Genomic DNA, 64,292 nt, shown 5'->3' with positions numbered 1-64,292 from the left:
TCAATGGGGCCGCTCGTGCAGGATGCCGGCTCCGTGTAGCTCCGCCCCGTCACGTGCCGATTCCAGCCAATCAGGAGGCTGGAATCGGCAATGGACCGCACAGAAGCCCTGAGGTCCACCGAGAGAGAAGATCCCGGCGGCCATCTTCAGCAGGTAAGTAAGAAGTCACCGGAGCGCGGGGATTCAGGTAAGCACTCTCCGGTGTTCTTTTTTAACCCCTGCATCAAGGTTGTCTCGCGCCGAACCCCCCGTTTGAAAAAAATAAAAAAATGTTTCGGCGCGGGACAACCCCTTTAAGGCCCGTGGGCCAAATGCAGCCCGCCACATTATTTTATATAGTCCATGAGGACCGGACGCAAAACAGCCTCCTCTAGATCTGAGGGTCCTGAGCTGTGCCAGGAAGACTCTTGGGTGCACTGTGGACTTCTTTGCAGTTTGCCGATGAATACCAGGATTATGGCCGCCATCTTAGTCCTAAACTGCAACGTTGGCTCCATGTGGACTGAGCTCTGAGGCTGTTACTGCAACTTCCGGATTGTTTGATGTGCACTCCCCTGTCTGCTTCTCCCTCTGAGCCTAACAGTGCTGTATGTCAGGGCTCAGACCGTATGGTGGCTTGTATATCCTGGCTGATCCTCGCTACTATTCTGCAGAGGACAGTCTGTTCCAGCCAGCCTGTCCATATCTGGTGAGCCTGCTGCACCAATCAGAGAGGACGTTGTATTATACTGCTGTAACCTAGTAAGTAAGGACTCTGCCCTAAGACATTTTTGGGGAATTTTTCACCAGGTTCTCCTAACTCCCATAATTTTTCCTTTTCTCTGACTACCTGGCAGCTTAGAGTCAAGTGTCTGTATTGAGGGACTTGTGCCCCAATTTTTCTGGACCTAAACCTTGCTCTTACCTGTCTGTCCCCCTCCCTTTTTTAATATATCCTTTAAAGATACAATTGCAAACAGCCCTTTGAGGGCAAATTAGTTTGACACCCATGCTCTAGGACAACCACTTGCCGTTGCATATTTGAGGCGGGGGCATAAAAAATCCAGCCATGCAAGTAACTTCATTGACTCATATTAAGGACCTTCCAAATACAGAACTAATGCAATATGAAATACTCTTGTGAATGAGGATTTATATGAGATTTCAGATTTTATTTTATACCTCACCACAAGGTGGCGCTCATCAATACTTATAGCTCAGTGAATATACTATCTCACTTATCAATCTCTTCACTTGGCCAGTTTGAGCTGAAAAAAGTAAATGTTTAACAAGAACCTCTGATGTTACACAGTTTATGGCCACATACGGTACCTGACACTACAAGATATGACTGATAAAATCTGGCACTATATGAGGTACATACATGGAATTGTGTGTGTGTGTATATATATATAAAAATGTGATTGTTCTCAGCAAGAGAAACGACGTAATCTTGTAGATATGATACCTTTTAATTTTTGTTAGCCATTAAAAGGTATCATATCTACAAGATTACGTCGTTTCTCTTGCTGAGAACAATCACATTTTGCTCTACTGGCTAACACGGTACCAGATCTTTGTTTTCATTATATATATGTATATATATATATATATCTCACATTGTACAACAAGTGTATAGGTGCAGAAAAAATCTTTATGACATTCAAATGCATTGGGTGCTGTGGTCCAGGGCGGCTTCAGATGATCGTATGCAGAAATACGCACGTTTTAGCACAATGCATTTGCGCAGTGAACGAGGTTGATTTGCGCACGTCTGCAGAGTTTACTGTACATTTTTGCGCTCGCAGGATATGGTTACATGGACGCAGGACACACCCCGGCCATGATTTAAAAGGCTATTTAGCCTAATGAGGTCCAGATGTGTTCTCTTTTACACTGAATTGCGCAGCGTATTCCGCATTTGTTTCTAAAGTTCTACGGGGCCCTTTGGTGCGTAAATATAAAGCATATTCTATTTTTTGCACACGTTAAAGTGAACGAACCCATTGAAATAAAAAATTCTATTTGTGTATTGTGCGCGTATATTTTGGGTAAAAACGTTTGTCTGAAGCCGCCCTCAGGCTGCAGAAGGGCACCAGACTGCTCTCAGCCTTCTCCTGGAAATCCTTCTAAAATAGTCCGTCATAGAAATCAGCTGATGACAAGGCTCTGCACGCTGAAACCCCTGGCGAGAACAGCTGCGGACCGCCACACGTGCTCAATGTGGAAGAATTTCATGGTGCTTATTATACATGGTGGTCCTTCAGAGCAAGAGATGCTTCTTCCAGATCTACTAGCGGATGGCTGAAAGAGGAGAACTGCTTGGTGGCTGTTATTTGGGAATGCTTGGGTGCTACTATGTGGGCACTGTATGGTGGCATTATTTAGTGCATTGTATGAGGGCTCCTCGACAATGTATAGGAGTATTGTCTTGCTTATATAGCACCAACCTATTCCACATGACTGTACATATTTTTCATCACTCAAGCGCTGCGGAATAAGTTGGCGCTATACAAATAAAGATTATTATTATCACTTACTCCATCCCTATAAGACTCACAAACTAAATTCTGAACACAGCCACAGATGGGCCAATTTTTGTATTGAACCAATTTAAAGGGATTGTCCAGTTACTGGGCAACACTTCCCCTATAGGGCCCGCTGTAGTAAAATAACAAAAAGACCAGTACTTACCTGTCTTCTGCCGCCATGATCCAGCGCTGCAGCCTTGCTGTGGTCCCGGTGTTTGTTGTGGCAGATGATGTTACGGAAGTCACCTGACAGCTGCAGCCAATCAGAGGTTGCAATGTCAGCATTCCAAACTTCTGGCATCTTGGCGTTTAGGATATGACCGCTGATGCCAGTTTGGCTGCAGCAGTTTGGCGACATCATCTGCCAAAAGAAACACAAGGATGACGACTAGAGATGAGCGAGCGTACTCGGAAAAGCACTACTCGCTCGAGTAATTTGCTTTATCCGAGTATCGCTGTGCTCGTCCCTGAAGATTCGGGTGTCGGCACGGAGCGGGGAGCTGCAGGGGAGAGCGGGGAGGAACAGAGGGGAGACCTCTCTCTCCCGCCCGCTCTCCCCTGCTCCCCGCTGCGACTCACCTGTCAGCCGCAGCGGCACCCGAATCTTCAGACCCGAGCACAGCGATACTCGGATAAAGCAAATTACTCAAGCGAGTAGTGCTTTTCCGAGTACGCTCGCTCATCTCTAATGACGACAGGGCAGCAGGTCCTGCCCTATCTTTCATCCATGTAGTTAATACCAGTCCTATCTTTTCTCGCCCCTACTATTAACGGGCGAACATACTGCAAATGAAAATGGTTTTGTCCTCTTATGCAGCCGTGATTACACCAGCATTGGATCATCAGGCTGACGAATCCATCCTTCCTTAGTTATCTAATATTCGCTCCCTCTTCCTATTCTATGCTATAACATAGTATACAGACAATGGTGCAGATATCAAATACAAGTCGGATTCCTAGCAATCATCAGCCAATAGCCATCTTATTTCTCTAGTCAATTAGATGAAAACTTTTTGTTTTTCTGTGTTCTCTAAATGGCATAAGGACACAGAATAGGTTTCACTGACAAAAAGAACTACCCACAAAATTGAGGCAAAGTTGCCTACAGTTGCAACTTCCCAGAACCCATAGTGAATTACCGTGTGTTATTTCCAAAGATGCCGCAGGTCAATAAAAATCAGAGTTTCAGAAATAAATGATTAGTGTTACATTTGCAGACCGAAAAACTAAAAAAAAACTTTCAAAGGAAACCTGTAGGAAACTCTGCACATTGTGTGTAATCGGATCAGTGCCGTATTATAAATCTATATGCCAGCTGCGCCTCCCCTTGGTATCAGCAGAGGGTGCCACTACCTTGGATCAGGATCTGTAACCCTGGCATTTATTTTTATTGGGTCAAATATCACTTTTCCAGCTCAGCCGATAAGAACAAGTGGGAGATTGTCTGAGGCTGCAGATTTTCACTGTCTAAAAATTAACTTGAACTGCTGACTTCCGCAAATTATTGGGCACTTCCCCCCTTGTACTGTGCAGCTCAGCTAGGTTCATTTTCTGTATGGAGCTCTTCCTTTCTAACACTTCTCATTTCGCTCTTCCTTTGACTTGCGGTAAAAAGATCTGTCATCTGTAGAATTTTGTCATCACTGTCCTGGGGTCGCCAATGAATGAGTGGTGCCCCCTGTTACTCTGTGTCACACCCCCTCCTCCCTCTCTCCTGTAGGGGCAGGGTTCCTTTTCTCACACTCATCTCCCTCTCTTCCCCCACCTCTCTGTATCTCTCCTCCTCCTCTTCCCTCCTTCTGTCTCCCTTCTACACATCTCTGGCCTCCTCTACATCAGGGAGTGGATTCCGGCTACATCTCGGTGACAAGGACCTCTTGCCAGCAGTGCCACCCAGCAGGTAAGATGTCACAGTCAGGGGGTTGCTTAGAGGAAATAGGTGTCTGTTCTCAGTCGGATCTACAAACCCTTTTGCTGCAGCAATGTTATTTATTCATGAGCATTATTTAAATCCCTTAAACCTTCGTCACGGTCATCTGCTAAGCAATGTGTGACTGAATGTTCGCCGGCTTGTTCCATCTACGCCTGTTCTATTTGCATTACCTTAACTGTTGTGCTGCCAGAACCCTTTACAGTAACACTTCCGACTTGAGGAGCATTGTAACTTTGGTCTACTTGCAGGTTACGAGGGTCATTCCAGGTTTTATGTGTGCATTCTCTTACGTCTGGTAGTTGCCATGAGCAGAATAGGTCACCTATCAGTCTTTCATTCATTTTATTTAACACTTGACTTTTTAGTCTATTAATACAAAGAACCCTTGCCTACATGAAGAACCCTTGCCAACATGAAGAACCCTTGGCTACATGAAGAACCCTGGCCAACATGAAGAACCCTTGCCTACATGAAGAACACTTGCCAACATGAAGAACCCTGGCCGCCCATTCAGAACCTTCCACACCATGAAGATTAATTCTGCAATTCTCATTCTAGATGATGGGGTAAACCTTCCCGTAGGGCACTGCTAAATATTCCAAGAAAACTTTAACTTTACCGTTTCCAGTGCCAATCTTCAGTAATTTCAAGGGTACTTGTAAAATGATATATAGCCTAGTCAGCCCCACATCTTTAGATTAATCAGCCCATATATGATTTTGGGCCTCAGTGACGTTTTTCAAGCCTGATTTCGTAAATGCCCTTGATACTACTTTGGTTTGCCAAGGTGCCTTTCTGTTTCCATTCTACATTGGGCATCCTTCTCCTGCCAACTGTGGGTGAAGGATACAAAAAAGCATATTAGCTTGTAGCAAAAGCATACATTAGTATACTTTTTGATAGGGATGACTAATCATGATATTTCTGAAGATACTTGACTGTAGCTATAGGACATTTGAAGCTACGCTACTGTATATAATGGATCGGAAGGCTGCATGACCCTAAATGGAGCCAGAATGGTGAAAGTGATTTTGATCTCTATGAACTGTGATAATTCATGTAAAGCTGGATGTAACACAGGCGTTCCATAGAAGGTGGCATAGAACAATAGACTAAAGACTAGAATGATGATAATGCCATCGGATTAAGAGGATTCTTAATGCTATACTGCATGCATAATACATAATGCAATAACCGCAGACAACCTTATGAGCAAGGTCTTACACCAAGAGCAACGCTCCCGCTGCTGTGGACCCATTGCTCAAAGCTGTCTATGTATAGGTAGAGTCTCGCTTCATCTTGCCAAAAAATGCGGCTGCGTCGGTTTTTACGGAACGTGAAAAAAATATGATGTTGCAATTCCAACAGAATTTTTTTAAGAAGCAATTCTAACGGAAAAGTCACGTCCATGTAGAAGAAGGATCAAGATGCCATAAATGTATGATTGGCGTTTCTTTTCATTTCTTGTCCTCCCAAATGTAACACCTGGTCAATAAGGTAGAATATGCAGTTTGTAGTTATACGGTATAGTGTGTGCTCTCCATAGGGATTGTGACCTCTACGTTTCATAGGATAATAAGAAATGCCGTGGTGAAACAATAGATGGGTGGTATATAAAAATGGCCTGCTAAGGTTTGTCGTATGATGATATTTGGACTTGTACAATGGTTCAGAGGGGAATAAGGACGCCGGCACATTGATGCTTATTAGGTTCATTTCGGATTGCTTGGAAAATGTACAGATGGTGTCTTCCTATTCCTCTTGGGAGGGTAGAAATTTGATATATGTATATTTTTGCTAGTCATTATGAGTTACCATCTGTGCAGAAAGTGGTCTTCAAAGATGAAGCTAGACATCATGGTTTATATAGTGCAGATCTGGAAATAAATTGTGTAAGATTTCTAAGTCTTACCATGCACATGAGAAAGCTTGCATTTAGTTTATAGCCCAAGCATGCACATCATATCAATAGTGATAAGTGGCGGCCAGACAACTCTGGGGCCACTTAGTTTGGGTAAAACAAAGGTTTTGGTCAATATCTGGGCTATCCCCTTATGCTCTAGATTGCTCCATCAAATTTTAAGATAGATCCATTCAAATCACTGCGATCAACTAAATTATATCTAATGTGCCAAGTCAACTGTTCCACAAATCGGGAGGTTGGGGTGTCCTCACCCCATTCTATCAGGTGTAGTTGTGGCCTTCTTCCATTGAAATCTATGAGAGTGTAAAGGCTGGAACCTTTGTTCAGCCACTAGAATAAGAGTCGGGGACCCTCATTTTACCAATAAATATGGTCCCAGAGGTGGGACCTCGAGCTATTAGACATTTGTCGTATTCAATGGCATTAATGTCTAAGGGTTTATTCATATGGACGAGTTTAAAGAGATTTTCCAGGGAAATACCATTAATGACCTATCATCAGGATAGGTCATCAATAGAGTTGAGCGAGTATACTTGCTAAGGCACATTACTCGAGCAAGTAGTGCCTTAGCCGAGTATCTTCCCGCTCGTCTCTAAAGATTCGGGGGCCGGCGGGGGGGTGACAGGTGAGTTGCGGCGGGGAGCAGGGGGAAGTGGGGGGGAGAGAGAGAGAGATCTCCCCTCCGTTCCTCCCCGCTCTCCCCCGCCACTCCCCGCCAGCCCGAGCGGGGAGATACTCGGCTAAGGCACTACTCGCTCGAGTAATGTGCCTTAGCGAGTATACTCGCTCATCTCTAGTCATCCATAGTTGATCTGCTGGGGTCCGCCGCTCGGGGCCCTAGCTGATCAGCTGACCGGGCGCCCGCTATCAGTGTCACTATACACAAGGGTATGGAGCGGAGGCTGTTACTCATAAATCCAATGTGGTGTTAATTTATTGTAGACTGTACAGGGAAGTATTGCGCAGCGGTTTGTACATAACACAACGCTGAAAACTAAACTATTACAAAAATGTAATCTTTTGCCAACGAACCCATCTGAACAATCTATTAGTACAGGGATGGAAACACTCAGCAGAAATCATCCCCTTAAGTCGCTGGATGCATTCACTTAGTAATCGCCCTGTTATAAAAATAGGTTCATTCTCAGACTAATATCATTAGGAAAGAGGTCTTATATAGAAAAAAAAGATTTGTCTGATTCGTATTGTATTTCAACTATAAAAATGACAAATGGGTTCCACGGTCTAGATGTTTTTATATCTCATTGTATGTGTGTTAATAGCTCCTATGAGAATGTACTGAAGGCATGGAGCTAGGTTGGTCGCACTTTCCTGAAAAAATAGCAGTCAGTATGAATTTTGTAGTTGGCCCAGGGATATATTTCAAGTAACAGCCCGTTTACAATCAAAGATGATTGCTTAAAAGATGGCTTTTGAGCGATCATTTTGCATAAACTACTGATTGATACTAATGCCTATTGGTACCTTATTAATGTGTGTGAGCCGCCAAAAGCAATATTCAGAGAACAGCGGGTGGTCTGTTCTCTGAATAGATTCCCTTTCTCCTGCTATGCGGCTGACAGCTGAGATAATGTTATCAGCATCCCCGCAAAAAACACAGCGTGAAGTCCATGCTATCAGCTCTTCTGCTGAACAATGGATTTTATGCCGAACATAAAATCATCATTCGGCAGAAAAGTGAAAAATGGGCACATTTACACGCATAGTATGTTAGGCCAAAAAAGACACATGTCCATCCAGTTCAGTCTATTCCCACCCCCCACCCCCTCCTCATGTTGATCCAGAGGAAGGCAAAAAAAAACAATGAGGTAGAAATCCAACAAGCTCCTGTGCTGTCGAACATTCTGGGCAAGTGTAGGGCATGAAGACAGCAGTTATCAGCCACTTATGGCTTGTCATCCTTAAAGTGAATCCTGCTGTTGTTTTTTATTGCTGTCTGGGGCAAGTGCCAAAATTGCGGCTTTTTGAGGTTTTACACTGGGCTCTTGCATTTTTTTTTAAAAGTAGGAGGGGCTCAGCATTAGGAAGGATGGCCAAATGGTCCATCAAATTTACTATAATTTACGCCAGAATCTGGCTTCAATTATAGCTGGAAACCTAGGTTTCAGTCTCGTACACGGAGGTGCCACCAGATACAACAAATGTATTCAGAAGCATGTGCTACTTTGTTGCATGTATGCAAACACAAACTTTACTTAGACCAGAACATGAAATGCCAGTCTTTGTAAATATGCCCCATTGTGTTTGTGGGCTTCTGCTTGTACTTCACTCCTTAACGGCTTAAACAGACGGGTGCATTGCTAATACACTCGCCACTACGGAGCGTAATAGCACATGAACCAGGTAAAAGCACGCGCGGAAAACAAATCGGGGCATGTTCTATTTCTGTGCGGGTCTCGCAGAGGCCCACACAGAAATGTCAGTGGTGACGGGACAGCTCGGCTCTGCGCATGCGCCAGCAGGCTGGCAGCCAGCGCATAGCAGAGACGGAAGACGCCGGGAGCGGGTGAGCCGCAGGTCTCTGCGGGGGCACGGATCTGCATCCCGATGCGAGAATTCTCGCAGCGGGATCCGACCCGGCCGTCTGCAGGCGGCCATAGGAGCCCCAGTTGCAGGGTAAAAACATCCCTGCAGTGTGACAATAGTCACTGACAGAGCTGGTCTGGGGTCTGCTAAGATCCTGCAGCTCTGCCATGCCAAAGGGACCCTTGCGATCACGTAATCGTTAGTTCAGATAGCAGAAATGGCACTTCCTCTATTCTCTGTATAGCGCTCATTGAGTGCTATGTAGCCTGCAAAAGAGAAGGCAGAAGCCATTAAAAACCACTTCTGTCTTCTCCGGGTCCTTAACTGTCACTGACAACCGAGCACCCAACCTGCTCCTGCTTGATTGCAGGACAGGAGTTTTAATTCCATACTGTATTTTTAATATGGTGCGGGATTAAAGCCCAGGACCAAGCACTTGGTCCTTAGTGAGTTAATGTTCCTCAAATACATCAAAAATGAGAAAATCTTTTCAATTAAGCAATTATTCCATTGTCTCTTATTAAAAAGGAGAATCAGACCCTTATTCTACTGAAGGCATAAAGCAGGAACTATGTGTGGGCAATGTCTCCTTGATCCTCTCCTTCTCCATACAATTTGCCATTTTTGCCTTTACACACAACAATGAAGAGTGAAATATGATTGTTCTCCAAATAATCCCATACGATCATACATGCAGTGGTCTTCTATGCAACTTCCAAATAGTCAGCCTGATTTCCACACATTTCTGATTATTTTTACTTTTCATGTATATTTCTAAATCTTCCCTTGAGTATCTACTTTGAGGAATCTCAATTCCTACCGATTCAGAAATCTTCCAGGATGGCTCTCTGGTCTAGATAAAGGAGTGGTCTTTTCATAGAGGTGGTCTTTTCAACTGTTTGATTGTATTTCCAATCCCAGCCACAAAAAGTTTATACACAATATTAGGGTTGAGCAAACCAAACCAACTGAACCTTGTTGTGGGTGGAACTTTGCTAAAAGTTTGATTCACGGTGCATCCAGAGAAGAAGCAGGCAGTGCAGGTTCTCTTGTAGCTCAGTGGTTGGTATTGTTGCCTTGCAGTGCTAAGGTCCTAGGTTCAAATCTGCAAGGCGTTTTTATTTTCTCCTTGTGTTTCATAATAACCACCTTTATTTATATAGCACATAGAGTGTATACTACACAGTGCCTGACATCACTTGATATATTCTGTCCCCATGGGGGCTCACAAGTGTGGGAAGAAACCAGGGAGAACATACAAACTCCATGCAGATGTTGCCCTTGGTCTGATTTGAACCTAGTGCCCCAGCACTGCAAGGCAAAAGTGCTAACCACTGAGTCACCATGCATCTTCTTCCTCTTTCTATTCAATCAATGTATGTACTATATTAATAAGGGTGATTATTATGAAAAAGAGACCCACACAAACACCATGCTGAGGTTGCCCTGGGCCTGATTTAGGGCTCCTGTCCACGGGCAAATTTTCATTGCGTTTCCCGTGGTGATAACCCGGCCGCGGGGAACGCAGTGAATGCTCTCCATAGCGTTGGTATAGAGAGCGCAGCCCCCCTGACCACGAGCGAAGAATAATAGTGATTCTCCACTCGTGGCTGGCAAACCGCAGCATGCTGCGAATTGCTGCGATTCTCAGCGGTGAGCCTATCTGTCAGTAGATTCGTCTGCCGGCTCCTGGTCCAAGGCGGCGGCTCCCACGGCGGATCTCCGGGATTTCGCAACGCCTGTGGACAAGCAGTCTTAAACGTAGGACCCCAGCCCTGCAAGACAAAAGTGCTAGGTACTTAGTCACCATGCTTCTTCTTCCGCCTTCAGTGCTAAAAGCTGAGCCACAGGACCACCACCGTCTGGCTGGGATAATTATTTCAGGGGTATTGGTGAAGTTCCGGATTGATTCAAACTAATTCTAACTGAGCCAAACTTTTTCTGAAAATTGGCAAACCGGCCGAACTGAACTTTTCAAAAGTCTGCTTATCTCTAAACAATATATATTGTATGCCACTGAGAAGCTATATAGTTAGGGGGGAGATTTGCTAGAAGTTTGGATGTTCAAATTACCCTTCCTCTAGAGAATCCACAAGGGACTGTATGCACCTGAGTTACTTCATTAGCACAGTACAAGATGCGATCTTGAGATGTTGCTCAATAGGTGCATATTAAATTACCATTCGTACAAGACGTACTCCTCTCCCATGCCTACAGCAAAAACCAGGCTGTACAATAACATAAATGCTGATTAATGACCACACAGAAAAGATTGAAATGAAGATTATTTATTTCAATCTACGGTAAATATTTTAGATTGACTGATAAAAGACTGATAAACCAAAATGGAAATCTACAGCTGCCTCTGCATCACAAACTCATCAAGAATCTAGTAGATTATCTAAGGAGAACGTTAAAAGTTATCCCCACCTTAGATATTATGACATATTTACTGCATGTGCCGTATATGTCAGATGTATGCTGGTCCCACCTTTGGGGCCTTCGCTTATTTACAGAAGGTGTCTGTAATTTCCAAATAAGTTAATGGAGAGCCATGGACATTTCTCCATTCATTCTCTGCCTGGATGTGCTGGACAGAAACCTTCTCACTGGGCAGGATGGGGGTCAAAGGATTACTGTTCTGGAGATAGGTGTGGCTCTCATAGGTACAACCTGTATCTGGTAGACATTGATGGCATATCGTATGGATATGTGATAGATGTCTAAGGTGGGAATATTCCATATTTTGTAAATGTCAAGAAGATTGTGAGTAATGTCTATTAGGCCCTTTAGTACTGTAGAGCCATAGGCTCCCAGTGTTCTGTTGTATGATGCCTCCATATGGAACCATATCATGTAGGTATTCTTTCCTAAAGACAGGGTTGGTATTAGTGTATCTTCACGCCACCAGGAAGTCCTGGTGGAGCCAAGATTGACAGGGGGTGACACCACCTCTTGCTGATTGGCTGCCGAGTTGCTTGGGCCGCAGGTCCTGGAAGCGCACTAACGATTAGCGGCAGCAAACCGCTGACACTAGAAGCGCACCGTGGGCTCACAAAATATGTGCAGCAGCAATGGGCTTCCCCGGCAGGGAACAGAAGGCGGAACCTCAGTAAGTGCAGAAGCGACTACAAATTTGATTAAGCTGTCTTCCCAGTGCCTCTGCCGCATAAGCACGCTCCCCCTGACCTCCCTTCGTTCTGGGCTGCGGAGCGGCCGTCATGGTCCACACACGCATCGGCTGTCACTGAGCTGCCAGACGGCTGCCGTGACGCAGCACAGGGCCATTGGCTGGCCGGAGCCATCAGGTGTTAACCTGCACATCCAATGGGGGATGCCAGCTCTGCTCACACTGCTATGTGCAGTGTGTCAGTGGATTTCCGCCTGCGCTGCAGGCTTACACTGAAGCTTACTTTTCTTCTGAGCCTTACATTATTAGATGTTCATGCTGCCACGGGCGTAACTATAGAGGATGCAGGGGATACAGTTGCACCTGGGCCCAGGAGCCTTAGGGGGCCTATAAGGCCTCTCTTCTCCATATAGGGAGCCCAGTACTATGAATAAAGCATTTATAGTTAGGGGCCCTGTTACAAGTTTTGCATCGGGGCCCGGGAGCTTCAAGTTACGCCTCTGCATGCTGCCATGTTACACCTCAAACATGGTAGCATTTACAGCTGATAATGTAAGCCTAAGAAGCTAAGTATCCTTCAGCCTAAGGCTGTAGCGTTGGCACAAATCTGCGGGGGTCCACACTGTGCTGCTAGGACGTTGCTGCCTTGGCCCTATCAGGAACTAGGGGTGTAACAGGGGCATTCCTCCTGTCAAACCCCTAACTTCCGGTGGCGTCAAGATACACTAATACCAACAGGGTTTATAGGACATAATACCTTCATGATACAGCATCAAAATTTATTCTGTCCAAATTCATATGATTCCCAACCAAAGAGCCTCCATGTGAAATTGGAGGTGTACAGAAGTGCAGTATGGCCTCATAGACTTTTATGTGTACAGTAATAATGCACTTGGAAATGTACATTATTTTAATAAATGACCAGAGTAATATGGCTTATGCACCACATTCCAATATACACTTGTGCCCACTGATCACATGGATATTTGTGCCCCAGTTTTCTTTTGGCTAACACAACAAGGGCTGTCGGATATGAAAAGTGAAAGGTGCCTCTTGCCGATCAGTAATACAACTTTTCCTTGTAATATTTGGGAGACTGGGAGATACTGCATGTGCTAACATACATATTCCATCATGGGTTTGGGTCTGGATTGCTTTATTGAAGGATTTGGATAATTGACCCAAATCAAATGCTTCATCAGGAACAAGGTGACAGAAGTGATAATGCAATATCTAAAGCCCCATTTACACGCAACGATTCTTGTTTGAAGGAACGATTTAACAATCTTTTTGCTTTCAAATGCAGAGCGTTTACACATAAAGATAATTATTTTAATGCTTCGCCTTTCTCCTTCTTAGCTATGTAAACACTGTATATATTTGCTCAGTCGGGCGTGTGGTTATGTGCAGAATCTCTAGCAGGAGGTTTTTAATTAGTGCAAAGAAGAAGCCATTGTCTTCAGCCACATGAGTCATTGTGTTTAGCTGGGCCAACAATCACTCTTTCCTCAAGTCGTTTGAAAGACTGAACAACTAAAGGAATGCAATTTAAACCTAACAACAAGTGAACAAACTAATAACTCTTTTTATGCAGACTGAAACTTAGCGATTAACGATAAGTGAATGACTAGTGCACGACGGCCGCGCGTTTACACGTAAGGATTATTGCTCACTTTTGCTCCTTTGAACGAATTTTGAGCGATATTGTTTGTAAATGAGCGTTTACTTAGGCCTAGTGCCCACGGCCGTGACAGGCTCCGCAAGCGGAATTCCACAGCGGAGCCCTACACGGCGCCCCGCAAAGACCCCATACTTACCTCTGGATCCGGAGTAGAGCGCATGACGCGACCGGCGCGTCATATGACACGCCCACAGTGTCACATGACGCGTGCTACAGCGAAAGATAGCGTGACGGACGGCTTTTATTGACTGCAATGGAAGCCATCCGCGCATACGCCTGTGGCAAATAGAGCATGCCGCAGGTGAGTACTGGTGAATTCACGGGGCGGAATTCCGTGGGGGCATTCCGCACCGCGAGCACTGAGCTATTAGGTTCAATAGAACCTAATAGCTGCAGAGCAACGTCGCGGATTTCCGCCGCATATCACGCTGCGGAAATCCGCCCGTGGGTATTAGCCCTTAGACAATACTAGAAATTGTTGTTTAATGTTGCAACTGAGTTTAATGTTGTGTCTGTAAAAATGTTTGCATCCCAAGGAAGGGTGAAAGTTGGCAAAAGAAGCTGTGGGACTGGCTTGACAAGTCTTGCCATTCACAGCTTTTCCAACCTCATTGTGCACATATATCAGATGGCACAAGCACTATGTTTCATTCACAATTAAGGCCAAAAAACCTCTAGAGTTGCCCCGCAAGAAAAAGCAACTTCACATCTCCGCAGCTCCCTGTGCATTTCTGCCTTTCCATCCTGTCACATAGACTTCTATGGTCATATATGCAATATTGATGTTTCATCTACCTCTTGCTGTATATATAGGGAGCAATGTGTCATATAAAGCCAGGATCCTTCCTGGGTCCTAGTCCATGCTTCTTCTACAAGGGAGCCAGTGTTAAAGGCAAATTAGAGTATGAACCATAACACTTAGTATGCACTAACCTTGTAAGAAGTTAACTCACCATAGCCTTATTCTAAAGATGCAAAGACAAATACGTCCCCCAACATTACAAGTAATTCTCTCATTCTGTTTCATAGCTCACATATTGCATCCAACCCACTGCAATCCAATTCTTTTCATGTACTGATGAGCCGCCCTCTGTCCTTACACGCTCCGAGAGAACAGAAAGTATACTACATGATCCAATATTGTTCCCGCTAAGCTCATATATCCTGGATTTATCCAAATCCTGTCCTCAATTTTATTATGAAGATATAGAATTTAGTTCACAGCTTACACTGGTAGTTTTTTCTTCATGGCCATCAGACCGGACCTTGTGAGAACACAGAATACAGGTTGACTTTAATGGCACCTGGAGGACGGTGATGAGGAATATAGTTTCGCCACAACTCTGCAGGCAAGTTACGTTCTGTTCACATTGGCACTTTTCATCTTTTTTTTGCAAGGATTTTGGCATTTATGACAGCAAGAATAATGTAGTCTGCAGCAATATTCTTGGCAGCAAAAATACCAGAAGCCTGCCTGTAAAAGGGATACATAAGAATCATAGCAGTCATCAGAGCAGACTGTAGGTAGGTACCTAAGGTGGTCCATGGCGCCCTTTTACAAAGGTTTCACCCCTTAGGCCTCGTTCAGATGATATAGCTTAATATGTTCGCATTATAGATCCAAATTTTATACATTCAGAGATATACTTGTGTGAAAGAGGCCTTAAAGGGGTTGTCCTAGTTAAAGGGGTTTTACGGTGAAATACTATTGATGACCTATCCTCAGGATCCTAGTTGATCGGCTGGGGTCCGTTGCTCAGGACCCTGACTGATCAGCTGAGCAGGCGCATGCTGTCACAAATACACAGAGGTTGGAGCAGAAGCAGCGGAAGTCTGAAATCAATGGGAACCGTGCCTGCCGTTACAAGCATCGGCCACTACACAGAGGTTGTCACAGAGACTTCCTCTGCTTCCAATCCGACCTCTGTGTATTTGTGGCGCTGACGGAATGCACCCGCTCAGCTGATTGGTCAGGGTCCCAAGCAACAGACCCCGGCCAATCAACTATTGAGGATACTTCATCAATAGTATTCTCAATGGAAAACCCATTTAATTCTTTTATATAGTTTATGTGCGCAAAACGTAATAAAAGCAATACACTCAGCATATTGCCGGAGCGCATCTGCCAGGTGACGTCACCGGGTCTTCTGGCCTGGTAACATCCTATAAACCTGTCACTTCTAATGTAGAAGTCCCCAGCAAGTTTACAGGATGCCACTGATGATGCTCCTGTTGGGCCTTCCATTGGTACAGTGGTGATATGGGTAAACAACTACTTGATCACCACAGCCGGAAGAAACAGAAGATCGAAGGTTCGGAGCTGCCGACTAGGGAGCAGCGCGGCAGCAGGGAGTTGATTATTGTTATCTTTTTATTTATGACTCCTCCCCCCACTGCCATCAATACGTTATAACTGGGAATAGCCCTTTAAGTCCTGTGATTTGGGTGATAGGTACATGGTCTGTTTCACATGAGCTGTCCGTAATACGGATCCAACAACATACGGACGTATGATGAAACAGGATACATCGATGTTCCATCTGTATTGCTTCTGTATTTTCATTCATTGGTATTGTCTTCTATTGGGCAAACACGGATCAATAAATGCAAATACAGATGCAATACTAATATATTCATATTTTATAGGCTGTATAGCACATTCTCTAATTGCAAAACGGAAGAAAGCAGTGCATGCTCTTTTTTTAAAATGACTGTAGGTGTGGCCTATGAGTCTATTCACATGGGCACATAAGATATGAACGTACAACATCATAGGGATATAGGATTATGTGATTTTAGGTCAATAGACCCGCGGTCAGGCCGGGATGCTTGTCCATATTAGGAGCGCGTAATCTGGTCGTGTGAATGCACCTATAGAGTCGAGAAGGGGTATTGTCTCTCCTTAAGGAGAGCACCTAGAAAGTGTGTAAGGAGACACTTAAATGAGGTAGGAGACTTATAAGGCCATGCATGCTCCTCTGGGAAATGTATGCAAATAAGGAAGATGGAACAATACCTCTACAGCGCCACCTATTACACTTGTTTAAAGGGTCTGACAGTGATTTGTAGGAATGCTGCCATTCAATAGGTGCAAAGGCATTGTTCCATCTACCTTATTTGCAGCTATAGATTAACATTATTAAGGCTTATTCACACAAGCGTATATCGGCCACGTTTTCACGGCCAGCTAATACTCACAACCATCTGATGCATTGGAATCCACTGTATCAGTTCAGATGGCCGATTTTACGGGTGCGTAAAAACAGCCAACCAAAAAAAAAAGACCTATCTTTTCGGCCAGAATACGTTGGCCGGTACCATAGACTCCTATGAGAGCTTCCGGAAAAGGGAGGTGGGAGGGAGTTTAGCAGCGTCTCGGCCAACCGAAAAATGCAGCACCCGTGTGAAGGAGTCCTTTAGACTGTATTACGGTCAGAAAAAAACAGAAGAAAACCGGATGAAACCTACGCTCATGTGAAAGCCGCTTCCACTAAACATCTGCTTGTGTTCCTTACATTAGATAAGGCTACTGCAAAAAGTGGTGCTTCACTTTAACCACCGCTAACCGTCAGCTATATATTCTTCTATATATGTAGATTAAAATTCCCAGCATGCCCTTGCCCGCATTATTCTATTGCTAGACATGTGCAGCTGTGGAGGTGTTGCTGACCCATATTTATGTCACTAGAAGCATTGATGTCACCATCTCTCCCCCTCCCGCATGTGTGATCACCGCAGAGCAGATTACCTCTGAGCCGACACTTGTATATTTATATCCTCCCTGAGGGATCTGAGGTGTCAGAGGGAGACAATTTGTGGAAGATGTATGCCCGCCCGGCACCGCCATCCTTCTCCGTGACATTTTATATCTCTACATCTGTATCCCAATTTATAGTCAGCAGATCATTCCACTCCTCCTAAATTATGCATGGAGTAGGAACCTTGATAACCCCGACTATAAAGCAGCGTGCGTTCCATGGGTGGTCCCGGGGGGACTTTCTCAATAAGCAAGCACCCCCCCTAAGGATCAGATGGATGCCCATCCTAATTTCTCGACACGTGTTGGCGTTTTACCACGGTACTCTTTATTCCATTAACCTATTGTTAGCCAATTACGTTTTCACACATATCGACTTTCCTGTGGAACATAAGGAAGCTCCTGGGTACCGGCTGCTGCGAAGAGAGTCAGTTTCCATAGTAACTATTTCGACTAACGCCGAGTCTAGACTGTAAATGGGGGAGCCGAGTGGAAAAACACCGTCTGCAATATATTTAATGACCGTTAATTTGCTTAAAGTTAAAGGTTTTATTGGGATTAATGAGGGTAGGAGGGCGAGCCATGTACAATAATGCCTTCGCACTATTTCCTAAAGTTAGCAAAAAAACTTTTTTACAGGAAATGCGCAGTTTCTACGTTCTTCTTCTGCTTGACAGGTTAATTGGCTTCTTGGGAATTTTGCCCCAGTATGTGTCAGAAATAGGGAAATTAGATTGTAAGCCACATTGGGGACAGCGACTGATGCTGATATCTGTGGAATATGTTAGGGCTGTAGAGGCAATAGGAATAGATCATTTAGCTCGTTGCATAAAGAACACAATTCACGGTTTTAGCGCTTCTTCAGACGAGCGTATTTGTGCATGTAAAATATACACGAGCAGTGTGCAGGGAATAGAACCCACTGATGTCAATGGGTTTGTGCTAATGAACATGTTTTATGTATGCATTTCGCACATGCGGAATAAAATAGGACCTGCTGTATTTTCCTGCATATCTGCACGCCAATAAGCCCCATAGAAGTCTATACTATATTCAATACCTGCGCAATTCCACTGGATAAACAACACATCTGGACCTCATTAGGCTAACTAGCCTTTTAAATCACAGAAGGGGTGTGTCACGAGCGCATGTGAACAGGGCTGTGAGCGCAAAAAGTAGGGTACTATGCGCCGATATGCACGTAAATCTCTGTGCGCAATTACGTCGTCTGAAGCCGCCCTTATAGGAAACAATCCTTTTAGTTGTTGAAACCTGTTCAAATTTAGTGCTGAGTTGCCTGGGGAAATTTAATTACCTAATGTTTTCTGAATATGTGCCCGAAAGTGGAACTTCAATTTCTGAATATTAATTTATGGATGAGGAGGGAAAAAAATGTCCAGAGTGTCAAAATGAAAAATGATTTCCACGAAAAGAGCAGAATGCTGGGCTAAAATGCAATTTATATGTGTGTGTGTGTGTATATATATATATATATATAGAGATGAGCAAACCTACTCGTTTCGAGTAATTACTCGATCGAGCACCGTGATTTTCGAGTACTTCCGTACTCGGGTGAAAAGATTCGGGGGGCGGGGGAGGCGTGGCGGAGCGGGGGGTAGCAACGGGGAACAGGGGGGAGCTCTCTCTCTCACCCTCTCCCCCCCACTCCCCGCTGCAACCCCCCACTCACCCACGGTGCCCCCCGAATCTTTTCACCCAAGTATGGAAGTACTTGAAAATCGCGGCGCTCGGGCAAAAAAGGGGCGTGTCCGAGTAGGTTCGCTCATCTCTATATATACATACACACACACACACCGTGTTTCGCGGAAAATAAGACCCTGTCTTATATTAATTTTTGCCCCAAAAGAGGCACTAGGTTTTATTTTCAGGGGATGTCTTATTATACTAGGTAAGTATAATAAGACATCCCCATCCACAGAAGAATGCTTCCTAGTTACAGAATTCATAAATCCCGCCTCTAGGAAGCGATGGCTGTGATTGGTTCCGGAGCGCTGTTCAGCCAATCAATGCAGCATGCGGTGAACCAATCAAAGCCATCGCGTTGAGAAGGTGGAATTTATGAATTGGCTGAGTTGCGGAATTGATTGGCCAATTCATAAATCCTGCCTCCACAAAGTGATGGCTGTCATTGGTTCTCGAGCTCTGCCCAGCCAATCAATGCAGCGCTCGATGAACCAATCATAGCAATTGCATTAGGTCATTGATCGCTGCATTGATTGGCTGAACAGCACTCGAGAACCAACCACAGCCATCACTTCCTAAAGGCGGGATTTTTGAATCCCGTAACTAACCAGGAAGCAATCTTCTGTGGTCGGCCAAGGACTGCAACAAACATAATGGAGCTCTGGAAGGCAGCGGGAGGACCCGGACCAAGCCTGCTAGGTGATGTACTGCTTTTTTTTAATGTTAGGGTTTATATTCGGGGCCCGGCTTATATTTCAAACCTGTCCTAAAATCCTGAAAAATCAGGGTAGGTCTTATTTTTGGGAAACCGGTATAATTATATATATATATATATATACACACACACATTAATTGCATATATATCTAATAGGAAAACAGTTCAAGGAGAGTTCACCCTCATACAGCAATGCATGAGAGTCCCAGTCCTGCAGTTTAGGACCACTGGGTCAGTCGTAGGTGATCAGCTGGAAGACTGCAGGAAACAAAGGAAGTCCAGGAAACCCTTAGATATGCTGGACTTCCTTTGTTTCCTGCATATATATGACTATATTGACTAGTTAGGGGACGTGAGGTACTTTTTGACTTCTCGCCAACAGATGCTAATTTTTCGCCAAGTTCACATAGTCAAGTTGCACATAGGTCGGTAAAAACCGTCTTCAATTGAAGACTTGCTGCTGCCGTCTCTCGGTGGTTTGACTGAACAGACAGTTCTGGAGTAAATGTATTTTCGAAGACCAAATCTGGAGACCGTAGCAATGAGTGTTCTTTCGAAGACCCGCAGGGACTGGTCACTCGAGAATCACTTGTATGTGTTTATGTGCTTTCAGGAACCAATGAGAGTTACGTGGGAAGAAAAATATTTAAAAAGCAATCAGCATTCAGTGGGAGGAGCTCGCCGAACAAGTGCGCACCTCCCTGCACAGTTATTGGCTAGTTGTTGAAAGACAACTGTTTACATCAGATGATAGTTAGTCAACCAGCGACTAGTGAGCTACAATGAAGCGACTAGTGAACAAATGTTGACCCGTTTGCGAATGTGTTTACATAAATTAACTGTTGCTTACATTTGCTCTGTTACATTATTCTACTATTCAGACAATAGATGTCCTATCTAATGTAACCGTTACGGGACATGATATTGTTTATAGAACGACTTTACGCAGGTTTATAGCAAAAACAACACTTTACTGAAAATTGGGTAATAAGATAATATTAAGAACAGTCCCTTTAGGAAGAGGTACCTGCAAAAATAAGTGATAATTGTCAATATAAAGTCCAGAAGCTCCTAGGTTAATCTCTTTGGCAGCTATTTTCGTCTTTACTTGGGATTCCGTTCAGGATTCCACTCTCGAGGTTTCTTTGCTGTGCGCTTTGCCTGCAGAATCGGCTTGTGCCCATGCACAGCGCACCTGTAGTCTGTGCTGCCAGCTCTCACCACTACAGGCCCCTCTTGCTCAGTCATAAGTCAATCACCCGAGGCTCTTCCTCTTGGGCATCACTGCGTCCAGCTGCAGGTCTTGTTCCTGCACTCTCTGAAACTGTTGGGTCACCCAGAGCTCCGAAACAGGACCTTGCGTATATACCCAGCCCTCCAGCCAACCAGTGTGCAGCTCAGGTCCCATCAGTCCAACGCACCAAAAATCAGAGCGAACAGTCATGTGACCTCTTTCTCAAGATCCTGGCAGGAACATAAAATATGGGCAAAATGCATGGGGGGAAAACAAAAAGGACATGCTCTATTTTGGTTCTCAATTACGCATGGAAGGTCCCAATCTGCCCTAAACCGCGCAGTCAACTGCTCAATTTCGCGAGCCTAAACAAGAACATCAGGGCCTACCTAGTCAGCTGACCCGCCGACTGAATAAGTTGACACTCTACCAAATCAGGTGGCACGCTTACTAAGTGGGCTGTCCCACCTACTCTAACATGGCACTGCCAGGACCAGCGGTCCCTACAGAACAATAAAGTGTAGTAAAATGTGCTAATACGAGTGCAATAGCCCACGATTGTGCGCTCTGCATAGCGCATAAACGTCTCGCGATAGCGAATCCATATGCTCTTACGTCCATATGTGGCCGCTCTAAATGATAAGGATTACTCTTCAGTCCAAAGTTGTCTATTATCACTTGTCCGAACTTGTGTATTTACCTAAAATAAGTACATTGTAAGCAGAGAAGTGTTGTAAATGGTTTTCTGTCCTTGGTCTACCGCTACTGATGTAAAGCTATGTTTATACGGGGGGAAAAGTCGCTGTAGAGTGTCTGCAGCGAACATTCCACAGCAAATCCACAGTGCAAAATCCATGTCAGTATCTGCACCATTTAGAGCATGTTTAGGCACAGCTTAAACACATGGGCATGATCCTGTCCCTTTATGATGCCGTGTGCAGTCTGGCACACACTCTGTAACACTCATCTGTCTCAATGGGCGTTCCAGGATGCATCCGGTTTGCACTGACAGTACTTGTAAGCACTCAGTTCCTGGGACGAGAGGCCTATAGCTTCCTAGAGAAATATCAGTATTATTATATAGCATTCCCGGCAGTATACTACACTGGAAGAGTAAGAATAGAATGCAAGTTTGTGCTAGCTAACAAGACCCTACTTGTATAAAAGCTCGGCTGTACACTATATACCCCGTCATCATACAGAAGTGCAGCTAGCGAGACCTAGAAATCATACCGTAAATCTGGTATGTTTTCTTCTGTGTGGGATTGATGGGGTTAACCCTGATGAAAGTGACAATACTTCTCTACATAGCCTTAATCAAGGCTTCTCCTTCAAGGTTTACTCCACCCTTTTGGGGGTGTTAGCAGCCAATCAGGAAACTGCCTTCATATCCTCCCCCTCCCTCTGGTGGGGCCAATGAGGTTACAGCCTGCTATGGGCCACATTGTTCTGTTTTTGGAATGGAACTGCAGGCGCAGCATCCTTATATGTGAATGCAACATGAAAGACCTGCTGGATGCAGCTACACAAACACAAGATACTTTTGTTGTATGGGAATAGGATCTGCGGCACGCGGTCATTATATTACATACGGATGTGCTGCCAACATAGCTCTAATGGCCAAACTGAGATAAAGCACAGCTTCAAAAGACGCAGAATGGGGAAACGAGAAACAGATGACAAGCGATGTTCCAAGGAATTCGCACAATAGACCCCAAAAAGACATAAAAAGAGACGGAGATAATAGTTTGTGGCGGCTCACATGCAGAGATAATGGCGATATAACGGAAAAACAGTACAGACAGAACTGTTCCGCAAAAATGGGTTTAAGGGCTCCTTCACATGGGTGTATGTATTTTTGCACGCACCTCGGTGCAACATTTTGGCGCTATGAACAAGGCTTTTTTTTGCATGTGTATCGGTGCATTTGCCCAGGGTCACACAAGCGTAATTTCACCGTGTATCGTGTGATACGCGGTGAATGGAGTCGATGAATGTACATTGATTTTCATTGATCTATTCACATTTGCGAATATTCCTGGCACACATGAAAAAAAAGAAAACGAATAAAGTGCGTATGGGCGGCGTTTATATGCACCGTTGCAAAGACACAGCGCGAAATTTAAACAAGAAGACTACGCATGCGTTAGATGCGCTGTCATGTGCAGAGGAAAATCGCTGCCATACACGGTGATAAGCCAGCTCCACAGTGGTTAAACTCTGCGCGACTAAAGCAGCGTTTTACACATACGATCGTGTGGGCCCGGGATTTTATTGTATTTTTTAGGCACACAGGGCATGCTCACCAAGCAGACGAACTCGCCCTGATTTCAGGACTATTCAGCCTAATGAGTTCCAGATGTATTCTTTTTTCACGGAATTGCGCAGTAGTGTGTGTTCTAGGGAAGAATATCCTTGTGTGTTTCTGTATAAAGCTGGAGGACATAGAGGTACACTGTGGGCTCAAGCACTTCTGTGAGCATAGTATGCAATTCCTAGTCATTGTTACAAGGCTTGTATAAAGAATCTAACTCTGACTTGACAGGAATGCTGCCTTCCAATAGGTAGCGCTGCAGAGATTTTGTTGCATCTCCCTTATTTGCATATTACCCAGAGGAACATAAATGGCCTTAAAAGTCTCCTCACTCACTCACCTTATAGGTGTTCTCCCTAAGCAAAAATGGTTCCTGACCCACATCACAGGCCTCTCCTGAGCCAAGCTAGGATCCTACTGCACACTGATGAGAGGCACACACCATGAAACAGCTGTCTGTGTATGCATTCTGGCTTGGTTTTCAATTCCCAGTCATTGTTACAAGGCTTGTATAAAGAGTCTAACATTGCAGGAATGCTGCTTTCCAATAGGCAGCGCTGCAGAGGTACTGTTCCATCTCTCTTATGTGCATTCATCCTTATGGTATGGATCCAAAAACTGTTGTGAGCATGAGGTATAACACTAGGCATGATTAGTAGTGAGTCTCCATCATGTGCGTGCTGCTCCTGCATGACTGTAGAGAACCCGTGTTACAAGGCATGCAAATATTATGAACATTTTTTTTAATTAATAAGGACAATTCGGGCGTCTCCATGTGCATTTGTACAAACCTTAATGCAATGTATTTGCGCTGTGAGGCAAACTTCACACAGCGGGTGCAATATGGGGCCGTGAATCCCACCCCCGTATTGCGCTCCCCACCATGTGAATTCAGGTTTGCATCACTTCAGGGATGAAGGGAATCCTCTGTCACAGCTGTCAAAGCTGCGGTGGAGGATTGTGGAATTTCTCCCATTGTTTTCAATGGGAGACCTCACATCGTGTGCGCCTAGCAGGTGGTGCAATGCTTCCAGGCCCCATTGCCGGCCCCATTTTTCCACACGTAAGGCATGTTTAATTGCACGTAGGATGCAAGCACACCTCGATTGAGATGTCTTTTTAACCTTATGAGTTCCAAATGTGGTCTTTTGCGCAATGTTTCACACATCCCCTTGCATATTGCGCACACCCATAGACTTCTATAGGGACCGTTGGTACACAAAAATAGAGCATGCTGTGACTTTTTTGCGCACCCGGAAATGTGTGAGACGCCATTAACAACAATGGATTCTATTCTTTGCGTATTGCGCGAGGAAATTTTGCACCCGCATATACTGCCATATGAAGGGGTCCTTAATATGGTGCCCTGCCACACAGTACTGTTAGTAATGGTACTTTTCTACACTGAAACGTATTGTAAGTATGGAACACACATGATCTGTGACTTTCCTGTAACTTTCACCGACCTCAAAAAAAATCATGGACGCATCGAATATTTTTCACGGACACTGGAAAAAAGTGTCCTATTTTTAAGGTCTGTCCAAGGATTTCTGGGCGGTTGGCATCCCTGATCTACGCAGATACAGAGACCACAGCCAGTGCTTCCAGATTCGTAGACAGAACACTCTGATAGAGAATTGATTCTAACAATGCCCTGACATATACCAAGGACCTGGTTTGTCACTGTGACAGCCCAATTGAAGACAGGGTAAAGCACTAGCATAAAAATCTGTTCCCCTGCTGCACTGCATACAAATAATTGGGACAGGAAAATAGATATAGTGGACTTTAAGGGGTTAAATAAATGTCCACTCCGGTGATTTTCTTTTTTATTCATCATGCACCTATCCCCCAGTATATATAAGTCAGCTGGTGTTACCTTGGTTAGTTATTTCTATCTGATATTCCAGACCTCTTTTTTCTCAGATGATCATGTGATCTTACTGATTTACTTGGGGTTATGTGTTGAGTTTATAGTCAGTTTCTCAATCTGAGTGATGCTGTTATATAGACCCTACCACAGAAACTGCCTAGAGGGGGACATAGTCACTCTTGTCACAGTTACTAAGGATGATCACACAGCTCTTGTCACAGTTACTGATGATGATAACACAGCTCTTGTCACACAGTTATAATAGAGGAGATCACGGCTCATCCTCCTGACTGTATACTTATGGGCTGTAGCTTACTTAGGTGAATATAGAAGGTAATGATAATTAAACTGTCCCCGCAGCAGGCAGAAATAGAATAGCCCCTAACGAATGCTGTGCTGATTCATCATGGGATTGATTTAAAAGGGAAAGCAAAAAATCTCACCATCAAGATGGTGCCTGATAAACATCAGACAGGAGGATGCATTACATGGATGTGGCTGCTATACACAGAGGAGACCTCCAGAGTGTGAGGGGGCAGGGATGGAAAAATGTGTTTTCGCCGGAGCTGCTCTTTAAGTATGTACTGACATAAATTATATATTACTGTTCAGAGATGATGGTAACAAATAAGCTGTTTGCAAAGGTTAAGTTGGCACTGTTATTCTGAAAATCCATATTTTAGGCGATTAGAATTTATAGTTGTGTGTTTCCAGCTGATCACATCCTCCTATTGCCCCTTGGACACCCTTGGGGGTGTACAACCTGCGACTCGGGGGGCACACATGGTCCACAGTGTCATTCTGTGTGGACCTCGAGCATCTGGTTGCAGTCATACTTGTCTGTGTCTGGTAGCTGCCCATATATATTTTCCATGTAAGAGGGAAGAGGAGTGTTGTGTAGCATTAACAGTGCCCTGTGTGGTCATCTCTGGGACCTGCATATATTGGCAAAATGGGGATCTCCTAAACCCTGTGCGTTGAATACTCCAGCCAAGAAAATATAGGACACGCCCTATCTGCCCCGCAAGTAGTGAACACATTGTGTGGGGAAGATCGGGCATCCACTATCTTCCCGCCTCTTTTTTTTCAAGTCCTGCACTCTGGCGCAGTTTGAACCGCTGATGAGGGAGAGAAAATTCCCCCGTTCAGGCACAGATATACTCTGCACTGCTGAGCATAGTTGCGCCCACTGCAGTGTGTTTTCAGCCCTTTTAGCTGTTTTGGGCCTTATTCGCACGAGCGTCTGTGTTTTTATGCTGGCCGTATTGCCGCCAAAAATCCCATGAATGAAGAATACCGGCGATCAGGTCTCAAGCTTTAGCCACATTTTCTCATCGATTCACACGGGTGGCTGCGGCGTATTAGCGAAAATATATGCTGCAGCACGGAAATCCCTCAGTCGGCATAAATCCTCAGAATGGCTTCAATTGAGCCAGCTGTAATCTTTTCCCAGCATTGGACGCAGCTAAACTCCCTCCCCCTTCCTTTTATTTCAGCTCCCATAGAAGCCTATGGGAGCTTCCAGCATATCTCGGCAAAAGATAGGGCAAGACCTATCTTTTCCGGTAGCGTATAAAATTGGTTATCGTTTTCAGTCCCTGATGTCCTAGTATAGTGGCCCAGTGTTAGCACGGCCCCGCCATAAGTATGCATGTGTTTGTCCTGTGCAATTGTATTGTCAATGTCTTTAATGTGTGTGAATTTGATGTGTATTGTACATTTGCAGCACTGAATGGGTTAACGTTTGTGTTATGTCTGGGAAATGTATCTTTTTGTATGTCATGTGATCAGATTTTATATATATATATATATATATATATATATATATATATATACACATTTATGCAAGGTGGAGTGCAAGGGTCTTCTTGCAAAAAGTTGGTCATCGTCAGTCTTGCAAAAGTCTAAGCAAGTCTGCAAGAGTGCAAGCAGTGCAGCCTATCTTGAGGGAAATGTACTTTGGTTGAGTAGGAGAAACCGTTCCTAATCCTACGTGTGTAATGGTAGAGAGCTAGAGTGAGAGTACAAGAGCATCGCCAGGAGTAGAACCCCGCAGATAACTGGGACTGTGGACTCGTCTGCCGTCCTGTGAATCCTCCCTGTCACACCACTATCCTGTCTACACCAGTGTCCTGCTGGCTGATGTAAAGTTTGTGGACTGCAAATAGTTTTATGCAAGTAAATGAGCTGTACCCACCATTCCTGGTTTTGCTCATAAAGTTATTCCTGTGTGTGGACTATTTATTTCCAACTTCTGGATTCACCACAGAGGATGGAACGTTGGCGTCACGAGTGACAAAAAGGACTTTAAGGTAAACCGCAGATTAGGTTTTCCCTATGAAACTCCCCCTGCAGTAACTTGGTCGGGTCCCGTGCTACCCTCAGCGGAGGAGATAGTAGAGCCCCGTGACAAGGCCTTCTCTACCCTGCTATCTCCTCAGCTGTGGGCCCGCTCCTCAGACGCTGCACTAGTATTCCTGGCACAATGTTTTTACACGGTTAAAAATCACTTATCTCAATGAGTACAATGGAAACCAATGCTTCAGATGGTCGCCATTTTTTTTTATCATGGCTAAACTAGCCACGTACATATGGTCGTGTGCATAAGGCCTTACTTTTATTGCCCTTGGGAGTGGTTCAATATGTCGATGGGGCTGTTGGACCACAAAAGCTTGTGTATCCTTTCGTTAGACAATCTACAGGTTGAGTCAAAAGTCTCCATAGAGGTGTGTTTTATGTTTTGCAGTTCTGCATAAGCAATGCCATTGACAAAAAGGAAACAAATCAATGTCACACTACTGCCAAGATCGGGGTCAACTCATCACATGGCCCAGATATTCAGGGCGACACAGGCCATGCAAGTTGTGCATTACTGTGTTGCAAAACTGGTTCAAAAGTTCAATTAGTACATATGCAAACTGTATGGAAACTTTTGACTCATCCTGTACACATTCTCATATTGTTTCCATATAATAACATTTAATAATTAGGATTTCCATCTTGTTCAATAACTCCCTCTTTGAGGTCACAATCTGTAGGGTTTTTTTCCTGTATTGTGTTCAGCTTCCATCTGTTCTTACATAACGCACTGCACTAGTGTACTATGGATGTACAAGTCATATGATATTTCTTATCGCACCCCACTCAGCCGTCACTATAGTACAAAACAATTTATTTGCTTAGTATTCCTGTGACGATAATCTTTGATTAATAACTAACCCTTTGAGAGATATTTGAAGCAACGACAAGTAGTAATAAATGGAATGAGAGGACTGGAGTACCCAGAGAGGCTATCAAATAACCATGTATAAATACATGAGGGGACAATACAAGGATCTCTCCCATGATCTGTTTATACCCAGGACTACGACGGTAACAAGAGGGCATTCTCTACATCTAGAAGAAAGCAGGTTCTATCACCAGCACAGAAGGGGTTCTTTACTGTAAGAGCAGTGAGACTGTGGAACTCTTTGCCTGAGGACGTTGTGATGGCAAAATCCATAGAGGAGTTTAAGAGGGGACTAGATGTCTTTCTAGAGCGGAATGATATTACAGGATATAAACATTGGGTGACCAGCGGGGTTGTAGTTCCGGGTCTTAAAGTCGGGTAGTAAATTTTAAATGTTACAGAGGTGAGGGAAAAAACAAAGAAATTTCTCACAGAAAAAGCCAAAAATACAATACCTGAAGGTCTGCAAAGAAGACACGGTCGCCATAGGCACGATCGCCATGAGGCCATCGGCAGGCACAATCGCCATCGGCACAATTGCCGTAGGGCAGGCGCAATGGCCGTAAGCCCTGGAGGTATGCAGTCAGCCAGACAATAAAGTGGAGGAGCAGCTTGTTCCTGGCAGGCTAATATGCAGTCACCCACTCAACCCAGCCCAGCCTTATGGCGATCATGCCTATGGCGACCGTGTCTGCTTTGCAGACCTTCAGGTATTGTATTTTTGGCTTTTTCTGTGAGAAATGTCTTTGTTTTTTCCCTCACCTCTGTGATTTTATGTAATTTATAGTGAGTTAGCGTAGGTACTGACGGAAGCGGTGTGGCCTCGGCGTGGCCCGTCAGCGTATGCGTTTTGGCCAAAATGCAGTACCAACACCCGCATTTTATTAGTATGCATTAGTACTTTTGTATGTAGTTTGCTAGTTGGTGGGGGAGCCCAAGATGTCAGCCAGTGTGGCCCACTATAGAGATACAGGGCAACCCGCTGTTATATCAGCCAGGGTTGATATCCTGTATGGTGGGTCACCATCCATCAATGGCTGGCATCTTTGGTATCGTACACATGTGCAGGCTATTAGTATATGCAGTCACTCCTCCCCAATCTGGGCTGGGTTAAGTGGGTGACTGCATATTAGCCTGCCAGGAACAAGCTGCTCCTCCACTTTATTGTCTGGCTGACTGCAAATCTCCAGGGCTTCCGGCCATTGCGCCTGCCCTACGGCGATGGTGCCGATGGCGATTGTGTCTGCCTTATGGCGATCGTGCCTATGGCGACCGTGTCTGCTTTGCAGACCTTCAGGTATTGTATTTTTGGCTTTTTCTGTGAGAAATAACTTTTAAATGTTGATCCAGGGATTATTCTGACTGCCACTATGGAGTCGGGAAGGAATTCCCCCCCCCCCCCAAATCGGCTAAATTGGCTTCTGCCTCATTGAGGGTTTTTTGCCTTCCTCTGGATCAACAAGGGGGTGGCAAAAGGCTGAACTAGATGGACATTGTCTTCTTTTAGCCTAACATACTGTGGTACTATGATATAAAGGGTTTTCCCAGGGCAACACAAAAACATCTGAAAATAATTGCCCAGAATAGAAGAGTTCATCCCAAAACTTTTCTGAGAGTCCAGTGAGCACCATCATGGAGAAGTGACCTTCGGCAGTCTCGTGTCAAGACATATAAATATGGACGTGTTTGCAAGTGACCTTGTGATTACAACAACAATTCCTACAGTGCAAATCAAGGACGTAAAACTGATACATTGTAGCAAACTGACAGGGAGAATTTTATTGTATGTAAACAGGGAATACAATCGTATCACTTTCCAGCTGAGAGTCAGACCAAGTATGCACAGATTTGCTGCCTGTGAATGTAAGAGCGGCATCACACAAACATATTGCATAATACGCTTGCTCCTGCTCAGAGACCGTGTGTAATTTGCGCATGCCTGCGCACAATAATGTGTGTATTTGCGCAGGCACCGCTAATTTACATGGGCAGGCGAATCACCCTGCCCTGATTTAAGAGTTAGGCTAGGCTCACATATGTTTCAACTGTATTGTGGATGACTGCAGCGGCTCACTAGCGGTCATGCGCAGTACAGGGTTTTTGGGTTATTTTTGTTTGTATTTCCCGGCCGTCACTTAACATATGTATGAAGATTCTTTTGGGAAAGTGGGACTAGGACCCACACCTTCTGACCCAGGTGGTACTCTCCCTGGCGTTCCGATTGTACCATTGATTCTGGCTGGCTTGGGCCTGTCCCATATTCTTGTCTCACACGACTGATAGTAGTTGGCTATGTCAATACCCACCTTCGGCCAGTAGTAGAGGTGGGCTGGCCGGTCTTTGGTCTTACCGATCCCTAGGTGTCCAGTCAACGTTATCTCAGGAGCCAGGCCCTGGTGGGGTGGTGGTAGTGGAGGGGGGGGGGGGTCACACCCCCTGTCTTTTCTGACTGTTACACCTCTGTACCCCAGTGGATCTCAGTCCTGCTACTACCCGTCGTACCGCACCCGGAGATGGGGACCACAGGCCTCGCGGGGATGGTACCCACAAAGCATCACATGCTTCCCTAGTGTTGGCACTTACTATTCCAGGTATCGGCGGGTCCTCAGTGACACCGCAAGGGGGTGTGACATCACTGAGTCCCGTCGTAATACAGATATATGCACCGTAACATCCCAGTGAGCTTAAGAGAGGTGCATATGGTGTCAGAAATGATGTTGCTACACCCGACTGGCACATCACTGATCTCCACCATCTCCACCATCCTTGTCGTGATCTCATTATCGACAGTGTAGATGAAAAAGTCTCCGATCTCTGTAGAGAAAGACTTCTGGATCTCCTCCATAACATATATAAGGCTTTACTCCAATACAATGCAACGCGTTTCGTCACTTACTGCGACTTTCTCAAGCATAAACTTGGATTTATGCTTGAGAAAGTCGCAGTAAGCGACGAAACGCGTTGTATTGCATTGGAATAAAGCCTTATATATGTTATGGAGGAGATCCAGAAGTCTTTCTCTACGGAGGGCGGAGACTTTTTAATCTATATTGGTATCCTGCATCTTGGGCCTGTTTAGCTATAGAGGGCACAATTACTTGGCAGCTCTCCGGGTATTACACGATAAAAGGAACGACAGGAGGACCACATATACATTTACCACGCACACACACTGGGATTTGGAGGTGCTAGTTGGGTTTCCCAGGGAGGAACCCCACTAGTCCCCGGGTAAGTCCCCTTTTTTTGCCACTGTTTATAGTAATATCAGTTGATTGTGGAGCACTATCCTAACATTTGGTATTTGGCAATATCCACAGTAGCATTGCAAGGGAGGCTCATGGCATGTACTGAGCTGTCTCTTCCCCAAGGTCTGCCCCCAATAAAACATTGACGGGGATGTTTTTTTGACACCCCTACTTCCTTCATCTCCCTCCTCGCACCCCAATCAAGATACACCCATGCCATTAGCAAGGTAGGGTGGGTGTCCCCAATTTCCATCACAGTCATAGTCTTCCCAGGTATCATGTCCTTGGGGGACACCAGTTCAGGGTGGATGATGGTCACTTCAGCGCCTGTGTCCAGCATCCCCCCCAGTCACGTTCTCACCCACAGTGACCGATTGCATGGGGCTTGTTGCTTCTTCCAGAATGCCCACCCACCAACAGCACAGCCGGAGTTGTCACAGGTGTCTTGGGAGGAGCAGCACCCCTCCTCTTGTCAGGGCAGTGGATGCTGACATGTCCCAGTTTACCGCAGGAAAAACATCTGCGGGGGTCAGCAGGAAGCCTGGAGGGGAGAGAAGAGGCGGACCCCTCTGAGGGTTTAGGAACATGACGTGAGAGTTTGTCAGACTTACTGTTCTGCTTACCCCCGCTCCAGCTGGCTACGTGGGACTTTTGCAGGTCTGGCTTCCGATTGGTGACGTAGTTGGTGGCAATCTGGGCTGCTTGATCCAAATTCTTCGGCTCCCGTTCCTCGACGAACTGTCGCACCTCTTCCGGGCAGACCGTCAGAAACTGCTCCCTCTGCATCAGGTCACACAAATCGTCGAAAGTAGTGATGGATAGCATCCGGGTCCATCGTTGGAAGGCAGTTCTCAGGCCATTCGCCAGGTCTCTGTAGCTGTCTGTTGATTCAAGACGCAGGGTCCGGAACTTCTGGCGGTACATCTCTGGAGTGATGTTGTACTTACAAAACAGGGCTGCCTTGATGGCCTCATAGTCACCCTGCTGCTCCTTGGGGAGAGCTATGTATGCCTCCAGGACTTTGTTTGGAAGTCTTGGAATTAAGTACTCAGCCCACTGCTCCTGGGGTAGTTGGTACCAGCGACACCTCTTCTCAAACGCACTCAAGAAAGTGTCCAGGTCCGCGTCCTTGGCTAGGACAGGGAAGTGTTTCTGCGTGTGTCGCTCGGTCCTTGAGTCGCTGGCCTCACATGTCGGCGGTGCTGGATTCCGCGCCTGGAACTCAGCCATCCGCAACTCGTGCTCACGCGCAGCGTGACTCTCTGCAGCTTCACGTGCAGCCTTGCGTTCTTGCTTGTTCACCTCAAGGAGAAGCTGTAGGCATAGAGCAGGGTCCTTGATGCCCAAATATTGCAGAGCCCTCTGCATAGACAAGTCCCAGTCAGAGTCCACCTGCAGGCCTGCGCTGCCTGGGTCTCCTCGACCCTGGCCCATTGTCTGCTCTCCTGTGTAGTCATCCATCTTGAGCTCGGGGTTCACGATGGGTTGGTGCTGGACCTTGTCTTCCTCCAGCCCCTCCGTTGCCTGCCCCTTTAGCTTAGCAGCCTTCTGGCTTCTAGTTGCCATATCCGCGGTGGCTTGCCAAATAAAAGATAGAATAGAGAACAAGAAGGGGAGGGGGGGGACTGTCTGAGGGAACACACAGTATAACCTTACTCCCAAACAAAAAATTATATATTAGCACTGAGTTAAGCCTTGCAAAAGTTTTGCGGCGATCTTCACAAAGAGTTGCTAGCTTTTTCGTACAAGGATTAATTGCTTAATTCTGGTACGAACGGTTTAATAAATCCCACTGCCGCCACCAATTTGCCACGCACCGGACACCGGAGAGAGAGCACTCCAGAGCTATACAATACGTATACAAAACCGCTTAAATGCTGCCACCACGAATGTTCACAGGCATTGGACCCGATTTATGAATTAATACAATCTTTGGAGTATTATGGATCGTTGTTAAACCAGACAAGGCTTGAACTGATAAATTGTAGATTTATTCTAGAAAAGGTCTAGCAGTGCAATATATAGAAAATGTACAAAGGTATACAAGAAAAAAAAGGTTGTTGCATGGGAGAATAAGGAATACAGTATAAATACACACTCAGCAGATTTAAAACAAACAGGAGAAATTAAAGAAAGTTACCAGACTCGGTTATTGGTCTGAGGGGGCTGGGTGGCGGAGAACCAGACCAGAGGAAAGTCCATATACCACAGTATAAATCCATGGATCGACCAATTGGACCTGAGGGGTCCCACATTTTAAAGGGTCTCTCAGTACACACCTTCTCCCCGCCCCCTATGAGGTCACACAGAGAAGGGAGGGTTGGACTTGTAGGAACTCTGTAAACTCAGAATACTTTATTTTCGGACATATCTCGGCGGGAGGACCTCCGATCGTGAAGATATGCCTGCCATATTTCTTGTCATGATTTTATCTACGCATGGATATCCCGCATGACACAGAAATCATAACCAGGGATAGGGTTACGTAGTTTGAGAGGGTTCCTGAGTGCTTAACCCAACCTCAGTGGATGCGTTTCGTTCAGTGGGCTCACCGAATTTTGAAAATATAATTCATATCTGGCTGGGACCTTCACATGACCAAATATTATTATTAAAGATTTCCCAATATGCATTTCTCTGCCCCAGCCAGTCTGGAGGAGGAAGGGTCTAGCCTGCTAATAGAGGAATGGTAATTAACACATGCATGGTCTGTATCCTTATGCTAATACCACCCAACAAATACAGGTGGGAGAGAAAGAATGGGGGGTTATTTACCCCACCGCACAGCTCTTGTTTAGGCCAGGTGAGACAATGCTTTTCCTACCTGCACATATCAACAGGCTGGGGAAAAAGCTGTTAAACCTGTTACTTCTATAGGGACATTCCAACTATTCAGGGATTATACAGCAGATACAAAATGGATTGCTGGATATAGGCTGAATATAAGTCAAGATACACAGAAAAAAATGGCTGGCGGCTTAACCGTCCTTATATCTATCTTATATATCCTCACATACGCATTTGCACACTTCTTATAGACTTCTATGGGCCTCTTTGGTGCATACAGCAGGAGCTATTTTTTTTATGCCTGCAAAAAAATTAAAATGAACCCATTGAAATCATTGGGCTCTATTCTCCGTATTTAGATACTAATGAGGAATTAAAGGAGATGTCCCGAGGCAGCAAGTGGGTCTATACACTTCTGTATGGCCATAATAATGCACTTTGTAATATACATTGTGCATTAATTATGAGCCATACAGAAGTTATAAAAAGTTTTATACTTACCTGCTCCGTTGCTAGCGTCCTCGTCTCCATGGTGCCGACTAATTTTCGCCCTCCGATGGCCAAATTAGCCGCGCTTGCGCAGTCCGGGTCTTCTCCTCTTCTCTATGGGGCTCCGTGTAGCTCCGCCCCGTCACGTGCCGATTCCAGCCAATCAGGAGGCTGGAATCGGCAATGGACCGCACAGAAGCCCTGCGGTCCATGAAGACAGAGGATCCCGGCGGCCATCTTCAGCAGGTGAGTATGAAGACGCCGGACCGCCGGGATTCAGGTAAGCGCTGTGCGGGTGGTTTTTTTAACCCCTGCATCGGGGTTGTCTCGCGCCGAACGGGGGGGGGGTTTAAAAAAAAAAAAAACCCGTTTCGGCGCGGGACATCTCCTTTAAAGCATAAAGATATATTAGTAAGTTGTAGAACTTATTTATATAAGGATTAGGCCGCCTGCACACAAACGGAATCCGCAACGCGGTTCTGCAGCAAGTACCGTTCATAGCATGATATGGAAAATCGCTTCTTCCTGCACACTCGCGGGATCAAATTGCGATTTCCATGAGCAGAGGAAAAATCGCAGCATGCTTTATTGAAGTCAATGGAAGCTGTCCGACCCATGGTCCTTTCGCAATTGACATTGTATAAAGGTAGTGGACGTTGGCTAGCGACGCGTCAGGGCAAAAAACGTAAAAAAAATCTGTACTGCGAATGTTCGTTGGGGAGCCGTCTGGACCATCCGCAATTCAGAAAATACAGGTACGCGCTACAACTCCTATAGGCCTCGTGTTTCTATATATATAGAAAGCATGTGAACACTGAAGTCAATCAGTGACCATGGGGTCTTGTACCCATACCAATGGCATCACAACTCAACGATGGGAACCATGATGCTAGGAGTACAGCATGTGACTACAATGGCTGCCATCCGTAGGAAACGCCATTGCTGGCCGCATGTAAGCAGACACCGGCTGGGGACAATGAAACCTCTTATAGTTCTAAGTACATACAGCCAGAAAAGCACTTTAATCCCTTAGCCCAGTAGATAGCATAGTCACTAAAGATGAGCGATTATACTCGGTAAAGGCAATTGCTCGAGCGAGCATTGCCTTTAGCGAGTACCTGCCCGCTCGAGATGAAAGGTTCGGGTGCTGGCACGGGGGAGCGGTGAGTAGTGGCTGTCAGCAGGAGGGAGCGGGGGGGGGGGGGGGGAGAGAGGGAGAGAGAGATCTCCCCTCCGTTCCGCTCCGCTCTCCCCCGCAGCTCCCTGCCCGCCGCCGGCACCCGATCCTTTCATCTCGAGCGGGCAGTTACTTGCTAAAGGCAATGCTCGCTCGAGCAATTGCCTTTACCGAGTATAATCGCTCATCTCTAATAGTCACCATAAAATATTTGCAATGGGACTGCATATGTGCTCTTTCCTGCTTAGCACCAGAGCCCTCCTATGGCCAGATTCACATGGGCATATGCATATTTGCACGCGCATCAGCGTATAATACTGCACTTTTTGTACCCGCAAGGCACATTCATCCGCACATGGCAAACAAAGATGCATTGATTAAAATGGCTAATTAGTCCAGTAAGTTCCAGATGTGTTCTTTTCCCAGCGGAATTACGAAGCATATCATGCGTCTTCCAGCATATTGCACTTGCATTTGCACCATCCCATTGACTTCTATGGGGACCTTTGGTGTGCAAAAGCACAGGAAAAATAGAGCATGCTGCATTTTCTTTTTTGCCCGACCGAAATGCTCAGGTGTTATACGCATGTGCACAAACCCATTGAAATCAATGAGCTCTATTCTCTGCGTATTGCGCACATTAATCTTGTGCACACAATACGTCATTGTGATTCCAGACTTACAGTGTCCCTGACTTCCTAAGAATGAAATAAATATTTGTGTGGGGGGTTATGTTCCAAAACTTTGGCAAGTCAATGTGCTAGAAATTCCATGGACAGTCGTATGCACAAATCATTATTGGTATCTCACGTTGTCTCCAGTGGCCGACCATTCTTTCAGAGCTGAAGGTGTTAAATATACTGAAATATTAGATATATGGTGAAATAGAGGTTATTAAGCGTACGGCTCTTGAGGAACGTCTTCAGGTAAATTTGCAGGACATAGTGAGATTAGCATATGTGAAGAATGAATAGCTTGTCTTTGTCTTTTATAGGTGCTAACAGACCTGAGAGGCCATAGTCATCGCCACCACGGAGGACGGACCTTGAACTCTTATCTGGGATAGGTTGCTATTAAATGGCTGATAAACAAATCAGGTAAAGAATTGTGTATTATATGCAGATGATCGCCAATAAGTAATATAATCTATTTGCAAAGTCTTCACACTGGCCGCATCGCGGGGCAAAAAATGCGTAAACAGGAAAACTCTGTGATCGAGTGGTCAAAATTCATGTTTTCTCACCAGTCATACAAGTAGAAGAAATATACGCCACAGCACTGAAAACCCTCAGTGGGCATAAATCCTCGCGATGACTTCTAGTGGCTCAATAGAGCCAGCTGTAAGCTTTTCGCAGCGTTGGACGCAACTAAACTCCCTTTTTTGCACCTCCCATAGGAGTCTATGGGAGCTGCCAGCATATATAGGCTGAAAGATAAAGCAAGACCTATTCCTTAGTCAAGACCTATCTTTTCACGCCGTGAGAAAAATTGGCGACCAAAAGCGGTCGACGATTTCGCCTTTTGACAGCACGATTTTTTCATGCCCAGGTGAATTTATTTATTGGAATTTAATGCTTCAGACTTTTACTGGGCATCTGCCTGATCATGGGTACTTGTATATGTGTTCCTGTCTGACACTGTCCTGTATAGTGCCCTCTGTTCTTACATCAGGTGGGTATTTCCAGTACAGTTCCTATTTACTTTCATACCTGGCTAAGTGCCAGAAGTGGGTTTTCAGAGTTCATTGTATCCGCCAATTGTATTATATTGCACTATAAAAGACAATATATAACCCCAGCCCGACTAATCTGCACAAGCGGCATTCACCTTTCCTAGACCATGTCAATCAAGGTCCAATATTCAGAGGAATGACTCCTAATACACACCTGCAATCAGAAATAGTCTATAACCTGTTATGCCCCTTTAACACGGGACGATTCTCGTTTGCCCTAGGATGTTTCAACAGCAGGGTCTTTACCAAGCACCTTGTTGTTGAGAAGCTGCATTATGGAGGAACACAATGAAGTTTGCTTTGCACCCAAGATGCTGTCCTGTTGATGTTTAGATTTTCTACACCTGAGGCTTCTAGTTATTGTGCAGTTTCGGCTGCTTTCACACGGGCGTCAAAATCCAGCGATTTTCTTGTGATGCGAAGGTGCTACAAATCGCATGTATGTGAAGCCGATGGTTTCCAATGGGTTCCTTCACATTAGCGATGTTTTCACTGATGCTATGTTGCAAGAAGAGTTTGAAGAACCAATCACGTTGTGGAGACGGGATTTATGAATTAGCCAATCAATGCCACGGCTCAGCCAATTTATAAATCTCGCCTCTACAACATGATTGGTTCTTCAAACTCTGCTCAGCCAATCAATGCAGAGCTGGATGAACCAATCAAAGCCCTTGAATTGGTTCATCAAGCGCTGCATTGATTGGCTGAGTAGCGTTGGATGAACAAGTCCGAGCCAACGCTTCCTAGAGGAAGGATTTTTCGTATCCTGCATCCACGAAGTGATACTCTGTGGGCAAACAACGACTACAGGACACCCGACAGCGCTGCAGAGAGGGAGGACCCAGACCGTGCCTGCTAGGTAAGTATTTCCTTTTTTTTCAGGGAATTCAGCCATTATCTTAGGGGGAGGGCATAACTTTCTTGCGATAAAATCGCGTGATTTTATCGCTGGTAGCAGCGAAGCGATGAGTGATTTTTTTTTTACAAGAAAAACGCATTGATGATGCTACAAAATCACAGGAATCAGCTGCAAAATCGCTGCAATTTTGTGTGAAAGAGGCCTTACTCTCAGCTCTCTGTGTAAGGAGTGCTGATGATGCACAGTTTACTTTGTTTGGACTACACTTAGGATAAGTCTTTAATATTCAATTGCATCTGCAGCTCAGGACCTCCACCAATCAGCTGTTTAAAGATGCTATGGCGCTTTGGTCACTTTGGTGGACATGAGGTCTCTTTACTACATACCAGGCACAGCGCCGTACATTTTATAGTGGCTGTGCCTAGTATAGCAGCTAAATTCCATTACCTTGAATGGGCCTGAGCTGCTCTCAGGTCAGATGACAAATGACTGTGAGGTCGCTGGCCTAAGGAGCGGCAGTGGCGTTCACCTGAGCACCGCATTATTACATTTAGCTTATTGGCAGGGGTCTTAAGCAGCAACCTCTCTGATCTGATACCGACAACCTATCCTGAGGATAGATGCTCAGTTTTGGAGTCCTGGAAAACCCCTTTAACCACTTTAATGGCACGCCCAGAAAATCTCCTTCCTCCAAAATTTGAAAATAATTTTCCAAAATTGTTATAATGTATTCTTTCATTACAAAAAAATGTTGCAATGTGATGGTTGCATTCCTTAATAAATACTGTCCAGATTAAATTGCAGTGTTATTTAAAAAGCCTGCACTGTGAGGCATGACATGGTAATAATAAACCTGCCACTGAAGGGGTTAATCGATGAGAAGATACTCACTTTACAGTTATGGCCCATTCATACTTCAGTTTTTTCATGTCATGGGTTTCTGTCCACAGTTACATCTGAATCCCTAAAAATGTAATTCAGTTGGAGCCATAGACCTCTATTGCTGAAACGGAGACCAATAAGGTCTCCATTTCAGCACCTTCCTGTTAGTTTTTGGCATTTGTGCCGTAAATATTAACCAGGTCACTTGGGTGCTGCAAAAGGACATATAAAAAGTGACAAAAGACTCCACTAAAAACATTGGATCGTCATATATAAAAGTGCACCGATCTACAAAAACGAATTTCTCCTTGTACTGTGGATATCCGTAATGGATTGTGGTTGTTCATTGCTCCATCCAGATTGTAACATCTAATGTTCTGTATCACTTTACATTTCTTCTATTTGCAGTTTGCCCGGCAAGCTTATAAATGGAGGAATAGCTGGACTTATTGGCGTTACTTGTGTCTTTCCTATTGATCTAGCTAAGACTCGTCTACAAAACCAACAAAATGGCCAAAGAATGTATACCAGCATGTAAGTAGGAGAGCGATCAACACTGTATGGACATAAAATGTATAAACAGTTCACCTTGTGTATTCTTTACCCAACCATGCCAAGTATGGCCACTTTTCAATCAATTCTGGTAGTTGTTCTGTAAATGATCTAACATGGATATATAGTCACTTCATATTACTTCTGTATCACTTACAGGCATCAATTTCCTTGACTCATCTTGTATAGTAATGATTATTGATCCTCACCGTTACAAATCATACTGTACAAGCAGAGAAGTAATCTCTCCCTAGAAGTCTTGCCGACTGACCTCTATTGTGTCCTTGAAGTCGAGAAGGAGAAGTCATATGATGCTGTAACCACACAAAGCAAACATCAGATGCTGAGGTTGCAGGGAAACCTGATAACGAGGCAGAGTATTTAGCCAGATCATTGAGCAGATTCTACATTAACATTTATAACATTGTACAAAACAAGAAATATTTCAGTATCCTTGGTATCGTTTAATGAATTTGTACATCTGGGGATGTAAGGGTGACACAAGAAGTGAAAGTGCTTGTACAATGGTCCAGCCATTTTTATACTAAATGGTAGAGTATACAAAAAGCAGCATTAGCCAGTCCCCCAGCTAGTATCTGATAGGAAGGACATTAATGTGCGAGGCGTGTGGGAGATACTGCTGAATGAAAGGCATAGGTTTCGAGAAATACTGATGACACAAGGTCAGGACTCACTTTATGAAATGTGGTAGACCTCGCTAAAGAGTTGTGTTTTTAGGGCAAACTAAAAACTGTGGATGTTCGGAATTAGTGAAATGGTCTGGGGTAGCGCATTCCAGAGAACTGGCACAGCGTAAGAAAAATCTTGGACAGGGAAGTGATAAATTCGGATTATGGAAGCACTTTAGATTATTTTTTAAATATTTTGATTTTAGCAGATTATCAGCAGAATGGAAAGCACTGATAGGGTGGTAGAGATGAGGGAGGAGATATAGGGTGGTGCAGCAATGTGGAGAGCCTTATGGATGAGAGTGTGGAGTTTAAATAGAATTCTCAATTGTTGAGGTGAGGTAAGGGCTCGTTCACATCAGCACTAGGGGGTTTCTATATTCCTGCTCTGTTCAGGCAGCAAGAAAACGCAGCCCCTGGCCAAATCGATCTGTCTTATGACAGAACTGAACTGCACCTAACAGACCCATTGACAATATTAGGGTCCATTTGGCTTCCATCTGTCCATCCGAAATTTCACAGGACAACGTAGTGCAGCTTGCGGCGCTATTCCTTCCTGTTTTTTAGTGGAGATTAGCGGCAGAGGTTCAGAATGGAATCTCCAATACTGATGTGAATATGACCAAACATGGCTGTGCAAGTGACTCAGTATATAAAGGGTAAAGCATCCTACACATGGGTGAGCGTGATATCAGGCCGTGAAACCTCGCCTGATATCGTCCTCCTCAGCGTGCGATTTACCTGTAGATGTCTTTAAAAACGCCTCCAATCACTTCTGATAAACTCACAAGCGGCAAGTGTTTCCCATTGTTTTCAATCTGAGGCCTCGCATCAGACTGGCATGCACATCGCACACCATATGATGTGTTACCGGACCCATTGAAAACAATGAGTGAGGCGTTCTGAGGGGACGCCCAAAGATAGGACCTGCTGTGTATTTTTTCTGCATGGAAACGAATGGGGTTCATATTCATGAGAGATTTGTGCGTCTCGCAAAACACACAAATCTTGCGCGATTTTCTCGGCTGTACGAAAGCGAACATAACCCAAAGACAGCAGGTGTGTTACCTGGGAGTGAGGATATAATCACACATCATGGAGAAAATTCGCACTAAATTCAGTTTGAGTGACAGTTTTGAGTGTTCACTTTGCATAAGTGTGTAAATGAAGGCTCATGCTGTATGTAGAAGACAAGCGGACCGCTATCTTCTGCATACAGCTGCTGTCTTCTCGGAGCGCTCGTCTGGTATATAGCCGAGCACTCCGAGCGGGGTATGCAGAAGACAAGCATGGCCGCTTGCCTTCTGTATACAGCTGTTTTCTTCTCAAAGCGTTCAGCTGGTATACAGCTTTGAGCGAGAATCGTTGAGTCTAAATGGGGCTTTATGTAGAAGAGGTATCTTTGGGCCCCTCATAGCTTTGCTTCTGGGTTTATATGTAAAACGACATCTGAAGTTGGCGTTTTGCGTGACTGAATGGATGATGAATGTTGATAAGGTTAAGTACCGTATAAATAATTATGCAGCACTCTCTGAAAGATTCAGTGTACAGGAAGCTAACGACCACAAGCCTCTGCTGTGAAGATCAAGACGTGTCTAGCAGACAAGGAAGCCGTTGGTGTTCTCACAACTGTGGACTTTCCACCCCAGAGCCCAAAGGAGCTCAACATCCTTGAATGTGTGTCTACTTAGATCATGAGAAGCAGAAGATGCCCCCAACTGCTAGGACTGAAATTTAGAGCTTTTAATAAGAAGCCTGGACAGATACCTGAAAAATATCAAATAAATCAATGTATGGACACAAGAAATACTGAACAAATTATATCATATTGAGTTTTTTGGTGCAATGTAATATCAAATATGGTATTTGCTGTGAAGCACTCACTAGCTGTTGCCACTTAGCCGAAAAGCCTTCTTTCAGTCCTGAAATAATACCCTATCTAAAAACGGGTGCATGCTATATCAGTCATTAAAAACCTCTCTTTTTTATCTGCAGGTCAGACTGCCTTATTAAGACCATACGTTCAGATGGATACTTCGGCATGTATAGAGGTACGTATCATAACATGGCAAGCCAATCATACTTGTATCCTGTTAGGTAACCAAGCTATTGGAAAAGTAATCACAACACAATGTACATCACTAGAACAAAAATACTGTCTATGAACAATGGATTGGCAATAGAGATGAGCGAGCATACTCGATAAGGCAAACTACTCGATCGAGTAGTGCCTTATTCGAGTACCTGCCCGCTCGTCTCTAAAGATTCGGGTGTCGGAGGGGAGCGGTGTGGGAGAGTGGGGAGGAACAGAGGGGAGATCTCTCTCTCCCTCTCTCCCCCCCGCCCCAACTCACCTGTCACCCACGCCGGCCCCCGAATCTTTAGAGACGAGCGGGCAGGTACTCGAATAAGGCACTACTCACTCGAGTAGTTTGCCTTATCGAGTATGCTCGCTCATCTCTAATTGGCAAGACTCTAATACTGCCGTTCAATAGTTCCAGTTTCAATTCCAGTCCTCTGCTATTTCTATAAGCCTTACTATAAACTATAAATCCAAAAAGCTGCATTTATTGTGTTACCCTACTAGCAGACCTGCTTAGGCCCTAGAAAGTCACTATTGCTGTACACACTGTTCAGCATTTAATGCTGCAGAAATTCTCAATGTCCATTGGTGGGCTTTGATCCATTGTATCCATGATGCAGTTCTGAATTCCCTACTGTAGATCGTCACTCCCCAGACAACAGCTCCTCTGCAGCTTTGGCTCTTACTGTCTCTGTTGCAGTCTCTTGGCAGATCTAGACAGTCTTCAACTATGCAACAAGGGGTATTAGCATCATTGACAGCTACTGCTGCTCAGCCTGTCCTCCCTATGGCTCTTCTGCAGGCCATCACACCTCGTGGCTCCAGCAGCAGCTCCTCTTTGCAGCTCACAAGTCCCCTGCGCTGTCCTCATCTGCTGCAGCATAAAAATCCTTTTCTAGTACCCTAGAACCTTTGGGACCTTTCCAAACATGTGACCTCCTTACAGCCAGTCAAAGCACAGCACATGGGAGGCAATATCTGGGTGCAGTTTTAGCTACTAGGGGTCATTACAATCTCAAGGTTTCCCATCCCTAAGGCCATCTTAACCCTTTAGGGTGAGTCCCTTAAATGCTCAGTGGCCTACCTACCAGAGGGGCAGGACATGTGTCTACTATGGGTCCCCTGCTTATCATGACACTATCATAGCTGCTACCTCCAGCTGCCACAATGGGAAGCTCACTGCATGCATTATAATATAGCCCCTACTGAGTTCAATACTAGCTTTATAAGGATGTATTCACATGGGGCAGTTAAGGTGCAGTTAAAAACATCGTCCATAAACCACATACAGTTTTATCGCGGTTTGTTGATGCAGTTACAGTAAAAACCACCACCGTATTGAGAACTGCTCTGAAAATGCATGCAGTTTTTCTGATGCCGTTTTAACCGCACAATCAGAATACGTCCTATGGCGGTTTCAGAGGAACATATGTGCAAATATGTTCGCCGCTACGAAACGTATTTATACCTGAAAGAGCTTGGAGGATGACAAGAAACGGGCTGATATGTACGTGCCAACAGATAGTTTGGTTATTTTTGTGATCGAAATGCCAATTAACTTGTGTTACACCCTTCCCGTGTAATCTGGAATACCAAATTAGGGCCGGCAGTCTTCTTTTCCCTGGGCTGTACGCAGAGTAACTCCCTCCACCGCCCTTTTCTTAAGCTGCCATAGTCTTCTATGGCAGTTTTCTGCTTTAGGCCCGCTGTCAATGGACGTGACTTCGCCGGTGGTAAATCGCCAGCAAATCACGCCGTCTGAAGCTTTCCATAGCATTGCTATGGAAAGTGCCGGCCCTGTGTCCACGAGTGGACAATCATTGCGATTCTCTGCTTGCGGCCGGCAATTCGCAGCTTGCTGCGAATTGCCACGATACTCTGTGGTCAGCCTATCTGTCAGATAGGCTGACTGCAGAGATTCTTCTGCCGGCTCCTGCTCCCGGCCGGCAGCTTCGCTGCAATGCCCGTGGTCAGGGGGCCTAACACGAACATATATAGAGCACATTCTATCTATTCTCGTTCAAAGACTATGCTTAGCAAAAACACGTTCATCTGAACAAATCTATTGAAATCAAAGGTTCGCTTAATCGCCTTATATGGGTGAGATTTTCATGTATGGCAATGCCTCCGCCCTAAATCCTACAATAGTTAGCTGCCTTCACTGGTAACTGCATGAAGCAGGTCAGAATACCAATCTCCAATACAGATAAATCCTGAAATCCGTTTACATTTGGCAGAACCCTCAATGGACCAATTCAGAGTTGTACATCAGGTTCTTTGATTCCTGCCCATGCCCAGGGCATGAACCGGCATTCATCACGTTGAGGGATATAGCATGGAAAATGCCCACAGTGCGACTGACAGCCAATCCACCAGTCTTTGTAACTCACCTCTAGAACGTGCACCACTCACATTATCAGACAGACTGTACAACACCTTTCTGTACACTTTTTAAAGAGTTTTTCTAGAATAATATTTGCATATTTCTGTACTTGTGGGTTATCTGTCACCATTTTTTAATATATATCATTTGACGCTACCTTGCAGGCTATTGATGCTTTTTAGGCCCAGCGCACACAGATGTATTTGCACTGCGGGAACCGGAGCGGGCGTTCGCCTCTGGCTCCCGCAGTAAATACTGCCCAAAGACATGCTATGCAAAACGCTTTTCCTTGCCCACTAGTGGAAATTAATTGCGATTTTCTGCTCGCAGAGGGCAAAATCGCAGCATGTCCTATTGTAGCGCGGGCCTCGCACAGACGTTGTCTATTGCAGTCAATTTCGAAATCGCTGTAGATCCGCGTAATCGCTAGCGCGTCATTCTTTGCTCTGTGCATGTGCGGCGGCGCGCCAGCTGGCACTTCCAGAGCACAGAGAAGACATCGCACAGGTATGCCGGGGGCACAGGGTATGATTCCGCTGCGAGATCTCACAGTCGGAACCCGACCCGGTCGTGTGCCTTATACCACCTGAATAAATGTTTATATAAAAAAATGTTATTTCTAAGTAATATTTATAAAAAATTATGTTTTGGTGAAATGAAAGGAGTTTAAGGGCTCATGGATCGAGCAGGACATGTCTGCGGTTTTACACTGCGGGAGTGTAAACAAACCACTGCCGCGGCTGATCGCGGAATACGCACGTTTTTCCACGGTCTCCATCAAGGCTATATTGATGGAGACCTCCTGCAGCATAAATCCCTGGGAAATAAAACATGCAAACATTTCTTTACCGCTCGCGTAAATCCGCGGTAAAATAACGCACATGGGCAATAAGCTACTAGGTTCAATAGAACCTAATAGCTGCGTTATCCCACCGCGGATTTACGCCATGTAAACCGCGGTACAAATCCGTTCGTGGGCATTAGCCCTTAGAAATAAATATGAGGGTTTTTTTGCATATATATTGGCGAAACATTTGTGAAATAATTAAAAAAGTGGTGACCGATAACCCACAAGTACCAAACTTTCTTCCACTTCTCAGGAGCTCATATATATATATAATGATATACTTATTATCTGTCTGCAGGTGCTGCTGTAAATTTAACTCTTGTTACACCAGAAAAAGCTATCAAACTAGCTGCCAATGATTTCTTCAGGCACGCGCTATCCAAAGATGGGTAAGTGATGTGATCTGGGTGTGGAAAACTGTAAGGCCTACATGGTATGGATGTATATGTTTCTCTATAGCTGACTCCATAGGCACAATGTATACATTGCGTAGCCTATACTGCGTATACATAGTGTCCATACAGTTACTTGCAATAAGGAGCTGTACTGTGAAAAAGTAGACCTATAGTATGTATTACATATTATACTGTATATTGGGTGAGCATATTAGTCCTTATGGCGGCTGGTACAGACATACTATGTGTTCCCATCAAGCTGATCTTCTGCCATCATTAAAGCAATATCAGTAAGTGTAGCTTCTACAATGTTGTCCCTGATTTTACGTCTCACGATTATGATAACCTTGCTGGAACTGTACATAAAATATCGCCACTTAGTCCTTACAGTTCAGGGTATTAATGGCCATCTTCCTAGCAGAAGCCCTGGGTGCAGGAATGCCAGAGCTGCATTGTCTATATGTGCCACCAGCACTTCTTCAAATGCATATCTCTTGTGTTTGCCCCCAAAAATGTAGTATTTGTTGGCAGGAATTCAGTCCGACATGTAAAAGATAATTAATGTGGATGAGCAGATCAGGAATGACATGAGGGAAAACTCCGCAACAGATGGAGAGGAGGCAGAGCATCTGAGGAAAGTGGGGGCGGCCGATTCTAGGAAGAAACATACTCGAAGGATGGGGAAAAGAGAGAGAAAAAAAGTGGAAGTGTAAAAAAAATATTAAAATAATACATGTTTTCACCCTGCTTTTTGGGTGGGGTATGGGGGGCGGATTTACTGTAAAAACAGAAGGGAGCGGGACACAAGAATGATGTAAACTCCTTTTTCTGTCCTGTTGAAAAACTAGATCCAGATATTTACCTTTAGATTTCTACACTCCTCGATTACCGGTTTACAGGCCTCTGAGTACAGACTGCTGCCACTGCCTGTATTCAGGGAGGGGAAGCAGCCATAGGCGTTAGGTTATGTTCATATTTCCATCAAAGCTTCTGTTAGACTAATTTCACACAGGCGAATGCAATAACGGTATGTGAAATCCGGTCCGATACGGAACTCGCCAACGTGCGATGTCCCTGTGGATACTTTTAGCCATGGCAGGGGATCGCGCTCGCATGCACCTTCCACATCGTACAATGCTTTGCTGGCCTCATTGAAAAATAATGGGTGAGATGGTCCGAGGGAGCACCCAAAGATAGGATATGCTACGATTTTTTTTTTTGCCGCACCGCACTCGAGAAAGAAATTGCTCATGTGTATGATCCCATTTAAAAGAATGGGGTTCATATTCGTGTGAGATTTGAGTGTCTCCAATGCACAAATCTTGCCCGATTTTCTTGGCCGTGTGAAACCGTCCTTACGCTTACAGTGATATCTTTCCCACCAAAACAATGGACAGCTCGGCAGAAGCCAACAGTCCCCATTATACCGATGTAGCAAGTAGAGTTGAGCGAGCACGCTCGGATAAGTCAGTTACTTGAGCGAGCCTCGCTCTTCTTGAATAACTGCATTCTTGTCCGAGCATGCTCGGGGGGGCAGCAGGGGTTAGTGGGGGGGGGGGGGGGGGGAGAGAGATCTCTCCCTCTCTTCCCCGCTACCCCCTGCTATTCCCCGCCCCCCGCCCCCGAGCATGCTCGGACAAGAATGCAGTTACTCGAGAAGAGCGAGGCTCGCTCGAGTAACTGACTTATACGAGCGTGCTCGCTCATCTCTAGTAGCAAGCATTAAGGGAATTGCCAATGTAGTATGCCACACGGCTCTACGATACAAAGTGTATCATGGCTGCACCACACAAATAGACCTTATGTAGCACACCACAGCGGTTTGCCATATCAGAAAGTCAATGTAATATAACAGAACCTTAATGTACTCAATTAACTCTGGTTATGAAACTTTTGGTTTTATAGCAATTTCTTAAAGTTTAGTGGACTAAGACCCCTCTTATAATACGCTGTCTCTGAGCTGTGACATCACTGTCTGCTTTAGACATTAGTTGTGACATCACTAAGTTTACTACTGCTGTTCTGTGACATCACCATGCTCGTTATCCTAATGCTTAGAGCAGGGGAGGTTTCGGCTTACCGCCCTTCCCAGCCTTTATTGCAGCATCTTCTGGCATAAGTTATAAACTTCGAAAAGGAGACCTGTCATGCTTCCTAAGTGGAGCTAACACTATTTCACAGCAAGCATATGTCGAAACTAGATATATAATCTACATAAACAATTTAGTAATTTTGCAACCACACAGCTCTGTAAATCTTCCATTGCTATAAGAACCAGTTGACAGTCATTGCAATCATTCACTGCATTCTGGGGTTATTTTTTTTTTCTTATATTAGTTTACAGAGCATGATGTATAGAGCGCACATCAGAAAACATAAATCCCCAGATCAAGCAATATAAAGACAGTGAACAAGCAGGAGATGCTGAGAGCTTTGAGCTCAGGAGTCTGCATAATTATATACACAGTTCTGTGGAGTAATACACAATAATAAATACTGTATCAGCATAGGTTGCCTTCTCTGTATATTACACTCATTGTCAAAAAAAATCAAATCCCTAGAAGAAGTTGTCATTCAGCTGCAAAACTTGGCATACAGTTACATCTCAGGCAGATATGCAAATGATGAGTTGTGTGATTAGCTGAACAGTTTCGTCACCTGAGGCCCTAAAAGTGGCCCCCGCCTTGGCCTATAAAAAAAGCTTTTAGAGGTAACTTGTGTGTAGTGACCTCTTTTCCTGCTTCTTGACCATTAGACGTGCCTTATGATGCAATCAAAGAGATTTCACCCAGTTAACAGTTGGAGAGGGGCACATTACTGGAATGTGAGAAGCTGTATGGTCGTATTGACGAATTGCCCATCCCTTGAGCCGTTCAGACCAGACTGTTATGAGGTATTGGGACCAGTGGATGTGTAAGGGCACACAAGGCAACTTGACTCAGGATGGCCTTGATAGACCAACAGTAGTCAGGATCGTCTGATCGTCTGACAAGCACCAGCAACTCCAACTGTTTGGTTGTCCGCTGTCCAGAGAGAGGTGTGCCATCGTTACACCCCTGTGTCTGTCAGAACCATTTCCAGTCGCTTGGCTGAAGGACATTTGTTCTCACGGCTCCATTACATGTACGGTCTTGACACCCACCGTTGCAGTGAAAGATTAAACTGGACGCTACGGAGTAGAACCAGGTTGTCTTCAGCGACAAATCCAGGTTTAGTTTGGGCACGGACAACGGTCATGTTCATGTCTGGAGACCCCGGGGTGAGCACTTCAATCCTGCCTTTGCTGTGGAGCAGCACACTGCCCCCACTGCCGGTGTGATGGTCTGGGGGCCATCGCATAGAACAGTTGGTCACCCCTAGTAGTGGTACGAGGGACAATGACAGCTCAGCGATATGTTGAGGATATTCTGCAGCCACATGTGTTCCTCTCATGGCGGCTTCCAAGAGGCATTCTCCAGCAGGATAATGCTTGGCCGCACACACGAGGGGGTCACAGGAATGTCCCCACAACATTACCACACTTCTGTGGCTGCCCGGTCACCAGATTTATTGCCAATAGAACATGTATGGGACCATCTGGGATGCCAACTCCAATAACCTATGAGTTTCCACAATCTGGAGGCTCAGTTACAGCAAATATAGAGTGATATGCTGCAGGATGCCATACAGAACCTGTATGCCTCCATGCTCACCCGTATCACATCTTGTATCCAAGCTAGAGGCGGCCCAACAGGGTACTAGAGCCTCCATGCCCGCCCGTATCACATCTTGTATCCAAGCTAGAGGCGGTACAACAGGGTACTAGAGCCTCCATGCCCGCCCGTATCACATCTTGTATCCAAGCTAGAGGCGGTACAACAGGGTACTAGAGCCTCCATGCCCGCCCGTATCACATCTTGTATCCAAGCTAGAGGCGGTACAACAGGGTACTAGAGCCTCCATGCCTGCCCGCATCACATTTTGTATCCAAGCTAGAGGCGGTACAACAGGGTACTAGAGCCTCCATGTCTGCCCGTATTACATCTTACATCCAAGCTAGATGGGGTACAACAGGGTACTAGATCCTCCCCTCAAGTGTTCAGTTCTCCACAATAAATGGTCCTTTTGCTCTGATATTGTAATCACTTCCTTATATCAATGTTACAATCACACAGAGAAAGGCCCACTATATGGGACAACTCCTTCTAGGGGAGGGATAGTTTTTGACAAGGAGTGAATTTCCATAAGCAAACTTGTAAAATTAAGATGAAAGATAACCCGCTCCCAACTGTGCAACCCTTGTGTACAGGAAACAAGCAGGGGGCCCTCATTCAGGGCAGCACACAGGAAGACGGTAATGTATGTAGTCTGAGACTGCGGGCAGGGAGCAGGAGGAACACATTAAGTCAGATCCTTCTGTTGCCAAAATGCCCTCCACATGCTGCTGTATTCTTCTTCTGAAGGGTTCATTGTAGAGTGCGCAACAAAGCGAAGAGCGAGGGGAGGGGAGCGGGCAGAGGGACTCAAATAATAGCTGTGCCCAAAAATGTCAAGAAGCAGAAATTGTGCTGTCAACATTTTCGATTCTGTAGCACTTAATAGTTTTATAGCTCCACTTGCATGTATTCCGGGAAGTTTGCCACCTGATGTTCACATTCTGCACTGCAGCCATCTGTGAAAAGTTAACCCCTCTCTTTCCTGCACAAGTAATGTTCCAGATACATTGTGATATAAAATCCCAAGTTCTTATGTATATTAAATTCACTTTCCCTATGAAATATTCATCTTTACTTCTTTAGAGATCAGCAGCCATTTATTCTCTTACTGGCTTCTCTATAAGGTTAGAACTCCTATAACACAGACCACATAGTGAAAAACGTGCCACAAATTCACCTTTATTAAAGTCATAAGAAATAAAATCAATTAAAAGTCATAATAGAAATGGGGAGCAGCATGTATGACATTTCGGGTACTCTTAGATAAACCAATTCTCATTTGAACGAGTGACGTCACCACTTGCCCGTCCGCTCTCGTGCAGCCTGTTTAGAAAGCCAGATACATCGCTGGCTCATGCAAAAAAAGCAATTTAGCAATTAATTATATATTTTGTGCACCCAGTATACAAATGTGCCACCTTGAGTCAAAGAGACAGCGCCATAATTTCTCCGAGTCAAGATGTCATTGTAGAATCTTGGTTGCTTCTCCTTCAGGCCGTCTCCACCTGTGTAAGAACACCTGCACTCCTAGCACTGAAATCTTCCATATGCCGCATGCGCCCCTCCTGCGGCATCTTCCCTGTACATGCACCATGAAGCGTGATATATACACTTCAACTTCAATGTGCATGGAAGCCGCAGCAGGGGTGGCGCATGTGGCATATGGAAGATTTCAGTGCTAAGAGCGCAGATGTTCTTACACAGGTGGAGACGGCCGGAAGGAGAAGAGTCCAGGTTTCCACTGTGACATCTTGCAGGAATGATGGCACCACCTCTTTGACTCAAGGCGGCGCATTTGTAAACTGGGCGACAAAATATAAAGCAAGAATTTAATTTATATGTTAAATGGCTTTCTTTACGTGCAAGCATGCATCGACTGGGTATGTCATGCTCAATAGACTAGGGAGGTGGCTTTAAACTAATTGTCTGGTGACAGGTTCCATTTAAGCTATATAAATTGGTCCATCAGACATACAGCCCAAATGTCTTCATACAGTTGTATTAAAATGCGTAGGTGATCATGCTTTTCAATATAGTTCAGAAAACCATATATTGATGTATATTAGCTAAATGTTTTACCCCAAATATATAGGAACCCAGCCTTATAGCTGCAGTATGAAGACGTTGCATGCTTCTACTGAACCAACCTTACATTACAATAGGACCCTATAGAGATCTAAGATTGGTTCAGTAGATCATAGGAAGGTCCGCATATTGTGGCCATAACGCAGACACTAAAATGTGTCTGTATTACAACATTCGACTGGCCCTAAAACTGTCATTTTAAGTGATATAGCATCACGTTGGGCTTGTAACAGGGTGTAAATATGATGTTCCAGGCATATAACTGTTGGTTATGACTTTCCACAAACAAATGACATATTAATGATTTTTTTGCTTTGCGAGCCTAATTAGATAGAATAAGTTATAGAACTGTAGCAGAGATTGGACAGCCACCTGCTGTAAGCTAGCTAATAAGTGGGAACTTGGGAACTATTCCATCAATTACACAAGCTGAGAATAGATTCTGACCCGCATCCTTGATGAGAAACTCACATAACAACAGAATGACTCAACCCATAGGCTCCTCAGAACTGCAGCACGTTTTGGAAAATGGCCATGACAATATGTTTTAGTCACTCTCTACATTTACTGCTGACCCAATTCTCATACAGATATCTCCTGGACTCTAAGGCCGGCTTCACAGGACTGTATTTGCGCTCAGAAAACACAGAGAATAGAACCCATTGAACCCATAAAACCCATTTCAATGGGTTTGTTGACATTTCCGTATTTTGTGTATACCATGGCATGGCGCTCTCGTACTGTAGATGGCTGAACCTTTTAAGCACTGGTCAAACCTTCCCTTCCAAAACAGAGATAATTCAGAAGTAGCATTTATTTATAAAACTAAGCTTTTTTTTTTTTTTACTATGGATTTCGTTTATGGCCCCAGCAACCTGACCAAGAAAGTGTGACTTGATGGCCCTCCTGGCACCCAGCATTTGGGTCATACGCCCTGCTAGCCCTTCCCTAGCTACTCCTCTGGCTGTGTTATCACCACTTCACCTTAAAAAGTCTTTCAGATTGGAGGTATGACTATATGTGGAGCAGAGGTGATGGTCTAAAAGGTTCGTTTTCCCCTTATGAGGATTTCAGTTCTGTAAATTACATAATTAGGTGCTATGTTAGGATTCTCCATTGGAGCCCAAGAGCTTCAAGTTACAACTTTGCTTTGAGGTTATACAAATATTTTGAATACTAAAACTGTGCATTTGTCAAATACCAGAACGTTCTGAAAATATTTTTTGGTTTGTATAGAAGAAGTAATATGAGGGTTGTTTTACGCTGCAGGAAGAAGTTGACACTGATAAAGGAAATGCTTGCTGGTTGTGGTGCAGGAACATGTCAAGTAATAGTCACTACGCCTATGGAGATGCTGAAGATCCAGCTACAGGATGCTGGAAGACTGGGTAAGAAATGCATTATTATTTGAAGTGCAAAGTTAGTTTGAAGGGACTCCACCTGAAAGTTAGCTGAGGGGACTCCACCTGAAAGTTAGCTGAAGGGGCTCCACCTGAAAGTTAGCTTAAGGGACTCCACCTGAAAGTTAGCTTTAAGGGATTCCACCTGAAAGTTAGCTTGAAGGGATTCCACCTGAAAGTTAGCTGAGGGGACTCCACCTGAAAGCTAACTGAAGGAACTCCACCTGAAAGTTAGCTGAAGGGACTCCACCTGAAAGTTAGCTGAAGAGACTCCACCTGAAAGTTAGCTTGAAGGGATTCCACCTGAAAGTTAGCTGAGGGGACTCCACATGAAAGCTAACTGAAGGAACTCCACCTGAAAGTTAGCTGAAGGGACTCCACCTGAAAGTTAGCTGAAGAGACTCCACCTGAAAGTTAGCTTGAAGGGATTCCACCTGAAAGTTAGCTGAGGGGACTCTACCTGAAAGCTAGCTGAAGGAACTCCACCTCAAAGTTAGCTGAAGGGACTCCATCTGAAAGCTAGCTGAAGGAACTCCACCTCAAAGTTAGCTGAAGGGACTCCATCTGAAAGCTAGCTGAAGGGACTCCATCTGAAAGCTAGCAGAAGGGGCTCCACCTGAAAGTTGTGCTGTTGTACTATATTCCATTGAGTGCCATATGTGAGCTTCTAGAAACAAATGCCCCAGTAATACAGCATGTCATTGAACATGGCAGAATTTAGATATAGAATATATATATATATATGCAACTTAACTACGTGAACTCGGCAAAAAATTAGCATGTGTTGGCGAGAAGTCAAAAAGTACCTCAAGTCCCCTAACTAGTCAATATAGTCATATATATATATATATATTAATTTCTGTTTTCTATTCTTTATACACAGCCAAACGACTGAACACATTTGCACCAAATTTGCCACATAGGTAAATCAGGCGCTTTGGATATATGTATATACTAAGAATAATATACCTCACATACATATGTGTATACTGGGGAGAATATATCTAACATAAATGAGTTTACTGAGGCCTATACCAATCTGCACCAAATTTGCCACATAGGTAAATCAGGCACTTCTGAAGGTTTTAGATGAGGTTTCAGCTTTCTAGGACCTACGTTCTCAAAATATTTGCAAAAAATTGGAACATAAATGCAAAGACGGTCTTGGGTCTGCTGAGAAGCTTCGGCTGCTCAGTCACCAGGCATGAGCTTTGCCATAGGAGTCTTTCGTCCAAGTGTAGAGTTCCTTTTTGGAGGCATGACTGATCTAAAAAAGCTTTAATTTATGAGAATGCTCAAATTCAGTATAGGTACAGCCAGTTCATGGCGAGTAAAGAAAAATGGCTGGGTTGTTATGTGCAAAGATTTGACATCTCACCAGTGGCGTCCCGAAGAGATTTTAATTAATATTTGCACTTCTATTCTGACTTTTTGCAACTATGTCCAGAAGGGTAGGTCCTAGAGAGCTGAACCCTGGTCTAAAACCTTCTGAAGCGTCACATTTACCTATATTGCAGACTGGTCCAGTTGTTTGGCCGTGCATAAACAACAGACAACAGAAATCCATTTATCTTGTGGATATGTGAGATACATTTGCAGGCCATATCGACACTTTGCTGAAAGTTGCCACTTCCATGTAAAAAAAAAATGAGATATGGGACCTCATTATCAACCTTTTTTTATAGTCCCATTGATCAACATAGATTATGTTATTTTCAGTTATGTCATGTCGAAAAATCTGAAAATATGCATTAATTCTTTATTTATTGTATTTTCTTAGCGGCCCAGAAAAAACTTATGGCCAATCAAGCCGGACTGAATGGTGCAGCTGTGGAAGCCAATACAGTACGACCCACGGCCATGGCAATCTCCAAGGAACTTCTGAGAAGCAAAGGCATTGCTGGACTGTATAAAGGCCTGGGAGCCACTATACTAAGGTTACTACACACAGCATCCAGTATTGGTGTATACATGTTCACTGATACATTGTACATTTGGCAATATAAACCGCTAAAGAGAGCTGTCATTCATTGTATTATGTGACCACAGAAGCCTCATATAGAGAATAAAACACAAAGTAATGCAATCAATGTTACTAATGGATGATGAATACTCTGTGCTATAGATGTAGGAAAAGTAGCATCATTTTACATCAAGACTAGAAGGCACACAATACATCTGCTGGCATAGAATGAATAGGCCAGGATGTTGTGTGAAGCTCTGCCAGTTTGCCCACCCTCTTTGGCACTTATCCTCTGTGCCAGCTTCTTATCACTCGTTACAATGACTTTTAATATTAAAGGCCACTACAAAACAAAATGAGCAGCTGCACAGCTTTTTGTCAATGTGTTCTCTGTAATTTTCTTTGGATTGCTTGTCATCGTCCTTTACTGTTCCTTGTATTACAGGGATGTGCCCTTCTCAATTATTTATTTTCCTCTGTTCGCCAACTTGAACAAACTCGGTCAGAAGACGCCAGATGAGAAGGCTCCCTTCTTTGTATCATTCCTGGCAGGCTGTGCTGCAGGGAGTACGGCTGCGGTCGCTGTTAACCCTTGTGATGGTAAGTCTTACAAGTAGAGGGTGTAAGCAAAGCTAATTACCATATAACGTGGGTTCTTATGGCCGGCTGAATGGGATCTGCTCAAATGCAGGGCTGTGGAGTCATGAACCTCAGACGCCTCAATTTTTCCAGACTCTGACTTCTTCATGTATGAAGTGATACATTCACTGGGTTAAATGGTGACATCAGACTTTTCAACACCATTATGATAAAAATGTATGTAGATAGAACATAAAATATATTTATTGGAATACAATGTCAGAACATAAAATTTTACTAAATTGTAAATATGCAACACACTATGCATTTAAAGGGGTTGTCCCGCGGCAGCAAGTGGGTCTATACACTTCTGTATGGCCATATTAATGCACTTTGTAATGTACATTGTGCATTAATTATGAGCCATACAGAAGTTATCAAAAGTTTTATACTTACCTGCTCCGTTGCTGGCGTCCTCGTTCCCATGGTGCCGACTAATTTTCGGCCTCCGATGGCCAAATTAGCCGCGCTTGCGCAGTCCGGGTCTTCTGCTTTCTTCAATGGAGCCTCTCGTGCAGGATGCCGGCTCCGTGTAGCTCCGCCCCGTCACGTGCCGATTCCAGCCAATCAGGAGGCTGGAATCGGCAATGGACCGCACAGAAGAGCTGCGGTCCACGGAGGAAGAAGATCCCGGCGGCCATCTTCACTGGTAAGTATAGAAGTCACCGGAGCGCGGGGATTAAGGTAAGCGCTGTGCTGGTTTTTTTTTTAGTCCCTGCATCGGGGTTGTCTCGCGCTGAACGGGGGGGGGGGGGGGGGTTGAAAAAAAAAAAACCCGTTGCGGCGCGGGACAACCCCTTTAATGAGTGGGAAGGAAAGTCTTCATCAGAAACGCAGTAAACAAAATTTGTGCAGTTTATGAATTAGTCCTCAGAAATAGTATCACCTCCACCAGATCCTCCTTCATAGATAAATCTGATCTAATTACACTCTTACCAGCCCCTAGATGGAGTTGTTGTTTTGTTGCAAAACGCGTCATGCAGTTACATCTCACGTAGATATGTAAATGATGAGAGTTGTGGTGATTAGATGAACGGTCTTGTCACCTGAGGCCCTAAAAGTGGTTCCACCTCTGGCCTATAAAAAGGCTCTCAGAGGCTACATTTTTGTAGTGACCTCTTTTTCTGCCCGCCACTAGGGCTGTTCAGACCGGACTGTTAGAAGATGTTGGGACCAGTCTATGTGTGAGGGCACACAAAGCGAATGGGGTCAAAACACCCTTAATGGACCACCAGTAGAGAGAATTGTCTGACAAGCACTAGCAGGCTTCAACTGTTTTGTGTCCACCATCCAGAGACAGGTGACGCCATCGTTACACCCTTGTGTCTGGCAGAACCATTTCCAGAAGTTTGGCTAAAGCACATTTGGTCTCAGGTTGCCCATTACATGTACGGCCTTTGACACCCACCCGGTGTCATGAATTATGAAACTGGACTGCTAAGGAGTAGAACTGGGTTTTTTTCAGTGATGAATCAAGGTTCAGTTTGGCCGCTGATGATGGTAATGTTCGTGTCTGGAGACCTCAGGGTGAGCGCCACAATTCAGCCCTTGCTATTAAGTGGCACACTGCCCCCACTGCTGGTGTGATGGTATAGGGGAGCATCACATACAATAGTTGGTCATCCCTAGTAGTGGTATGAGGGACAATGACAGCTCAGCGATATGTTCAGGACATCCTGCAGCCACACGTGTTCCTCTCATGGCGGCTTCCAAGAGGCATCTTCCAGCATGATAATACTCCGCACGCACAAGAGTGTCACAGGAATGTCCCCATAACATTGTCATACTTCAATGGCTGTCCAGTCGCCAGATTTACCGCCAATAGACCATGTAAGGGACCATCTGGGACACCAACTTCGACAGCCTAACAGGATAACTGAATGTGGGGGATTTTAACCCAGTAATATTTTATCTGATGTCAGGAAGTCAGGAACATACATAGCAATAATGAGACCCCATACAAAAGTCCCTCCACCATCAAAAAATGTCCTGCTCAGTCATACAGCCTTGGCTTTACCTCTCAGTGTGTGCTTACCTCTGGAGCAAGCAGTCAGTTACTAGGCTGAAGTAGGAGGTGGTTGGACTCCACACCACGGAGATCGAGCCACTGCACCACTCATCAGCCTCCTCAGATTGGGACACATTTGGATTAGATTGCAGGCGGATGGCAGTAGGCAACACTGGCAGAGCCAAAACTAGAAGTTAAGAAGCAGCAAAGAGAGCTAGCCACATGCCAAAGAGGTTGGCCAGAAATGTTAAAACATTTGACTGGCAGAGCATCTTTCTGCTTTTTGGCCAGCTGAATCTTGTGACTATTCTAGGCATGCAAAGACACAGCAGACTCCGAGAAAAGAAGTAGATCAGGGTGGTGGCATGGCTTCACATGACAGTAGGGTGAAGTGGGCTGGCACTGGGATTATTAACCAAATTAAAAAAATATGGCTTTGCCCCAATTGGTGAGATTGGTGTGGGACCATTCTCAGTACCCCTGCCCACAGGCCTCATAGCAGCTGCATGGTCTGCCTCCATTATAGCCACACCACTGTCTGAATGTATTTGGTCTAAATACACTCTGTTGTCATCCTTTAAGTAATATGCACACTGATTTTAACTGCTTTGTCAAATAAAGTTGCATTTTCTCTTACTCCTGTTTTTCAGTGATAAAAACAAGATTACAATCGTTACAAAGGGGTGTAAATGAGGATACATACTCAGGAATTATAGACTGTACCAGGTAAATATGTAGCAGATACTCTATGATTAAGGACCACAGAAACGTGTAAGCAAAGTTACAAATCGATGTCTTTTAGTCGCTCCCGGAATGACTGCCAAGATGGATCTTTTGTATCTATCTTGAAAGAATGTGCAAAACTCCCATTTGAGACAATGTGCTATTAGCCCCACCCCCGTCCCGCCTCCTTTCATTGCAAATAGTGCAGAGGGTCGGAGAGGGGGCGGGAGCTCAGTTCCTGCTCATGGCTCTTCCATTCCCCCCCCCCCTGCAGATGAGGGCGACGTATATAGGCTCGGCGTGAAAACCGAGCCGATATACGTTCGCGGGAATGCAGCCTTAGATAGCATTCAGAGACTTTAACATACTGGCTCTGTTTGAAGTAACACCCCTTTTTTTTAATGAGCTGGTACTCGTAATCTCTGTAATATCTGTTATTACAAAGCATGTACTTCTGTAACGTAACAATATCACATTCAAGCATGGAAGGACGGTACCAAAACAGTATGTATGACTTCGTGTCATCCAGCAACTTTCGAACATTTCTGTCACTAACACCGAATTACGATCCGTGTAATTCGGCATATTTTTCTTCTATAGTTGCTGAAATTCATCTTCCTAATCAGGTTATTAAGTCCTTTTATACTATACTACTTAAATAAGGGAGTCACTTCTGCCGATTTATTAAAGTATAATGTAAGTTTCTGGCACAGCTGTTACGTGTGCTGCTGGGATCTGTAGTTCTAAGCTTCCTAGCAGCACAGCCCTCACAGGGTTAATTGATTGAGCCGGCTGGGTGTGGTACTTCCTGCTAGCCAAACTCCTGGGTCTGTGCTCATATATAAACCCAGCTCCTTGTTAGTCTGTCTGGTGCTCAGAATTTAGCAAAAGACACAAATAGTAAATCTGCCCCAGTGGTTCCATCTAAGAACCCCAAAAAGTCACAACACAACAAACAAACGTTTTTGTCAAATGTCAATTGAAATATAAAAATTATTAATTTTAATAGTAACATAAAATAAATGAATTGTTTTAACCGTAATCCCTAACACATTCTATATTTTTGATTTGCAGGAAGATCTGGAGAAGCGAGGGTCCCCTGGCTTTCTTCAAGGGTGCATATTGCAGAGCTTTGGTCATTGCTCCACTCTTTGGGATTGCACAAGTTGTTTATTTTATAGGAATTGGTGAATATATTCTGAGCTTTTTACCCTCCAGGCATGATTAATGACAACCATCAAATTCTACCCCCCTTTACTAATTCCCTCACTTTTGGCTCTTCTTGCCAATCCTTTCATGGATACTTCCTGCCCCTGCCTATTTATTGGTCATGGGTTTACACAATGGAAGACCTTCTTTTACCAACGTCGTGGTATGGTCCACATATGTTGAGGTTACTTGCAGAACCTTTTCGGCAACTTACCTAGCTTTCCTTACTTGAAGGCATGAAACAATCATACAGAAATGGGCAAGATGGTAACAATTCAAAGGAATCAGCTTCAGGCTAATTTAACTCACAGCTTGCTGGAACAGATTGAGAAGGTCTTTGTTTCGGAAAGTACAATTGTATCATTAGTGTTTGCTCAGCTGCATGGACCTGCAACACAGTGGTCTCATGGCCATATTCCCATCTTAAATTCTAGAATGTGTATTTATTGGTAATATTGAATGCCTGAACATAAGTGAGCATTTGAGCTAATTACAATTAGATTAATTATAATTTAATACAATTACCAGATTATCTGAAAGATTTATGTCCACCGATTCAAAATACATAGAAACTGTCTGCATAGCTGCAAATTACACTGCTCAATACTACTTAAATTGGCACTTAAATTCGAACATTTTTTGGGCAACTTTGTGGCACTGATTCTGAAAATGGCACCAATTTTGCTAGATTGTCTCTAATTTTAATGAATACCTAATTTGAAAAACATAAAAATGTTAAAAAATGTATCGGTGAGGCATAGCCTCGATGTGGGTCATCGGGACAATCATATTGGATCTCCAGGACTAATCTGCCGTCATGGGCCTGTCCCATCTGCCATCATGGGCCTGTCCCATCTGCCTTGATACCTTTCTTCCATTACCTTAATATACTGATTGGCCTCTCCCTGTGTTCCTCACTAAAATCATCCCCATTTTCTGCATACTTGTATAAGTAGCTATGGAGAAGGTCAATCTTTATCCTCAAAGTTCGCAGGCATCTTTTGCGTCAATTCTTCAGAATTGCTTTATGGTTGCCCAATAAGTTCTTGACAACTGAGCCATAATTGCACCGGTCGGAGGCTTCAACATCATTTATAACTTTTGTGAAATTCAAATTGTTGATGGGTTTACAAAGTTGAAGACCATCAATGAATACATTAGATTACAACAGTGTTCAAAAGCAAAAAAAACAGACCAAACCTTGCTGTATGTCAGCAGCTACAGTATCTCCGAAAGTAGAGTCGATTCGGCAACACTGATTTCATTTTTTGATTTGCTATCAACAAAATCCCCTAAAATCATTCAAAAACCATTTGCAACTAAAAAACTTAAGTTTTCTGCCTTCTGATAAAAGTATGGCTGGTCATCAAAAATATGCAACTTGTATAATGATGTCTAAAACTAGAATCTACTTGATTTGGTGGAACAATTGGCAGGTACTTTGTAAATTCTGTGTGTTTTTGTGTATATATATATACATATTGTGGCAATTTTGCTATTGCTTGTGGGTTCATTAAAATGTTCATGTTGCTCCATCTTCTAAGACCTGCACATGATAGAAGAAGGAACATACTATGGGACCATCATTTTTTATAGGCTCCATGGTGGCTTTTGGTTGCTGTAAAACTGAAAATAACCTTACAACTTTTTTTCCCATAGGGAAACATTGAGTTTGTAAGACAGCAGCTGTGTCCTGTGATGTTACCATGACCGTGTTGTAACTAGAAGTCATGACCGTAATGAATCATAAGTCTTATATATCAATACTGGAAATGTGTCTGTCAGCGAGAGCTAGTCAGAAGGATGGCTTCATCTACAGTAACTTCATTGATTGACAAATTTCCTTGTGTATAAACTCATATAGGGAAGGATGAGTCTGAGGAAGCTACACCCCGCTCTCACTCAGAAGCACAGGTCTAGGTATATGATACATTGCCGTGGCATTAATGTATCTATAACAATATGTGTTTATGTATAATGCCTCTATACGTTTATATATAGTGTATCATGTGCTGCTCGCAGAAGTTGGGGTAGCATAGAACTTACAGGTCCACTCTAAATTATAGTTCACCGGTCAAGTCAACATCAAAGCCAGCTTCTTCTCACATCAGAGGTGCACATCTTGAAGTACTCCCTGCTTTCTACATCTGCATCCAATTGTATAGCCATATGTCAGCCTTTGACCATAATGCAGAATAAAAATGTATACCACGTGCGATACAATTCTATTGTATGGGAAAGTGTAGTCTGTTGCTCTTTCCTATACAGTAAAAAAAAGTAATGCCGATGCATGCCAACCCAACGGAGGCCAAAAGACACTTTTGTCTTTAATCAGGTGAAAGGGGGACTACGACTACGCACATATTCCAAATGTGTTCACTGAATATGGTGTGAACATCGCCTAACCCCCTCTTTATGCATGCTACCTTTAAATGGGCTGTCTAGTCTTGTGTAAATAACTTATTGTACTGTATAATGAAAAGTTCAGCAACTTTTTGAAATACATTATTTTTCCTTATTTTCGTAATCTCCAAGATCTGTGAACAGAACCATTGCTGTTTACATATAGAGACTGAAGAAATGTACAGACCTAAGGGTATGTTCACACAGCGGAATTCACTACCGAATGTTCTACATGAATTCTGCCTCAAAAATATAACTTCTTGAATAGATATGAGCGAGCATACTCGGTAAAGCGATATACTCGAGAGTGCATCACCTTTTTCGAGTACCTGCTGGCTCTTCCCTGAAGATTCGGGGGGGCCGTGGGGGGTTGCAGAGGGGATCGGGAAGGAGAGAGAGAGGGATCTTTCTCACTTTCCTCCCCGTTCCTCCTCGCTGCCCCGCACCGACCCCCGTGGCTCTCCCGAATCTTCAGGGAAGAGCCAGCAGGTACTCGAAAAAGGCAATGCTCTCTCGAGTATATTGCCTTACCAAGTATGCTCGCTCATCTCTATTCTTGAAGCGTAAACTCGCTCAGTGCAGATGCTCCCATAAGTGCGGTGTCACTGCCCTTCCCCAAACAGCTATTTGTGATGTCACTGCTAATCCCCACCCCCAACAACAATGTGTGGCCTCACTGCTTCCCCCTTTCCCAAACAACAGGAGGTAATTGATTACTTTTAACAAAAGATAATAATTAATTACCTCCTGACATAACTTTTCTTTGGCCACTTACTGCAGCTGGAAGAGGACCACGCTGCCCTGTCTCACTGATCTTCCATGGCTGTTATCTACAGGCGGTGCATCCCCAGAATGCCCTCTGCCCTCTGGAGGACAGCAGCCAGCAGAAGGCAGAACTTCCTTATCTGACATCACTACACAGGGATCGGAGCAGCACCAGCCTGGGAGCTCTGGTGGCACCCTGGAATCAGTTGCCTAGACTATATACACTGCAGCATATAGACATCAGTGAGAATTATTAGGTCTGTAGACGTTTGCAGCCTCTAGATGTAGTTGAATAGCGCTAACTTATTCCCCAGCGTTTTCAAGTAACTTTTTAGGTCAACCTTGAGCCGGCTACCTGAACCACGCACAAGCATTGAACTCGCAACCTTCGGTTTAGGACTGCATTTCTGCTGCCTTAGCACTCTGTGCCACACGAGGCTCTATGTTAAGAATGTTATGAATATTTCCATCCACTGACAGCAATCAGAGATTTAAACATTTGTGAGTGTATTAAAATGTTGCAGAACTTTTTTTATGCAATACAAATTCAATTTTCAGCAGAGCTGCCATAGACAAAGTTGAATGAGCAAGGTGTTGCAGTCCCATGTGGCGGCGAACAGTCATCAGTATGATGTTTATTTGCTGTAGTGTTTTTAGATGTCACTTCAATGTTCATGATGTAATTTAAAGAGACAGAAACGTGTATTTTAGATTGTGCACCAGATTGTATT

At 44.4% G+C, this 64,292-nt stretch overlaps 1 protein-coding gene and 1 pseudogene across 1 annotated transcript; one reads left to right on the top strand and one right to left on the bottom strand.

The window, feature by feature from the left end:
* The first annotated feature begins 4,056 nt into the window (after positions 1-4,056).
* SLC25A22 (solute carrier family 25 member 22) lies at positions 4,057-63,267 on the top strand. Its single transcript, XM_066583010.1, has 10 exons — positions 4,057-4,410; positions 37,244-37,346; positions 40,131-40,256; positions 42,959-43,014; positions 46,575-46,665; positions 53,721-53,839; positions 55,632-55,788; positions 56,260-56,414; positions 59,112-59,187; positions 60,259-63,267. The coding sequence occupies exons 2-10, from the start codon at positions 37,327-37,329 to the stop codon at positions 60,410-60,412; spliced, it is 954 nt and encodes a 317-aa protein (XP_066439107.1). The 5' UTR covers positions 4,057-4,410; positions 37,244-37,326; the 3' UTR covers positions 60,413-63,267.
* LOC136581742 (uncharacterized) lies at positions 31,887-33,362 on the bottom strand (annotated as a pseudogene).
* Positions 63,268-64,292: the final 1,025 nt, after the last annotated feature.

Source organism: Eleutherodactylus coqui, chromosome 11 (genome assembly GCF_035609145.1).
Source record: "Eleutherodactylus coqui strain aEleCoq1 chromosome 11, aEleCoq1.hap1, whole genome shotgun sequence".
NCBI lineage: Eukaryota > Metazoa > Chordata > Amphibia > Anura > Eleutherodactylidae > Eleutherodactylus > Eleutherodactylus coqui.
This window is presented reverse-complemented; position numbering and strand designations above follow the sequence as displayed.

What these genes read in the sequence shown, in the direction of transcription:
- SLC25A22 (XM_066583010.1), top strand. Translation starts at nt 37,327, where the DNA reads ATGGCTGATAAACAAATCAG. An exon ending in ATACTTCGGCATGTATAGAG is followed by an intron (nt 43,015 to 46,574) that starts GTACGTATCATA and finishes ATCTGTCTGCAG; the next exon opens with GTGCTGCTGTAAATTTAACT. An exon ending in CGCTGTTAACCCTTGTGATG is followed by an intron (nt 56,415 to 59,111) that starts GTAAGTCTTACA and finishes CCTGTTTTTCAG; the next exon opens with TGATAAAAACAAGATTACAA.